At 42.3% G+C, this 54,670-nt stretch overlaps 2 protein-coding genes and 1 long non-coding RNA gene across 7 annotated transcripts; all 3 read left to right on the forward strand.

Moving 5' to 3' along the window:
* The first annotated feature begins 5,205 nt into the window (after positions 1 to 5,205).
* On the forward strand, positions 5,206 to 7,743 carry LOC306941380. 2 transcript variants are annotated; one of them, XR_013792129.1, is made up of 5 exons: positions 5,206 to 5,755; positions 5,965 to 6,031; positions 6,117 to 6,197; positions 6,379 to 6,521; positions 6,621 to 7,743. It is a non-coding gene; the product is annotated as an uncharacterized lncRNA (long non-coding RNA). The 2 variants fall into 2 exon arrangements; XR_013792130.1 differs by having other exon boundaries at positions 5,206 to 5,750.
* A 7,028-nt stretch (positions 7,744 to 14,771) lies between these two features.
* sel1l (SEL1L adaptor subunit of SYVN1 ubiquitin ligase) lies at positions 14,772 to 34,813 on the forward strand. 4 transcript variants are annotated; one of them, XM_079525385.1, is made up of 21 exons: positions 14,772 to 15,308; positions 15,431 to 15,474; positions 16,460 to 16,679; positions 19,134 to 19,301; positions 19,788 to 19,893; positions 20,160 to 20,322; positions 20,429 to 20,482; positions 20,587 to 20,646; positions 20,751 to 20,832; positions 21,792 to 21,946; positions 23,495 to 23,551; positions 23,760 to 23,828; positions 24,329 to 24,406; positions 24,756 to 24,818; positions 25,100 to 25,187; positions 26,997 to 27,145; positions 29,645 to 29,810; positions 30,291 to 30,368; positions 31,039 to 31,211; positions 31,762 to 31,890; positions 32,206 to 34,813. In XM_079525385.1, the coding sequence occupies exons 1-21, from the start codon at positions 15,212 to 15,214 to the stop codon at positions 32,530 to 32,532; spliced, it is 2,526 nt and encodes an 841-aa protein (XP_079381511.1). In that variant the 5' UTR covers positions 14,772 to 15,211; the 3' UTR covers positions 32,533 to 34,813. The 4 variants fall into 4 exon arrangements, with proteins under 4 accessions (XP_079381511.1, XP_079381512.1, XP_079381513.1 ...); XM_079525386.1 differs by having other exon boundaries at positions 32,209 to 34,813; XM_079525387.1 differs by having other exon boundaries at positions 30,294 to 30,368.
* A 1,232-nt stretch (positions 34,814 to 36,045) lies between these two features.
* On the forward strand, positions 36,046 to 49,615 carry LOC306941013 (phospholipase B1, membrane-associated-like; the record flags this gene model as incomplete). Its single annotated transcript, XM_079526316.1, has 14 exons — positions 36,046 to 36,145; positions 37,565 to 37,623; positions 39,650 to 39,717; positions 40,223 to 40,266; positions 40,386 to 40,506; positions 41,518 to 41,569; positions 42,782 to 42,862; positions 43,929 to 43,994; positions 44,149 to 44,240; positions 45,877 to 45,958; positions 46,384 to 46,485; positions 46,798 to 46,893; positions 48,629 to 48,700; positions 49,243 to 49,615. 14 exons carry the CDS (start codon positions 36,046 to 36,048, stop codon positions 49,372 to 49,374), a joined length of 1,167 nt encoding a protein of 388 aa, XP_079382442.1. The 3' UTR covers positions 49,375 to 49,615.
* Positions 49,616 to 54,670: the final 5,055 nt, after the last annotated feature.

Raw genomic sequence — 54,670 nt, forward strand, 5'->3', positions numbered from 1 at the left:
CGACATCCCCGCTATTTGTTTTATGTGTCTAAATCGCATCGCATTAACAATAATAAAAAAAGTCCGCCTCTGCCGCGGAGCAGGGGGAGAGAGCTTCATGTTATGACGAAGAAACCGGAAATCGATACTTATGCTGGGCTGCTAGGGCTTCTGGGAAATTGAGTCCAATGCAAGTGGACGGTGGTTTTGTCTCACTACAACAGCCTCCCAGCCCCCTCCATTCTGCTTGTCAAGATGGCGGGTGGTGCGATCGTTCAAAAACAAACTGAGGAACGGATCTGGACCGGATTTTCACGGATCAAACGCCCGAATACTTCAGCGTATGATCTAAAGGTAATAAAACAATCCAGGCAGCGTAGGATATTTAATTAAAAGGGTTCCGCGTGATGTGGCGTCAAAACAAATCAATGAGAGATTGGAAGGATTTTAAATAGTCTGTAACTCTTTGCTTTGTCTCTCTCTGTCCTGTCTTTCTCTCTCTCTCTCCCTCCTTGAACGTTTTGTAATGCTTAATGAAGTACTAATTCCACAACACAGAAAGTCGGTTTCACTTCATTGGAGACTTGTTTTGGCTTAAAAAATAAATGTTAATTTCATTCTTTCAATTTCAAGGTTACGCTTTAATCAGAATTTATTTGATTTGGGGCGCCCGCTGGCCTAGTGGTCCAGGCGCATGCCACATATAGGCTCTGGCCTGACAGTGTGTCACGTGTCGAGTCCCGTTCATGACAACCTTTGCTGCATGTCTCTCCCCTTCTCTATCTCCTGTCAGTCTTCACTGTAACTATCAATAAAGGCCCAAAAGCCAAAAAAATAAAATAAAAAATTGATTTGATTTTATACACAAGAAATGTAACTTCAATATAACAAAAATAAAGCTGAGGGTCAGTATAAGAGGATATGAATATAGATTTACATTTACACACATTTAGGCTGATCCAAGCCAAGGCCAAGGTGAACAAGTCACAAAATACAGAATATATCAATTGAAATAATTTCTGATGTTGACATTAAAAGGATAGCACTGGTGTTTCTTCACTTACATAGAAATAATCTGTCATAACGGCATGGTTGGAATAAAAAAAGAAAAGAAAATCAAAGAAGAAATTATACTTCATAGAAGATAAAACGACGATGTCGCTGGATATTGACATATGAGGTATGGATTTAATCTTTTTAGAAACATTTTTGGTGGTCTATTCATTCTCCCCAGAATAGGGATGCTAGGGTTCAAGTGATTATTGTACAAAAGGAAAAAAGGGAGATTAGGCGGCCCCCTGTGTAGTAACTCTAGGACCACCTATAAGATCATAACTTATTAGCAAAATAATACATTAACATAAGTAACTTTTTGTATCAAAATAAACACATGAACTGAACTTATAGTTTTTTGAGTGTGCAACCACTCCAAGGAACAGCAATGTCCGTGACGTTCAACTATGTGTGTGACTATGTGTGTGACTATGTTTGTGTGTGACGTTAATGAGCACCAGTACCAATGACTACCAAAAGTGGCGCTGTTGTGCCAGAAACAGAGAGAGAGAGAGATAGTGCTGCGCTGTTGCCTGCTAATGAGAGATAGAGAGAGAGAGAGAGTGGGGGGGGGGGGGGGATTTGCACCACTCAGTTCACACGGGTGTGATTTTTATTTAAACGTTTAAGCCCAATTCAAAAATCTTAAAAGATAGCAGATCTACAATTTCACCTTGTTTTGCGTTGCGACTCGATGTGAACTTGTAAGTTGCTATTTTGAAAGAAGAAAAAAAATGCTTGAATGTGTTTCTTTAAGGAGCTGGATGGCCATGGAGGGATTTGTAGGTGAGGAGGAGCAGTTTGTAGGTGATGCGGAACTTAACCGGAAGCTGAGGGTGGGGGTGATGTGCTGCCAGCGTTGTGTACGGGTGAGCACTCTGGCAGCCGAGTTTTGGACATAGTAATCTGTCAAGGGCCTTGTTGGGGAGGCCGAACAGGACGGGAGGAGATGAAAGCGTGAATGAGGGTCTGCAACAGAGTCTGGGAGTGATGGCCGGAGTCTGGAAATGTTTTTGAGGTGGAAGAAGGCGGATTTGGTAACCGATTTGATGTGGGATTGAAAGGAGAGAGTAGAGTCCAGGATGACACCCAGGTTGCACACTTCGGGGGATGGAGAGGTGCCTGCAGAGAGGTGGAGGGTGTCTGCAGCTGCAGGTGGATGGTATCCACCTTCCCCTGGAAAGAAATCCAGGAATCTGGAGCAGAGATCACGGGCACCAGAGGGGGGAGAGGGGGCTGAGCAGTTTATTGCTCCCTTGGTGGAGAATAACTTTCTGGGGTGGTTTTGCTGAGACCCAATAAGGGTGGAGTAATACTGGGTCATGGTCCAATATACAAATGTATATGTATACAGCCAATAACTAAAAAACATTGCATGGATGCACCTGGGACGTATCCTCAGTGATGTATCCTGAGGTCAACAGGGTTTCGGGTCTCTCAACATCATACCCCATCACTCAGGCGACCCAGCTGGGAGTGATCAAGTCCCGACTTACGTCCCAGTAGCTACCCTCAATCAGTCCCACTAGGGAAAAACCAGGGGCACACAATCCGTTGGAACTACTCCAGAACTGGGAGGTACACTTCTGGCGCATGGAGGTACTAGGCTCTGTGGGTTGTCTCCTGTCCGGGCCCCTCCTACGTCTCACCAGGTCCACTCCTGCTCTCACCAGGCTCAGGACCTGTGCGTTGCACCAGAGTCCCAGCACCAGACAGTTCATTCAGGAGTGGTGGGCAATGGTTCCACAGGGACATGGTGCTGCGGTTCAGCTTGCTGCTTGCATGGCCCTCTCAAAGGCCTCACCGAGGGTTGTTGGGCTTCCTCCTCACGGAGGACACAGGCTGGGGCGCTAACCCATACTGCTCACCCGGGTGCCGTCTACATTCCGGCTGTCACCCGTCTCTCCGGTGGTCACCAGACTATACCTGGTTGTCACATAGTCTATTCCTATGAGTCACTATAAATAGAAGAACTATAACTAAAAAACATTGCATGGATGCACCTGGGAAGTATCCTCAGTGATGTATGAGGTCAACGGGATTTCAGGTCTCTCTACATCATACCCCTCACTCAGGCGACCCAGCCGGGAGTGATCAAGTCCCGACTTACGTCCCAGTAGCTACCCTCAATCAGTCCCACTAGGGAAAAACCAGGGGCACACAATCCGTTGGAACTACTCCAGAACTACTCTGTCAGGGCTGGGAGCAAAGGCATGCTGTACAAATTGATAGGCCTATTGAACAAAAAGAAAGAAAGAAATAAAGAAGCACTTTAACAAGTAATTCAGTTCTCACATGACAGAGACTGACTGGCAGGCAGGCAGTGTAACCCAGGTTTATGATTGTATCTCTGTATTTGTATGGTCACGGTACCATCTGCATCAGTTCGCATGCATTTGTATGTTCACGGTACCATCTACATCAGTTCACAGCTCATCACACCGATCACTCACTCACTCAGTCACACCAGTTTGGAATCAGCAATCATCACCACACCCTAGTATAAAGCACAGCACTTTTGTCTCAGTCAGTGAGGTGCACATCCCTTCTTCTACAAACATTGTACTCTTCTTTACAAAGCATTATATTAACACTGATACTGACGATTGGTTTTAGACCTCCAAATACTACACTGATGAACTCAACTGTACTGATGAGCTGGATGAGCTGTAGAACTTGAACTGAATTGGTGAGTTTATTGTTTGAAATGTTTGAGCTGTTTTGTTTGATTTGTTTATTTTCATTTGATGGCAGTTTGAAACTTAAAGGATTATTTGATTTGACATTTGTAAATGATTGTTTGATTGATATGCTTGTAGATCAGCTATTTTGATAAGATATTTAATTTGGCCTTTTTGTTCAGGCCAGGTTTTTCCCTTTTATACCATGAAACCCCATGATGATGATGATGAACACAACGGTGAGCTAAGTCCAAGAACTACAACCTGTTTTCTGTCCTACCTGGACGGTAGGACCTGATTCACTTTTTTTAAATAGCTGCAGGTTGCGTTTACAGGCGTGCGTCTCTGTTCTTTCTATGTTCTGGCCTCAGTGCTTTGGCCTCGGTGTTTTAGCACCCTCTAGGAGCAAGCCAATGTATTTTGTTTCTTTTCTGCTCAGTTCTTCCTGTTAATTACTCCAGGTGCTGCCTATTGAGTGTTAGCAATCAAGGGATAATCTGCTGCAGTGCAGGGAGTTTATGCTCAGTCACTCAGTGTGAATTCAGCTCAGTATGAGAAGCCAGCTACATTCGACAGTCAGGCTTTGTTTGTGCTTAAAGAGTCAAAGATTGTAAGTACATATAGAACTTTTCTGAATACATTGTAAATGTTATGTTTAATTGTAAGTGGTGTATTTGGAGTTCTGTGTTTTTGTTTGATTTGCTGCATTTGAGTACATGCTTGATGTTTAATACTGTTTGTTTTATACTCAACTGTTGCTTACCTGTTGATCCTTTCTGGTGTATTGTTGGTTACATTTTGTTACAGTGTAAAGGATATTACAGCATACAGTGATAACAAATATTATTTTATTGATGTACATTCATTTCTGTGAATTGTGTTATTTTATGGGACATTTACACATGCTCTTTTCTGTCTTGTCACAGTTTTACAAAAATAACTTGTATATAAGATTTGTCAAGATCCACTCCTCTGACTGCTTTTTATGGAAGGATGTTTAGCTCGCTGCATAGCCGCACACAGTCACACATATGTGTGGTGAGGGCAGAAGATTCTACTCTGCTCCATAATCAACTGTCTGCACGCAAACTTTATCGTCATTTAATGTCCGCCCCCACCATGTCTCGTATGCACGGCTATCTGTATTTATGTTGACAACCACCCACCCCACTTCCACTTGCTTCGGCAGTCGCTTCTCGCCCTTAAGGCGTCTTACTGGTATATTTGTGTCTCTGAAAGATGTTTAATCTCTGTGGAATCCCTTGGTTAATTAAAATATAAATCAATATCTGTCCCTGCAGAGAACAACTGAAGAGCGTTCCAGGAGCAGGAGGTGAGTTAAAGTTCTGTCAAGATAACTGAGGTTCTGGTTTGGGGATAAATCCTGAGGGATGTGTGCAGTAGATATTATAGATAATGTTACGCATTGATCTCCAGCCGTGCGGTGATGGCCAAGAACGATGGCATACTGGAGGACCTGCTCTTTCCCGGGCTCATCAAAATGAAGAGCACCAGGGTGAGGCTGGACGGAACTAGCTACATCAAGATCAAGCTGGAACCAGACACCCATGACGACATTAGTCCAAAAGAGAGGAGATTCATTCATAAATCCTTAAATCTGTTAAATGCTGTTAGAGTATAGGGTGCTGGCAAGATCCTTGAACAGTGTTAATGTTCTGAATAGTGTTTCTTATGTCCAATTTCATGTATCAATGGGCTGATGCACACAAACCTACCAGTGCCTGGTCTGTTTACCTCCCAGATAGACCTTGTCCAGCCTGGAATGTTTTTACCCTGTTTGCAGATTTTTACCTGAACTGGAAATCAAACTGCCTATAGGGTTTCATGCACCTTTACTGTAAAATGCTATGAATACACTGAACCTTGAGTCATTGCAGTGAACGAGTGATATTAACAATTTCTCTTGTGTTTTCTGTCAGGTGGAGACAATTCAGAACCTCTACAAAAGAATCACAGGCAAAGTGGTCAACATCACAGAGAAAGGGGCATAGGTTCCCTCAGCAGCAAAGTTTGCAGGTGAGGTTTTTATACCTTTGTTGGTTTTATGTGGGGGTTCTTTTTGGTCATGCATCTAGGGATGTCACGATTACACAATTTTCTTGTGTATCCTGTATGAGCCTTTAGACTTGTTTACATCAGGGTCCTCCATTTTCAATGAATTAGATATTCATATAATCTCTGAGATTGTACAAACCAAATCCTTTTTTTCCCCCATTTGTCTCATTTACAGCCTGATTTGTGGAATCATTTAAACCATGGCCTTTAGAGTCCCGACCCCCCTTGTTATGGTCTCCCAGGTAAGAAGCGAATGAAAGCCATTTAATATAGTCTATAATGTACTGTACCCGGTAAATATTTGACTGGATTTTGTCTGTCTCACAGGCTATCGATGATTTGAAGGAGACTGTGACGTCTTCTGAGGAAAAGAAGTGTCTCACTAAACTGAAAGTCACATCTGCAAAAGTACAAGTCTTCATCTTTTTAGTTTAAAATATTGTCTATCTTAAAAAGTACATTTTTTGTAACGTCATGTGGGTCAATACATCGTCATCATAGAGCATCATTATACTGTACTTAATGGGCTAAGTGTGGCAATTTTCCCAGAATATCAGCTTTCTGGTTCTCCTTTCTTTTTTCTTTTAAGGAAATAGTGGTGTAAGGGCCAAATGAGTCCAATTGTCAAATGAATTTGTGACCATGGGGTGGCGCTGTTATCCTTTTAAGCGGCAGGTTCACTGGCATCTGTAGGGAGGATTGACCCCGAAGGGCAATGGTTTTTGACCGCAGGTACGTCACTGTTGTTCAAACACTGTGGAGCGAAATGTTTGTTTATCTGAAATGTTTATTTTTCTGTCTCTAATTATGGGTTGTTTTATGTAATCGCAGATGCTGTACTGAATATGGTGAACAGGTGAAGCCAAGCAATAAATCTTTAAAAGCATGAAGAGCCTGTGTTTATCATTGGAGCACTGACACACAGCGAACGGCACAATTCAATCAGCAAGCGCGTCAGCCAGGTCCAACCACGGGATCAATACCTCGAGACGGAGGCTCTCATAAGTGGACAAGCCACGGTTTGGCAGGGAACGCGTCTTCATCGCCTACATCCCTCCTAAACAGAAGAGTGCTTTGTACGGCGTCCAGAAGACACTGGTGAATGCTCTGGAGGCAAAATTCCCAGGTTTTGTGTTCTTCATCTTAGAGGTAAAGTCTTCATTAAATATTGTATAGGCCTATAAGGCCTGTTCATGCTGTGACGTAGGCATACAGTCCCGTTCCAGATGCATGAAGTCCTCAACCTGCTCCCTGGACCCCCTCCCCACCTACCTCCTCAAGGACTGCCTCCCCACTCTCCCCACTCATCACAAAAACAATAAACTCTTCCCTTTCCTCTGGATTTGTACCCACCCCCCCTAAAACTTGCCATTCCCATTGAAATGCATTGGCAGAGTCCAAGTCCGGTGTGGCCGTGCTCTTCTTGGGTAATGTTTAAATGTATTATATATATATTTTTCCCCTTTTTATTTTCCTTTTTTGAAAATGTAAAATATTGTAGTTGTAAGTATTATAAGCAATGCATAATACACATAATATAGTTGTGAACAATATTTGGCTGGTCTCATTTATAGTTTCAAGGCCAGATAGCATTTCAAGTTAATTTACGGAAAAGGTTTATATGCAGTTTCACACATGTTTGAGGTGTATGAACTTTCTATGAGGGCAGATTCTGCCAATGCATTTCAATGGGAATGGAGTGGTTTGCTGGGATTTGTGTATTTCTGCAAAAGAAAACGCTCCATTCCCATTGAAATGCATTGGCAGAATCCAATTGCGGTGTGACCGTGCCCTTTTTTGTTTTTCTTGAGTAATGTTTAAAATATATTAATTTTAATTCATATTTTCCTTTTATTTAATGTATGACACATTGTGCTTGTGTGCACAAGATTTCCCTGGTCTCATTTATCATTTAAAGGCCAGATAGCACTTCAGTTTATTTACGTGAAAAGTTTCACACCATGTTTGAGGTGTATTAATCTTCTGTCTTTTCATGAAGTTCAACATAAATAAGGTAACTGTTTGACGCAATCTTGTGCATTTGCTTTATTTAGCCATCCTTTTGTCATTCTGTTCCTGTCACACTCAGTCATGGATTATTTAAGATGGGTTAGGGTTAGGGATGTTGGCTGTAATAGAACATCAACAGTCATTGTTCTTGATTTCTATTGTTGTCTAAAAAAGATTCATTCTGACAGTCAGTCGAGGCCTTTCAGTTGTATGCCATTTGAATTTATGTTATATGGAGCAACAGCCAACAAGCTTGCTAGTTTCATTTCTTAGCTCAATTCTGAATATGTGTGGCTACTATAAGCCTTGAGCTGAACTTATGATACAGTGTAGAAGCCATTTTACTGTGTTTTGGATTTTCTGAGTATTTCTGTTATTTAGCCTTATTAGTTTTGAGAATATTCTGTTGATTATTGTTTTGGGCACAAACGGCCAGGCTTTAATTATGGACAGGTGTGGGGGGGAGAATTCATGCACCTACGTGGAGACATGGTTTTTACCAGTAGCACAGAAGAACGAGTAAATGTTTGTATTATGCACTTTATTTCCAGTAAAAGCAAAGCAAAATGAATGCAACTTGTGGACATTAAAATTCTTCATGCCTGCGTAAGCCTACACCCATAGACTGGGTGCATTAGTGGGTTTGTCATTGAATTGTTTGAAAGCTGACAAACAGCACTTACACACTGTTTGTTTGTATCAGGTTATCTTTGAGGGGAAAACTACTATTCAAAAGCTGTTGTCAAGGGAGTGGTGTGCTGATGTGGGTTGTCTGTTGGATAAGCAGTTATCCAAAAATATCTATAAATCCACAAACCCCCATGGCTATCTTGAGATCTCTGATGTCCTCAATATGATCAATGTCATACTACTGTACTGGCCTCCCAAGTCTGATAGTGAGTACTGCACTCTGGCAATGCATTCTGAGAACAGGTACAACTGGTATTGCATAACTGGAGAGGCATGACTTTCCAATGGGAATTAGTTGCTATGAAATGTTTGACATCTCTTAAAGATTTTCTTTTTCAAAATGTTTGCCTGCCCTACAACATGCCCAAAATAGGGACATCAGGGTGACAGTGAATCATCATGGAGAACATTTTGAAAGTGTAGGGCCGGATTTAGCCAGCCCCACTAAGGTGGGCAGACAGAATTGTAAGGGGGGCGACTCTGGCCGCTACCGTCGCACCATGTTGCACGACAGAAAAAAGAACTTGGTCATCTTGGCACATGAGAAATCTATAACAAATACATTAGACATGGATGAATTTGTTACCATTTTTGCCAGGACAAACAAGACTCATGTTATAGAGATAGAGAGAGATTAAAAAAGAAATGCAGCCTCAGCCTCAATGATGATTGATGGATAGATACATAGATAGATAACCTCACCTGATATGATATGATAGATAACCTGATATGATTGATAGATAGATTAAAAAATATATTTAAAAAAGACAGCATACTATCAACTGTCGCCCCGGCCGCCTCTCTGGACTTGTGTTCTTTTTTGATTGATTGAAATATTTATTAACAGTTTGCAGAATTACAGTACATTTCAAGCACAAACTCAATACAAAGGCTGTTAACTGTGAGTGGACGACCCAATTAAGCATTACACTTGTTTACAATAGGGTCCACCATGTTCAATTCATCAAAACATTTAGAGACGTACAAATAGACACTTCTATATAGACAAAGAACAGAACAGGAATTCATCATAATGGAGGTAAAAAGGGAAAAGAAACATATACAGTGAGGGAAAAAGGGGGGGATTCAGATTTTACGGGGGCCAGTTTCGAATTGCAGCCATCCGTAGGTGCCCTTTGAGAGCGGTTTTGAAGGAGTCAAGGGATTCGCATGTCTTAATGACTGTTGGTAGGGCGCTCCACATTTTGGTGGCATAGGAGCGAAAATAATTTAGTCCCTTGTTTGTGCCGAATCTGGGTTGTACATGGTTCGTTGCACTCCCTCTGGTGTTGTGGGTGTGGACTTTGTTAACATTAAGGAAGTATCTAGACAGGTACATGGGTATCTTGGTGGAGTATCGAATCTTGTGGACCAGACCCATTGCAAGATGCTGTACTCTGTTGTCGACCCTAAGCCATTCCAGTCTGTCAAAGTGGGCAGGGGTGAGGTGGGTTCGGGGGGTGAGGCCAAGTAGGAGCCTGACCAGTTTGTTTTGGGAAGTCTGGAGCCTAGTTTTAAGGGCCTTTGAGGTGCTGTGGTACCAGGAGGTGCATGCATAGTCAAAGAAGCCTTGTACGAGGACCAGGTCGCTGCAGCCTGTATATGATTGTGGCTGGATGCATGTTTCTGCAGTCCCCTTCCATTTTCGAGTGCCGCTTTCCAGTTAGTGTAACCACGCACGGTAAAAACAACATCCCTTTCATTACCAACACTGCTATATTTCCGACAGGGGAAACAGAAACATGCGTCATTTTTAACCGAGTACTCAAGCCATGGTCGTGTGCGGTACCACTGTACCAGGCATGACTAAATGCACGTGATGTCGCACCAAATGCACGTTTGGGGTATGTACTTAATATGGGTTGGAATGGTGCATCTCCATTCAAGTCTGTGCTCACTGGAGCCGAGACCGAGACAGCGGAGTCTGTGGCCGCAGTGGCCGGTGTTAAGACAGTTTGTGTGGGGGCCCTGGGGGCATGAACAGCAGCAGCAGCGATAGCCTCTGTGTTAGCAACAGTGCTAACAGATGTGCTAGGGACTTTTCCTCCGATGTGGTGGAAAGCCTGGTGAGGCTAGGTTACTAGGGACTGCACTTAGTGCACTCACTGCAGAGGCAGAAGCAGCACTAGGCTTGCTTTTGCTTATAGGCTTAAAGAAAGGATGCATGTCGCTCTCGTTCTTGCTACCAGCAGAGTGAGCACTGCAGACGGGAGCACCGAGAGAGTGATTGTGTGAGATAAACTTATTTTCTTTTAGAAAAAAATCACTGAAACGTATTTTCTCATTTTCTGTGTTTGAGCATGTAGAACTCCTGATTCGTGGATCTGTTGCTGGAGGCGTGGTTATGTGTAGGGGGTTTTCCACGCAGCTCATTCTCCTCAGTGTGTGCTCTGTGTTGTGTTCTGAACACTTCTCTGTCTGTTGTGCTAATTTTGCTAGACGTCGGGTCCCTCCGCCTCGCTACCGAGACACAACTTTTGCGGTATGCGTTCATTGTTGGGTCTAAAAATGCTGCGCAGTGCCCACCCAATCAGAAACGGTACAGATATTTCGTGATATTTTTTATAGGCAAAAAAATAAAGGATCCCCATAACTTTAGATTGGGTGGGCAGGACGCACGTTTGGGTGGGCTGTGCCCACCCCTGCCCCCCCTAGAACCGGTCTTATACTGTACATATACTGTGATCTAGTCTTTGACACACATGCAAATTGATGTTTGAAATATACTTGCAAGGACTGAAAACACTAAACAGCTGTCAGCACAAAATGATAAGCAGAGATTAGATTTATGTATTACTGTATCAGTATACAGCAGTATCTTTTATATATATATATATATATATATATATATATATATATGCGCGCACACACATAAATGTTAAAAGAAATGGTGCTGCACAAAGTGGTGAAGAATGTACTATAGATTACTGCAACTGTAGTGCTTAAATTAGGCTACTGTCTCGTACAACATCACGACTCATGGCACATTGTAGATCCACTATCTTTGTCAGTATCTGGCATGAATCAGAAACCTGTCATTTTCAGGAGTGCTACCAGACAGTGGCCTTGTGGTTAGAGTGTCTGCCCTGAAACTGGGAGGTCAGGGTTTCGATCCCCGGCCGGGCCATACCAAAGACCCAATGCCTCCCTGCTTGGCACTCAGCTGCTCATCTGTAGGAGTCTTAACAGTAACACACACACAGTGTGTACAGTAGGCCTACCTCAATAAGTTGTATGCAGACCTATACAGAATAAAAAAGAAGACCTACAGAAAATACACACTACAAAATGATAATATATAACATTCTTTGTTAAAGCATTGATGTATATGGAAAACCATAATTCACATTAATATAGTCTGATTTAGCTAAAATGTAAACCCGGATCTTTGTCTCCCCTGAGAGAGAGACCCACAGCTGCAGGCCCTGTAGGGGTCCTTGTATGCTAATAGATCAGCCTGCTGATAGCAAGCCAGGACACCTACTGTGCCTCCTAGCACTGGGCTTCCTGGTGACCATATATGGGGACAATTTGGTACAGGGGGGTTGGGACCACCTTTGCATTCTTCCTTTGATGTCTCTGTCTTTGAGTTGTATAAGGTCTACTGAAAATGTTTGTAACAGTTAGTCAGTGGCTCACACGCCGTGAGGCGGGTGGCCTAGGCCCATGCAGGAGAGATGATCTGTACTTTGTGTCTGCAAATAAATGGAACTCCGGAACCTTCATCTGCTTGCCTGTGCTCCTTCATCCATCTATCTGTCTGCAGAACTTCTCCGTATCTTTGCCTGAGTATTTTCTAGTCTAAGTATTTAACGTCTGTTTATGCTCTATGGGGAGAGGAAAAGCACTCTCTCCTTTGTAGAACAGATTCTTCAGCATTCTCTTTATTTTGGCAGTAGTAAAGCTGATATAGGGAGACAGCGTAGGACAGTGCAGGCCTGCAGGGGAGACAGACAAAGCTGTGAGGGAGATATAACATATATAACAATTATATATAACATCTTGTATTGTAGTTGTGTGTCAACGTATGGTGTGTGTTATCATTGTGTGATGTTGTGTGATAACTAAGCGGCCGGTCCTCCTGCATGTCGGAACATGAGACTGGATGGAGCATGCCTAGAGATCTCAACCCTCACCTAGAATCAGAATCAGAATCAGAAGACTTTATTGCCATGACATGTAAACATGTTAGGAATTTGGTTTGGTGGGACAGCAGAGTGCAGTTACAACATTAGGACAAGTGCAAAACAGGACAAGACAGTGCAAAGAATAGTAAATAAAATAAAGTGCAGAGAGTTCAAGTGATCAGTTCAGAGCACAAGTCAGTCCATTCCACTCTGAGTGGGGGTGGAGGGAGGATAAAGGGGGGTCAGGGGGGGGACACCAGCAGTGTTGAGGAGCCGGATAGCCGTGGGGAAAAAGCTGTTTGAATGTCGGGCCTTCATAGTCTTTAGGGACCGCAACCTCCTGCCTGAGGGAAGCGGGGCAAAAAGACTGGCCTGGGTGTGCAGGGCCCTCCTTGAAGCTCTACTCCTAAACAGAGCCTCAAGGGGGGGCAAAGGGCAGCCGATCACCCTCTCTGCTGATCGTATGACCCGCTGCAGCTTGGCCTTGTCCTTGGCCGCTGCAGCGGGGAACCAAACAGTGGTGTCGAGGGTGATGATGGATTCTATGATGGCAGTATAGAAGTTAACCAGCAAGGTCCTTGGGAGGTGGAGACTGAGGTGGAGACTGTCTCAGAAAAAACAGTCTCTTCTGGGCCTTTTTTGTGAGGGTGTCGATGTTGGGCCCCCACTTCAGGTCCCGAGAGACTGTCACCCCGAGGAAGCGGCATGACTCCACTGTGGCGACTGGAGTGCCTCCCAATATGATGGGGGGGAGGGGCCGGGGTCCTCCTGAAGTCCACGATCAGCTCCACCGTCTTAAGAGCATTTAGCTCTAGGTTGTTTCGGGTGCACCAGGTCAGCAGCAAGTCGATCTCGCTCCTGTAGGCAGACTCATCCTCCCTGGAGATGAGCCCGACCTAGTAGTACAACATACAAATACCGTACACGCACAGACGATGATAACATCCCTTTTGGTACCACAATATACACAGACAACGATATCAACTGGTACAGAAATATACACGTAAACAATAATGATTTTGATTAGATCAGAATAGACAACTAAGTATTTAACCCATTCAGGACGGGAACCCCTTTTGGTGTTTTAAAGGATTATGTTATACTTTAGCTATTGAAAAATTGCAGATCTACAAGACACAGAGTGTCGCGCTATATGAGCTTGAAGATCTGCTATTTTTGAAAAATCATGAAAATGTGGCACAAATCATTGAATGCTGTGGGACAGTGGGGGTGTCCCTGGAAAAACATATTTTCAGATGGGGGTCCGCAGCCAAATACAGATATTTATTGGGATCCTTGACATGAAAAAGGTTGAGCACCAGTGACATAGAAACATAGGTTTTTCAGAAAACGTTTAGGATTTAGAATCGGCCTCAGTCCTGAATGGGTGACCCTATAGTTTTTCCCCATGCCGGTATAGTCTGCATCGTATGCTCATACCAGGAGCAAATAAAGACTTGTGCTGCTCGGTATGCCGGCCTACAGTGGAGTGTTGCACCAGCAAAATGTCATCTTTCTTGAGGGGAAGATATGAGTGACCTACACTACAAGCTCAACATGTCCATTGTGACACGTTGTGATGTGTTGTGAGCTCAGCTTGTAGATCAGCTAATCTTCACTCCACTGACACTATTACATGGTTAACAATATTAAACCTGGAACCATTTTGAAAGTATAGGGTGTGTTGGCTGTTAGATCTGATTGTGCTACTATAACACTTTTTCCTGCTTATATTTGTGTTACTCATTGAGTCATTGGTTGCTAAACATACAATTATTTCAGCATCTTCATCATAGATATTGACATGTCAGCCTCCGAGTCCAAACAGAAACATACAGTAAAGGCATGGGCCCTAGAGAGTATGTTTTGTTTTGTTTTATTTTTTGTATTTTTTTTGTATATGGATAATATTAGCCGCTTGGGTGTCCCTAGCAAAAAAAGGTGATCTACAAGCTATTGTTGCATCGCGACGTGACGTGACGATAGCTTGTAGATCTGTGATCTGTCGACACCGTCCTACCAGACTTGCGTGTTTTCGGTGTCGTGGACAAAAAACCTGCAACTGTGTACGCACGCGATTGGACGACACTGTTCTCGCTTCACGCTGATTGGTCAAGGTCTCGCAGAGCGTACTGATGATTGGCGGAACTGAGAAGGCAAAACAGGAAGTGTTGTCGTCTATCTTTTATCTGAAGCTGTTTTGCTTGCAGTCGGTTTTTCCACGTCGTCGCAAAAAACCCGATAATAATAGGGTGTTTTTATTTATTTAGCAGCGTTCAGATATTTATAAGCAAAGTATTTCAAATACTGCGTTACAACGTGTGTTGTTTCGCTGTCTTACCGTCAGCTAGCTTGTCTGCTAACGCAGTTTAGCTAACCATAAACCAAGTATAGCCCACTATCAGTGTGCTAACAGCTGTGAATTATTGGGATTAATAGCCTATATTAACAGAGTTGTCATCCGTTTCCATGGAGACTAGATTATAGGTTGTGATTGTTATTTATGGGAGACTCAAGGATGAGAAGCAGGACGAGACTGTAACTGGATGTTATGTTGTGGAACAGTCAGTAGCTACAGGAGATTGTTGGCTTGTCATGAACACAATGGGCGTTAAAGGGTCTATAAAGACGGCGAGGTTGCTTACTTTTTTGGCAGTTATACTAATATTCTTCGCAACTGGAATAACTGCTGGTGAGTGAGAAACAAGACGAGTGTCATTTGATCTAATGTCAGCGGCTGACCTTCCTAAACCCGTGTGTGCCACCTGTTATTGACAGGATAGTAAGCATACTGACATCTTTGATTCTTTGCAGATGAAGAGCAACTTGCGAATGATGATACAAGTCCAGAGTTAAAGGTAAGTGTTACGGATACTAGTTGTTTACTTAAAGCAGGGGTCCTCAACGTTTTTCAAACCACTTGCAAGGACCAATTGAGTGGGAGATGAAGCAGGAACCCCCTACTACAATATTGTTTAAGATTAGCTTGCAGATTAGAAATGTCCAAAGATTTCATATCTTCTTTGACACCACTATTGTGTAAATACATGTTTTTGTTTGTATATACATCATATTTTCCATTAATATGTTGGATTCTTGTATTTTCATTCATACATTTAACCACTTAAACCCACAATATCTAATACACTTGACCTTGACCTACTGGCTCTAGTCTATTTGGTTCGCTCTTTTTTTTCTCCCTGCACCCCAAACCACCAAAAAATAGCCGATCTACAAGCTCACACCGCACAGCGTTTCCAGCTTGCATGATATGCTACTTGTGATGCTTTTGTGTGACGCTGGAATGTGATCAAGTAGACTGTAGTGTGTCAATTTACCTCCCCGAAAAGTTAAAATGTGGACATGAGACATTTCTGCCCGACAGCAACAATATCATCCCATATGTCACATCACATCAAACAGTCACTTGAAAGTTCCAAGTGAATAGATTATTATTACTATTACTTCTTTGAATAATCAAAAATAATGTTTTTTTTATTTGCTTTATTTTTATTTTTTCAACCCACAAACAAAATAATCAACTGAACTGAATTGATCACCCTATTTATTCATAATAGAACATTTAAAAGAAATCCCCTAGGGGTGCCCGCTGTCCTAGTGGTCCAGGCGCATGCCACATATAGGCTCTGGCCTGACAGTGTGTTAGAGTCTCGTACATGACAACGTTTGCTGCATGTCTCCCCCTGTCTCTCTCCTTCTTTCCTGTCAATCTTCACTTGTATCTATCAATAAAGGCAGAATAGCTAAAAACCAATCTTAGAGAAATGCCCCCCCAAATCGATTATTTATTTTGATTAAAGTGAATCATTCTCCTCCCTCTAGTCATACCACGAGCCAGACTCTGAAGAGGATGAGGTTCCAGTGGGCTCCAGGATCGTAGCAGGTGTCACCCTGATCCCTGGCAGGGACGACTCCCAAACCGCCGGGGAGCAGAAAAAGTTAAGGGAAGACGATGGACACCCAGATGGGGGACTGCTGGACGGAGAGGAGAAGGAGGACTTACCCACCCAGCCTCCTCCCATTATAGAGAAGCCTAAAGAGGGTGAGAGAGCCAAGGAGATACGGCATGAAAATATGTAAAACATATACAGTATATATATGTGCGGTTATGTCTGTCTGTATACAAATCGGCTTTATTATCACCTCACTCGCAGGTTGGTTTACAGATGTAAAGAAGTGGGCGAACTTATTCTTTGTACTTATTTGCATATTTACTTTCATCCAGCCTCTTGGCTACTTATGTTTTGGGTATGCATACAGCTGTTAGCAGTGAGGCTGAGTGAGCTACCCACATAGAGAGGGTGCTTCAGGATTGCTGCGACTCAAGTCACATCAAAAAGCTTGTAGGTTTTTGTCTAATGGCTGCTATCTGGAAGAGCAAGGCAGATGGAATTAAAATCTGCCAGTCTTGTGCTTGCGTTGAGTTGAAGTCTTGATGGGAATTATTACCTTGAAATGATATCTTGTAGGCCTTTTTGCATCCAATTTCAGTTCTCTGCCCCCTCGGCCCCTCCACATTTTCCTGCTTGTCTATGTGTAAACTGTATGGCAGGGACCTTGAGTTGTCTGTCTGTTGGGTTTATGTGTCTTTCTACATGCATGTCTGTCTGTGTAAGCAGGAATCATAGGGTGTCTGTCTGTACTTTGTCTGTGTAAAGCAGGGAGCATTATTATGAGTTGGTGTGCTGCTTCCTGCAACGTAGCAAAATTGTCTGTTTATTTAACTCTGAGGCCTAGTCTGCGTGTACACATGGATTTGTAAAATGGAGTTTTTCCTCTTCTGTTAAAGAAAAAGAAACCTGTCTGCACAAGCATGGTTATTATCAGTCTTTCGTTTATTACAGAAATTGCATGATGCACAACGTTTCGGCCACAGTTGGCCTTCATCTAGTAAAAACTACTTCTAAATCCTGACCGGCCTTCATCTAGTAAAAACTACTTCTAAATCCTGACATAAGTTTTCTGAAACAGATTTGAACAAACAAACATTTCTCTCTACATATACTGCACAGCAACAGCTAATGTTACAAAAATGGGTTCCCGGATTGAAAGGTATAACAACAAATAGGTGTTCCAGGTCCAAATGGTTTAAGGTGTGTGGATGTGGATGAAAGGCCCAAATTCTACATTTATTTTTTTAAATACCAGTGTACGTGTGGAGTGGACTTTTTTAGATTTTAGAAACATTCAAGCTCACAACACCTCGTATCGTGAGGTGTTGTGATCTTGAAGATATGCTATTTTCACTACTTTTGTGCAACACTACTATGATGGGCGCCCGCTGGCCAAGTGGTCCAGGCACACGCCACATATAGCCTCTGGCCTGACAGCGCGTTGAGTGTTCGAGTCCCGTTCATGACGACCTTTGCTGCATGTCTCTCCCCTTCTCTCCTTCCCACTTTGCTGTCTGTCTTCACTAACTACTATCAATAAAGGCAAAAAGCCAAAAACAAATCTTAAAAAGTCCCACTACTCTGAGAGATATATATATATATATATATATATATATATATATATATATATATATATATATATATATATATATATATATATACACTACTATGATATATATATATATATATATATATATACACACACACACACACACACACACACAGAAACCGTTTTATTGTTGTTTATTGTCGCTTAAGGTGCAGTGGAGCACTCTTCATTGATTTAAAAGGGAACATTCCCTGCGTTGACGTTGACGCCTGATGGTTGCAGTGTAGCCCCGACATTAAACACCCCAAGATCATGGCATCTACTGTGAACTTACGGTTGCCCATCAATGTGGTCTGCAAGGCTAGATTCTGTTCTGCTGTGTAGTGGTTTCAGTTCAGGGCAAATATCTTCACCCCCATGAGAAATTAAACGCACCTTTGCACCTGTGACAACCCTTGCAGCGAGTCTATTGCATCACTTTTCTACTACATGTTCAGTCTGTGCACCACCGAAGAGGATTCATGTTCCATTTTGACTATTTATTTCATTCATGTTCTAATTGTAGTCGTTATTCATAAGGTGTTTCTGTTAGTTATATTGTTTATTGTATTTGTTCACTCTGCACAGCTTTCTGTACAGCCTAATTTGCATAACATTATCACATGCTTTCTGCTACCTATCCACATTTTGCCTGCGCCTTATCGAGCTAGATCCATGTAGTGGTCTGGACGACATATCAGCCATTATTTGACTTTTTTTATGACTTCGGTATTGGCAATTATGTAGCCGTTTTGTCCCGATTTTTAACCATTTTCAACCAGGTGTCTATTTTTGTCTTGTCATTATAGGAAAAAGATATCAAAAGTGTTCAAAAACAGCCATAGCCAATCTATTCTGAAACATTTTGGAGAACTTTTTCACAATATGGATCAAAACATTGGTAACCCGTAATCTATTCTAGGAACGAAAAGCGCAAAATCGGGAACGGCATCGGACGCATAAATCTGGCGTCGGCCTGGCTCTAATTTCTTCCATCTTTTACTGGTTGATACAGTTCCTGTGGTGAATGGAGGTACAGCCAATGGAGAGCCCTGCCTCTTCCCCTTCCTGTTCCAGGGGAAGGAGTACTCTGACTGTACCACCGACGGCAGGGGGGATGGACGGCTGTGGTGCGCCACCACCTATGACTATGACCACGAGAAGAAATGGGGCTTCTGTGAAAGTACGTTTTGACCATCATGAAACTAAGACTTGAATGCCACTCTGTGTCACCCAAGGAGCAACCCAGTTGTTTGTTTCAAATACGTTAACCTTTCACCTGTGTTCATTCAGCAGCCATAGACGTTTATTGATGGAGAATGATACTAATTTAAAATCGGTTGTTCAACTATTCAAATAAGAACTGAAAACGCCATAAGAATTGAAACCGAGAATAGCAGCTGTAGAGGGCAGAGGCATGAAGAGTGCTTTTTCAGAGCATGTTCATTTAATGATCAATGAATGGATTGTGTTTCGGCCTGGATCAATGGAACCAATGTAGTATACTTAAGTTTTATGATTTTATTATTATAGCTATGCTAACACATTTTCAAGCTTTTAAAATAAAAAAAATACTTATATATTTTTTTTATTTGCTCAACAGTGTTGAGCTTTTCTTTTCTTTGAGCTTGTATTGACATTGTTCTTGCGTTGTGTTGTCTCCTGTTAGCCGAGGAGCAGGCAGAGCTGAGGCGTCAGGCTGAAGAAGCAGAGGATCAGTATCAGAGCGTGATCCGTATGCTCAATGCCACTACCAGAACGACCCAGAAAAAAGAGTGAGTGCTACTTCTTGCTACTCCTTTTGCGTGGAGGTTTGTGTGCGACTGTTCTCACCAAACCTGGCCACAGCGGGACGTCTGGTCAATGCGTTTCAATGAGAATGCGTGCAGAAAAAAAAAAAGAATCTGCCCAGTGCGTGAAGAAAATTGATCCGGACATCTGTGTTCAATAACATGGGAGTGTAGAGAGCTTGTGCTGGGGAGCTTGTGCTGGTTTCTAGTGTAATTGCTGTGTGTAATTCCCCTACTCTGCTTCTCTGCAGGATGTATGAGAAGCTACTGAAGGTGGCAGAGAAAGGCCACCACAAAGCCATGGAGAAGGTCGCCTATGCGCTGCTGTTTGGAGACTACATGAGCCAAAACGTCCACAAGGCCAAAGACCTGTTTGAGAGGCTCGCCATGGAGGGTTCACCCAAGGCTCAGACGGTACAGCCTATAAACCTATAAGCCTCAAAACAACTTCTCACACAGGAATAGCGTTGGACGCTAATGCATTACATTAGAATGCTAATTGGGTTTATTTTCACCATAGGCTTTGGGCTTTTTGTATGCTGCGGGGCTGGGAGTGAACTCCAGTCAAGCCAAGGTACTCTTACATTTTTTTAAAATAAAAATGTGTTTTGACTGATATCTTGTTTGCTTCTTTCCCAAATAATAATTATTAAAACACTTATTTTGTATATTTTCCAGGCTTTGGTGTACTACACCTTCGGGGCGCTGGGTGGAAACCATGTGGCTCATATGATTCTGGTAAGTTGTGTGGGTAATGAAGGACGTTTAGGTCCACAATGGCTCCTTTGTCCTTACTTTACAAGTATAAAAGGTTTGACATGTTTGTGTACTTGTTCTATTAGGGTTACAGGTACTGGGGAGGAGTCGGGGTTCCCCAGAGCTGTGAATCGGCACTGACACATTATAGATTGGTGGCAAACCAAGGTGAGAATCTCCCTTTTATCATCCAACCTACAGTAATTAAACCCCTTGTATCACACACATATGGCAGAAGAAATCAGGAAGAATGTAATGATCGATATCATTGATATCAGTGGACTCACTACATGATGATTAAGCATCATTGTTTAATCGGAAAAAAATTGAAACATGATGGATCGTGTCAATGTGGTGTGATCTCCCTGTCCATGCTTTAGTAATCGTTAGTAACGTTATACAGCCTGGCTGCTTATAGGAATGCAGGGTGAGGAGGGGCTTACGCCTTGTTTGGCCAAATGAAAATGGTGATCTTTACGAATACTTCACCTATAAGTACAAACATTTTTCAAAGGGGGAATGTTGGTGTACATTAACTAAGAGATTCACTGAAAAATACAATTTCTTTCGAGCATAGATGATCAACTACGATGAGTACGATCCAACTGTTACACTCTTCATGAGTTTCACTTTCATGCTGCTGCGTTTTGTTTTATTATTGGAGGTGGTTCCGTTTCATGACATGCATGCACGTAGCGTCATGAGCTGTGATTGGTCTACTTTTGAGAACGGACAGATTGACATTCATACAGATATAAGTAGAAACACAAAAATGAGTGTATAAATGCAATTTGTCCAGTGCTTGTTCTCTGAAGTACGTCTAGTACCTATAATTCATTAAGGCACTGTCACGCAGCATACACAGATGTGTTTCCTCGGTGTGTTCTGTATCATACACAGATTACACGCTGATGAATGCTTGACGCCGAAACACGTCCGCGTACAGTATGCTGCCTGTGCTGTAATGAATTAAAAGTACCAGAAGGACTTTGGAGTGCTGGCTATTCTTTTCTTCTTATCTTATTCATACAAATGAACCCTTCTCCAGATGGCTCGGGCTGTAACAATGCTTGCAAACCATTTTGTTTCATTTCCCCATCTTTTTCCCTCCCACTCCCCGTGTCCAGTGGCCAGTGATGTGTCACTGACAGGGGGCAGTGCGGTGCAGAGGATCAGGCTCCTAGATGAAGTGGAGAACCCCGGCTCCACCAGCGGCATGCTGGAGGAGGATCTCATCCAGTACTACCAGTTCCTGGCCGAGAAGGGAGACGTTCAGGCTCAGGTAGGGCCAAAACTCTTACTTTTCAGCATTCAAATTGCTGCTTTTGATGCTGCTTTTGATGCTTGTGTGACCCTGTAGTATGATCACGTAGGCCCTAGGGCCGTAGTTCTCAACCTTTTTCACCAAGTACCACCTCAGAAAATATTTGGCTCTTCACGTACCACCCTTAGCGTTCTAATTAATTAAATTCAAATTAATATATATAAAATAAGAATAATATATTTTTCCACAGTTGTCAGCCAGCAAACAAAACGATAACAATAAAACTGACTCACAGACACACACACACACACTCTGACACTAGTGAGAAGTTTTACTTTAACGAATTAGAAAATTTGTCGAGGGAGTGTTATGAGAAGTTTCATTTGTACCGCGGCTTTTGCGATGCGCAATGCAGTTGGTTTTAATTGGTTATGGCTGTTATTTAATCAAGTAATCAAGCACGGTTGAAATCATAAACTTGGGTCTATGATATGGGTTTCATTCAAGTACTGTACCAGTACCCACTGTCTGTGTAGGCTACTCCTCCTCGGCTCAGAGACGCCTCGTTTTCACTCCTCTACTCACCCACTCCAGTTATGTTGGATCCCAGTTTCCGCGTCATATTAACTGGTGTTTTCTTTTTCTTTTTTTATTTGAACGGCACCAATTTGTGCTGGGACCATAACATCGGCCTGGGTGTCATATCATTTCACTGGCGCTCCTGCAGCAACAGTGCTGTAGGTCTGACTCCGAGACATCTATCACTGCATGCAGTTTCTACGTGCAGGCTGCTGCTGGTCAAAGTATTCTCCTTGTCGTCCACACTTTTATAGTTCGATTGCCACGATTGCACCATTTTAACTACGGTAGGCCTGTATTAGATATCTTGCGTTGCCACCCTTTTTTTTCTCTTTTTTCTTTTCCCCGGCAGTGCTCGGCACAAAGCCAACGTAAACACGGCACTCGGTGACAACGAAAAGCAAAACTTGTACTCCCCACCGCCCCCACACCCCCCACCTTTTTGATTTCCCAGAAGATTTCAAGTACCACCAGAGGGGTCGTTGCATATTGCACATTGGTATTGCCTCATATTTTGCTGATAATGGTGATTCTACTCACATAATGTCCTTTTGGCACAACCACTTAATAATGAGTTTTTAATAGATTCACACTAGGTGATATCATACAGCATGCTGCATTAATACATAGTGATAGTAGTTCAGTGATAGTAGTAGTAAAATTCATACACAATTAATTTAATTTCATGCTTCAAAGGCCTTTATCAAATCACATCCAGGGTATTAATATAGACACAGTGTGGGATTGAGTCTATTGTAGCATAGGTTTGGAGAGGACAACTGTGTTAGACTTGATGACCCTAGCCCAGGAACTAGGAAGCATAGCTGCTGTAACAGTACATTATCTAGTGGGGATCTAATAAAGAATCCAAATCCGTTTTGTGGAAGTAGAATGCTCACTGTCCATGGTTATTATTTTACAACGATGAGGAGCATGGATTGGACATTTTGACATTGACCACCTCATCAACATTGGTTGCCTCAACAGGTGGGACTAGGCCAGCTACACCTGCATGGAGGACGTGGGGTGGAACAGAATCACCAGGTAACCTCTTGCAAGCACACATCCATTTCTGTCCAAACCTGTTATCTCCAGATGAAATAAACTACCCTTCTTTTATGTGGAGTCAACCTCCACACACGTAAAATTGTGATGTCATTCATTCATGCTGTTTGGACGGAGATTCTCGGCACAGCTTGCAATCCATTGTAATGCTCCTGGTATTTTCTGTTTCACTGTTCTTTCAAAACAGAGAGCATATGATTACTTTAACCAGGCGGCAAATGCAGGGAATACACACGCCATGGCTTTCCTAGGCAAGGTGGGTGAGATGTGTTTGAAAAGTGTTTTTGTGATTTTCTGTTTTTTTGTACCTCAAACTACAGATCATAGGTAAATAAATGTCAAGCCACTGTGCTTTACTGTAGCTACATCATACTTGCTGGTGTTTCTCAACATTCCAATTGATCAAAAATCTGTTCCAATGGTGTAGAAATCGGGGCGGCTTTGGCTCAGGGGTAGAGTGACTGGATGGTAACCGCAAGGTTGCCAGTTCGAACCCGGGCTCCCCCAGAGTTGGTGTCGAAGTGTCCTTGAGCAAGACTCTGAACCCCTAATTGCTCCTGATGTGCTGGTTGGTGCCTTGCATGGTTTCCGCCGCCATCGGTGTATGAATGTGTGTGTGTGTGTGTGTGTGTGAATGTAATGCACAATCTATGTAAAGCGCCTTGGATAAAGGCGCTATATAAATGCACCATTTAAATACACTCCATCAGGGATTTTCATTCCTCTTGGCTTCCTTGCCTCTTTTCTTTCCCTCAGATGTATTCCGAAGGCAGTGAGTTTGTCCCTCAGAACAACGAGACTGCCTTACAGTACTTCAAGAAGGCCTCCGACCTGGTGAGAGCTCAGCCCTCTTTGATCACCATTATGATGCACACTAGAAGCAAAGTGAATGCCAGCACTCACAGAAATGTCCTAAACCACGTTAACCCTGGCGTCATACTGTACCACAACAATGTGCAAGAAGCCATCCCTAAGATGGGCACATAGGGGCAAGAATATTGAATATCAAGAGTAGAATATTTAGAATAAATGGATCTAGAAAATAGTAAAAACAAAAATTACATTTGTATTTGTATCATTGAGATGGTGTGTTATCGACAGTTGTTCGGTTTTGTTCAAATGTCAAGGTGTACTTACTACTAGCATTGAGCTATGAGTCATGCCGTGTTTTGTCTGCCCTCAGGGGAACCCAGTGGGACAGAGCGGGCTGGGCATGGCCTACCTATACGGGAGGGGTGTCCCTGTGGTAAGAGCCACTAAACACACTGACGTGACCTGTCCTCCTCACCCAGGCCATGGCTATTTTTAACCGCAGACATTACCTATGTAGTGTCTGCACTGCAGATTGTCAAAAATTATAATAATAATTTGATTAATTCAGAGCAAGTGGAATTGGAACCCGGATTCGTAAAAGTGTAAATGCCAAGGTCATGGCAAGACAAATGGCAAGAAAAAAGATGAACAATTAGATTTCTTGATTGAAGTCAGTATATGTATTATGTTAATACTGTGTCTGTCTGTCCTCAGAATTATGAGCTTGCCCTCAAGTACTTCCAGAAGGCAGCAGAACAGGGTTGGGTCGATGGGCAGCTTCAACTGGGCACCATGTATTACAGTGAGTGTTTTGTGTGTAATCTTTGTAACTGACAGTGTAGGTTTAGCCTACTACAAATGGAACCAAAGGACCCTTTTATAACAATAAACTCTGATGGAAATACAAATGGACTGTTATGGGTCCATTTGGTTGTATTTGTGCACTCTGGTAGCACATTCTCCAAACCATTATATGTCGCACCTCACGCACAGCTGTCGGTTGTAGTGTTGACATTGGCTTGGCAGGTACAAAGAACATCTCTCAGTCATATGTGTCAACATTGCAGGGGTCAGCGCCGGATCGGCGGGTCCAACGGGGGTCCCCGCGGAGGCAGGGAGGTCGGCACGGGGGTCCGCCGCAGTCTCCGCGGGGGTCCAAATGTGTTACTGTTAAATCAGCGGGTGTATGCCGGTGGCGTCCCCGTTTTTACTACCCCGCTTCGCACCAGTAAGGGGAGGGAGTGGTGGGGGGCAAGGCGACGGCCCTAGTAACAGTTAGTTGAATCGTCAAAACTCCTGCATTTGATCATCAATTTATTCCATTAGATTAGGCCATAGACCATTTTATGGTTGTATCCAGAATGAAAACATTCTCTGAGGTAAATGAGTTGGTGTACATTCCCCATAATAGCCTATAGCCACTATAATGTTTTAGTTATTACATATTACATATTACATTATATATTACATATATAGTGCGAAACTGGGTAGTAAAAACGGGGAGTGACCGTTTCGACTATGGCATTAAAAGTCTGGTTGCGTCCCCCCCTCTATGGGTTGCGTAGAAAGGCAGCCAATCATTACTCAGTCAGCAGGTGTCAGTATGACTAGCATGTCAAAGCTTTTCAAGCCACTGGTAAAAAGTTGAAAACCACTGAACTAGAGGATGACTATTAGATTCAAGCTGCGCTATAAAGGAAACAAACAGTAGAGGGCGCTGACTGACTGCCAGACTTTTGGGCCTGCTTCTGATTTACCAGATACTGATGTTTAGACTGATATTTTGTGGATATTCTATACATATCCCATCTACAACCTCACAACAAATGCTCACAATGTGACATGTTGAGAGCTTGTAGGCTATCTTTGAAAATGTTTTGATGATGACGTCATTGACATGCCCAAAATAGGGACACCAGGTAGTTAAAAAAACAAAAATAGGGCATCCCACTGACCAGTCATGGGGAATGCGACGCGCACACATGAGAATGATAAAGGACCTTTACGAGATGAAAATCTGCAGCGTGGCTCCTTGATGTTTTGGCAGTGAAATGATGTGGTTAAATGTCCTTTTTACTTCCTGGAAAATATTGCTGCGCCAGCACCTTCATTCTCCTGGTGAATGTCCTTCCAGTCTTCTTTGATGGCCATTAGATGGCACTCTAAGATTTATATTATATTGCTTCAGAAGCATTGCAAACCTCTGCGATCTGTTTTTTTTCCTCAACCCCCTGGTTTTTGCTGAACTCTGAAATATTTCACACTACTTCTCTCTCTCTGTATAAATTATATTCTTTGTCCCCTGATTGCACCCCCCGCTTGTCCTCTCCCTCTCCATAATGCCTGCAACTAGGGCATATAGCAATTATTCTATCAATTGCATTTTGTATTTGTAAAATATTTTTTTGAAGAATTTAGATCAGTTTTTTTAATTTATCAACGAATTGAAAACCATTTAAGTGAAACTGGTGAAAATAGCAATGTAACACATTGAGCTTTACATCTGCTATTTTCACTATAAAACAAACCCAAAAACAATTGCCCCTGTAATGACATGCCCAAAATAGGGGACGATAATTAATCTATTGATTGTTGTACCCCTGCTCTCCAGATGGCATCGGGGTGAAGCGAGACTACAAGCAGGCGCTCAAGTTCTTCAACCTGGCGTCTCAGGCCGGCCACATCCTGGCCTTCTACAACCTGGCCCAGATGCACGCCACCGGCACGGGCGTCATGCGCTCCTGTCACACCGCTGTGGAGGTACGGTTGTCACCAGTGGTGAATCTGGTGATTTCGTCGACTAAAACTAAGACGAAAAATGTCCGTCGACTACCTGTTTTCACTGACGAAAACTAAATGGAAACAAAATAAAAACTATGAGGCTATGAGGACTAAATCTAAGACTAAATATACTGACAATTTCAAATAAAAAAACTAGACTTTAAAAAAACTATACTTCCTAAATGTTAGGAAGGGACTAGTGGACAAGAGATCCAGTATAAGTCATTTTACACTTGGTTGTATGCTGAAAATAGCAAATCTACAAGCTCACAACGTGTCGCAGCGTGACACGTGGTCGGTTATTTTCAGCAAGCGTAAAAACAGTCATTACGACGGCATCAAGGCCAGCCAAAATGCATTTTAGTCGTCTAAAATCTTATGATATTTAGTCGACTGAAACTAGACTTAACATTAAAACATTCCAGGTGACTAAAGTGTGACTAAAACTAAATTAAAGCTATTCAAGAGACTAAGACTAAAACTAAAATCAAAAATTTCTGCCAAAAACAACACTGGCTGTCACCAGTACAAATTTAAGTTCAAGATTAATTGTCACACAGATAATTATGATAAACGATTGAATTAATACGGGCTCAAAGGAAAAACAAGGACATGCCTCCTTCACAACATCCTTTAGGATGCCCTTAAATACATCAAGTATAAAACATGAGCTCATGGGGGAAGTAGTTCTCGGTGAAAGCAGGGAGAGAGCCTAGTTAAACAGTATACAAAGATAAGAGAGGAACTGCCGGTGTCACAGGACCCTAAATCCTAAACAATAGATCGGCCTGTGCCATGGCATGCTGACTCTATGATATCATGGATTAACCTTCTCAGTCGCCATGACTGATTTCAGTCATTTGGATTCCATAGAAGCCTGAATGAATGAATAAAACGTGTTTGGGGAGTGTTTAAGTTGGTCAAAGTAGCAGAATGGAATACGTTCAGAAATATCTACCATAAAACCCTAATGGTCTCGGATATTTCATAAAAGCAATGGTTAAAGCCTCAATCTGTGATTTCTTCAACGGGTTGGCTGCATGAAGAACAGCAAAAAAGCTTACAACAATAATACCTAAACATCATAATTCTAATAAATATGTTTGCTTAATTCCATGTGGTCAGAACATATAAGGCAAAAACTGAACAAGATAATAACATAATACCAATATAAGGTATAATTCTACCACCAATGAATCCTCAATTGACACATATTGACGTGTTATCTGCTCTTATGTGTTTACCTTTTGTTTCACATTCAGCACCAGGGTGTGATCTTGGAACATTGACTTCAAGCCAGAGCCTTCTGTGATTTATTTTTCTTTTAAAAATAGTGTTCTTTTGAAATCCACTGTCTTGCAGCCTCTCCTCCTCTCATCTTCTTCCCTCCGTTCCCTCTGGTGCCAATTAGAGCCAGTGTATTTGAACATGAGGGCCTTTTGCCAGTGCGTGCAGTTCTGTGACGTGTGCGTCTCACAGTATAAAAGTAGTAGTACCACAAGATAAAAGTACTCTGTTAACTTGCAAGTAAAAGTCCTGTATTCGACATTGTATTTGAGTAAAAAAAGAAGTGCTAAGGTATTAGCATCAAAATATACTTACAGTACCAAAGTAAAAGTACTAACGTTTTTTTTTCTTTTCATTAATGGTAGAGCTGTGATGTGAGCTTGTGGATTGATTAGTAATAATCTGAATCTGCAAAGTACAGTACTGTAGCGGTCCTAGCGGAGCAGAAGTTTAAAGATGAATGGAAATACTGTACTTCAAAATTGTACTTAGTCGCCATGACTGATTTCATACGTTTGGATCGCCTGTATCTCCTATTCCTTGTCCCAGTTGGAATTTTTGGTCAACACAAGGTTTTTCCAGGGCCCAGAGCCGACGATTTGATCCTTCTGCATCATGTTAAAGCAAACATGGAACGATACAGCATCGTCACACAACCCAACATAAGTTCACAACATCCGGTCTAGATTTTTGGCTCTTCAAAATGAGAGCTGAACAGGGACAAATGCTGGCGTGAATTATATCATAATAATTTGTCAAATGCTAGAGCTGTAAGTGTTTGTGTGTTTGCCAGTGTGGAATCAACCCCTCCGAGGGCCCTGGACCTACACCAAATCAAAAGGCCCCATGCACACGCTCGTGTAACACAATTGAGAACGACATTTTGCGTTTGTGCGCTCAGTGAATGAATGCACAGGCGTTCAGTGCTGCTCCCATAAGAGTTATAAGGCTGCTCACCGACACTGGATCTGCTATTTTTGAGTCTCCTCCCACCGAGTGGTTAAGAAACTGTTGGACGACCAAAAACACTAGCCTGTGTTGCATACATTACATTGAAATCGGTGACTATGAATACGGTTTTGACGTAAGCAACAGCTGTACCTATTAGTCTCTCACAGGGCACTGCAGGCTGCGGGCACTGGAGCTTAAGCTCCACAAATTTCATTGTTAATCCGGGCCTTGGGTTTGCAGCTCTTCAAGAACGTGTGCGAGCGCGGCCGCTGGTCGGAGCGCCTGGCGGCGGCCTACGGCAGCTTCAAGGAGGGCGACATGGACGCGGCGCTCATCCAGTACCTGCTGCTGGCCGAGCAGGGCTACGAGGTCGCCCAGAGCAACGTGGCCTTCATCCTGGACCAGAGTAAGAGAGGCACTGTTCATTTCCACGATGAAATATGTTCTTCGACTACCTACCACTGACGGAAACTAAATAAAAACTAAGCTATGATGACTAAAACTATGACTAAATATACTGACAATTCAACAACATCCCAGGAGACTTTATGGACCCATAATAGATCTTGGACCCGTAATAATGAGTCCATTTGGTTCTGTTTTTACACTCTTAGTTAAAATGAATACATTGACATGAACTGAATTTTTTTCCCCAGTTGATTCTCAAGAGGACAACTTTTGTCTAAATTACATTTTAAGTTTAGTTTTCTTCGATTGCAAAAGAGACTGTGGCAAGGAATATTCATTATACAAAATAGTGTAAATATATTAAAAGTAAGACATGAGTGAAAACTTTCTTCAGTTTCTTGTATCGTTAGTCGATGTGACATGATGTTAACCATCGGGTGCTGTTTGTGTGTCTTTTTTCTGTCTATGTGGTTTGAAGCAGAAGGAGGTCGGATCTTCACTGAGAATGAGACCTACCCGCGGGCTCTGCTCCACTGGACCAGAGCCGCAGCACAGGGTCAGTTCATACTACACCCCCAACACAACCAGCAGGATTTTACTGTGACTTTGTGTGACTTTGTGCTCCATTTTGTTTTTAAAGGGACTGCACAGTGGTAGGCTGTAGTTCATTCCTCTGCAAATTGTCAGCTAATGCACCAGTCCTGTTTGTTCTACCTCAGAGAGCCAATGACAAAGGGTGGTACCAGAAACGGAGGTGCCAGCTGCTTTGGCAGCTGCAGTCCCTGTTTATTTTCTCCCGAGTTACCCGCCATTCCATTTAGGAATGTTATAGAGAAGAAAGCCAGTGATGGACCTCAATATTGCAACTATACGGTTTTTTTTAGCTCTACGTTAGCTAAACATTAAAATGGCAATGAATCAATGGAAAAAACACATTTCATCACACTTTTAGGGCCTATCCATAGTCATAATGAGCAATGGGGACATACATATAGATACAATAGATACAGAAAAAGAGAAAGTTATTGACTTCCCCTCAAAAGCAAACGCACCAACCACTAACTTGTACATCAGGCTGCCGCACGCTACAGAAAAAAAACAGACCTTTAAAAGTCCTTAAATTGTCACTTCACAGTTATCTGCCCGACCCACAGGTTGAGAACCTCTAGTACAATGTGTATACTTTATTTGTTATTACATATATATACGTTTCTTTCCCCATACAGGTTATACTGTAGCAAGGATAAAGCTGGGCGACTACCACTTCTATGGCTACGGGACAGACGTGGACTACGAGACGGCGGTCATCCACTACCGGCTGGCCTCTGAGCAGCAGCACAGTGCTCAGGCCATGTTCAACCTGGGATACATGCATGAGAAAGGCCTGGGCATCAAACAGGTAGGCCATGTTCAACCTGGGATACATGCATGAGAAAGGCCTGGGCATCAAACAGGTAGGCCATGTTCAACCTGGGATACATGCATGAAAAAGGCCTGGGCATCAAACAGGTAGGCCATGTTCAACCTGGGATACATAGTACATGAGAAAGGCCTGGGCATCAAACAGGTAGGCCATGTTCAACCTGGGATACATGCATGAAAAAGGCCTGGGCATCAAACAGGTAGGCCATGTTCAACCTGGGATACATGTATGAGAAAGGCCTGGGCATCAAACAGGTAGGTCATGTTCAACCTGGGATACATGCATGAGAAAGGCCTGGGCATCAAACAGGTAGGCCATGTTCAACCTGGGATACATGCATGAGAAAGGCCTGGGCATCAAACAGGTATAGGTCATGTTCAACCTGGGATACATGCATGAGAAAGGCCTGGGCATCATTTAATGTTGCAAGTGTCAAGATGCACACACAAATCCAGGCGTTGTAAGGGCTTGTGTGGGAACCCTGGATGAAATTGATTAGTTTGAATAATTGTTCCGCCTCCCGCAGGACATCCACCTGGCCAAGCGCTTCTATGACATGGCTGCCGAGGCCAGTCCCGACGCCCAGGTCCCCGTGTTCCTGGCACTGTGTAAACTGGGCTTGGTCTACGCCCTACAGTACCTGCACGATCTCAATGTGAGTACTAATTCATAGATTTGATTTGAAGCTAGGGTAAGTGATCTTCTTTAGTCCATAGTCTCTTGAATAGTTTTCATTTAGTTTTAGTCACATTTTAGTCACCTGGTCAAAAGCACAATTGGCGATAAATGAGTTAATAAAGAGCTGGAGAGACATGGAGAGTGGAGAGTCAGACCACAGTGACTGAACAAACACTATAGCAATGAGTAGTATCAGAATATAGACCTATTTACCACTTACTTCAACCAAAGAAAGTCACTTAACCCTACCTTTTTAAATTGACTAGTTCAATGAACTCTTGCACGTCTCCAGCAGGTGAAGGAGGCGCTCACCCAGGTGGACCTGGACCAGCTTCTGGGTCCCGAGTGGGACCTCTACCTCATGACGGTCATCGCCCTACTGCTGGGCACCGTCATCGCCTACCGCCAGCGGCAGCACCAGATGGCGCCGCCCCGCCCGCCGGCCCCTGCTCCCGGACCGCCGCCTCCTCCTCCGCCACCACCACCGCCCGCCTCCACCGACGCCGGGCCGGCCCAAGCACAGCCCCAGGCCCAGGAGGACCAGCCCCAAGCTGACGCAGACACACCGCAGCAAGCCCCGGGCCGGGCTGAACCGGAGGAAGAGCAGCAGCAGCAGTGAGAGAATATTGTCGCTATCGGGTGGAAACTTTGTCCAAAACCGTTACTTTTCAGGACATCCAATGTAGTTATTATAAGTCGGAAGCTCTTGTTAATACTTTTCCCTGTTTCAATATTTATAAAACTCGTAGACACACGTAACCACTTTCAAATGAAAAAGTAATCTACAAGCTCACAGATGCATTGTGCGAGCTTGTAGGTCTGCGATTTTCTTTTGCAACTTTTGGGGCGACATTCTGGTACAACAAACAAGGCTTTTGTTCATGTACCCCAAAAAAACAAACGTAAAAGGTACAAGGTTTCTACACGACAGCGACGATATAACAGATGGATTGAGGAAGGGACGATGACGGAACGGGACAGAACGGAGTGTGGTGAAGTGGCCTCCGCCAGCCGAGTAGTCAGTGCTACGCCGCTAGCGCTGTGAACACTATCCTCTGTCCCTCCCCCAAGTACCCATGCCCTCCTGCTCCTTTCTGCATTCTAAAAACAAAAAGACTTCAAAGTCTACTGAACGGTAACGGTTGAGACTCACTCATCTCTTTCTCGTAAAAGAAATTGCGTTGATTCGAGGAACTTGGTGTTGGGGAGGAGGGGAGTGTTATTGGTGATGCTAAGGAACGGAGACTGCCTGAAGGGAAACGCGGACTTGAGACTTTAGTTTATGACTCAGGGTATAGACGGAGGCCACCTTCTCCTCGACATGGAATCAGCCACGGGGCTCGCGAGATGCGCCAGTCTAATTATCAGATCAAACACATTTGTTGTTTGCGATCATAAATGGCGATTTGTTCTTTGGTTTTTGTTTCCCCAAGCCCCCTCCTGTCAAGGACAGCTCAAGTTGCCTCTTTGTTGCCCAGCATTTTGGAAGAGAAAAAGAAAAGATGGACAGGAAAAGAGTTTGTTTGCCAACTCTTCTTCTGTTGATTAATGAATCCTGTTTTTTCTCTTTTGCATGTTTTCTCCACAGTCGTTTTGCAGCCTTTTATTTGGAGCCCTTCCCCTAAAAAATGCTTGATAAGCAAAGAAGGTTTTGCCAACATTTTATTTCCATTAGTAGCCAGTTTTGTCTGCAGCATCTGTGTCATGAAGTTAAACCCCCTCTCTGTCTACCTATCAACATGTCACAAAACAATAATGTTCAATTTCAAAGGCGTGCTCAGAATAGCACACATCTCCGCCAGGAGGCATGCCCTACACCTCTGTCCATCTGTCTCTTAGACTTAAGACAGTTGGAACCAAATTGAATGTGTGCGGACAAATGGCGCAACAAATCTGACACTGATGGTTGTATGTGAGATTAGCTGCAGACAGACACACACGACTGAAATCATGATCTCCTGGCGGAGATAATTAGGACGAACAATGATACGACGGCAACCTTCAGCTTATTGCCACTCTGTGATCTCTAAACATAGCAATGCTCCATGTTTGTAGGATTGAGTTGTTTTTTCAGCCCGTAGGTTGATGTCAATGTTTTGATATAGGAGATAGTCAGGAACATAGTTGATAACCTAGGACTGGGCGATTTTGACTTAAAATCATGATTATAAAAAACGTTTGCCTCATGATTAATGAACGATTATTTAAATTTAGATAATAGCAGATCTACAAGGTCCAACACGTATCGGAGGCATTGAGCTTGTACTGTATATCGGCTATGTTGTACCGCAAAGCATAATGCAGCGTTAAGCAATTAATCGATTTAGTCGATTTATTGAAAAAGAAAATCTATTCTGTTGATTCGTTGATATATATATAATTAATGAAAACAATATTTTCGGTGAACTGCCCTGCCCTTGTGTTAACCCATCCACGTTTGAAAGGAGAGTTAGTTAAATTGCACTCTTTATTTCAGTGAAGGTTATGAGCATCTTCAGACTAGGGAAAGGACCAATGCTTCCACTGTTATATAGCAACTGATTAAACAGTATATTCATATTACCAGATTTTCTTGTAGGTCTACTGATGCACATATGAGTTCAGACCACTTAAATTAACATTTTCCCAACTTGTCTGCCCTTTTGAAAGCTTATCTAGAAAACACTGAATCCACAGCCTTCAAATATGATCAAATAAGAATTGGGCTAAAACTGATATATTATTTTGATATTGTTGCGTTTTTAAGGCAGATATTGCTGATACTGATGTGATGACTGATTAATCATGCATCCCTACTTCAAACATACATTTTTGTAATCTTTTAAGTGAAGAACACAGTCTTCATAATTCATCTGTGAGAGTAAATATTTGTGTACTGTAAAGCAATGACTCAAACCTGAGGGCTTTTCTTGGTGTGAGTAATTCTTGGTGTGACATTTTTCCAGCCAACACATTGACACTTGGGTGTCATTTAAGCCAGCACTGGTTTCCCTGGCCCTACAAACAGCATCAACGTGTCCCTCATTCACGATAAAATCCTCAGTGGTGGTAGCATTTGTATTAGTTAGCCCATTTAGACCCACTAGGCCGCTGTACACCTACAGTATACTTTGTTGTTTAGTATACTTTTCAGTCTGAGATGGCATCCATTTCACAGTAGTTGTATAGCAACATATTTGTATGTTATATTTAATTCGCTTTTTGAACCTTTTCAGAAAACGTAGGTGTTTTTAGAATCTGCTTCTGGCCTAAATGGGTTAATTTAACCACTTTAAACCAGAAGTTTAGAGGTCTGCTGTTAGCAAACTTCCGTTTGCTATCAGTGTTTTTACACCAGTGTTTCTCAATCTTTCATTTCAAGGAACGCCCTGCACACATAGAGACGCACACATTAAAACCTGGGAGCTGACCAGTACAACCACAGTCTTATACTGTTGGCCACTAAGCAGCTCCACTGGAGCAGTTGGGGGTTCAGTGCCTTGCTCAAGGGCACTTCAGCGGTGTTGGTTGAGTGATGACAATCACTTCCCGACCCAGATTATTCCTTTCCGTCCGGGGAATCAAACCGGCAACCTCTCTGTAACAACCCTAACCCTTAGGCCACCGCTGCCTAAGGGTTAGATTAGAATGATAGAATGATGGTACATTAGGGTATTCTTGGCAGTATTGATCATACACTACCGAGGGTAAATATGATCGTATCTGCATGGCAACACTGTCCCACATCTTTTTTTTCTTCATTATGTACCGTTTGCTTGAATTCTGAAAATGTATGCTCTGTTCATTTAGCAATAAAACTGATTGGACTAGTGCATTATATTGTACAATAGATGTACGACAAAGGATAAATCGGGCCACGGCATGTTTTCTATCCAAAGTTAAACAATGGTTGTGACTGTCCAAGACATATTTTTTTATTTGGGGGCACACTTGCAATACCCTTGTGGCCCCTGACCATCTGGCTGAGAATCACGCTGTTAGGCTACTGGAGCTGCCTGTACCTTGTTACTCATCTATCTTGTTTTTGCTTTGGGCCATCAAAGTGCTCAGGGCGAGGGTCACATTGTGATTGTGTGGCTCATAAAGTGGTCGTGCTGCCCGGCCCGGGGGTCACATACATTCCGTGTGGCTCATGGCAGGTCTAACAGCCATTGACTGGGCCACACGCACCACTATGGGCTGGCTTTGGATCGCCGTGGCAACGTGTGCGCTAGCATCCCGCTCTGTCAAAGGTAAGTGCTGGAGCAAGCATGGGGGCCCAGAAACAACAACACAACACATACAGTACATTATTGCACAGGTCAGTGCGGTCGGTGCTGGTATATTGTCTCTGACACAGCCATGACCTGCCCTGGTTGAAACGGGCTGTTTCTGGATCACATAATGGTGGATGAGCTCAGCACTGAAATGCAAGCTTTTTTAGACATACAACATAGTGATTTAATTAATGGATTTCAACCTGGTGACCCTATTTTGGTCAATCTTTTTCTCTTGTGTATAATGAGGGTGTTTAAGGGGGGAAAATATGGCATGTGGGAAACTGTTTTTGTATAATCTGAAGAAAATGCAGCCATGGAAGGTAATGCACCATGACTGATGTTTGAAGAGCTCATCCTTCTCTAAGGCAATAATGAGTGGTGGTGGCAGTATGAGGAAGGAATACGACACTACACTGAGGAGGCTCTCAACAAGGTAGATTCACCTTGTTCGAAATTTGGGTGAATTGTACGAACTTGATGTAAACAGGTAGGTTTTCGTTACTTATAATATTTAACTTGGTATGGATATGACCGAGGAAGTCCAGGAACAAAGGTCCTATTTAGAATGACCTAAAGACCTTGAGTGTGCTGAACGCACTTCCTAATAAAAAGTAAGCTAATATTAGAATTGTCTTGTTTACACAAAACAGAAGTCTAAAGGGAATGTCTGCCTGCCTACTTGTGCCTTGTATAATAATATAATAGTAATCAAAGTAATTGATTCAATTATGACCATACAGTAGTACACATTCCCAGAACTGTAGGTCTGCTGCAACTCTTAGTTCTTTAGAACCTCCGTTTGCTGCTGCCTTTCATTGAGATTTTTTGCACTGTAATTTTACTGCCTTATTTAATTTAAATGTTTAATTGTATTCCAATGTGTTTGCTTAATGTTTTATGGAAAGCACATTGAATTGCCTTGCTGTTGAACTGTGCTATACACAATTCCTTGCCTAGTAGTAGTGGACAAAAGCATCAATTTAGCATAGCAGTCAGAGGGGACAGCCAGGACCGTTGTCTTAGCCAGCCCCTGGTGGTCACATTGGGGTCAGTCACACATGGTGGGTGGCACTGGCAGGTTGAGGAGGGCTGTGAGGTGAGGATACAGTAGGATGCCTAACATGGTAGATGTACTGTATAGAATCATGCTAATCACCAAAGACGTCTCTGCTCTGCTCTGTCTAAATGGCTTCAGGAGTTTCCAGAGAAAACGAGACCAGTGGACTTCAAGCATCCTGTGTTCCAGTGTCCAGACATGAGTCCTTCTCCCTCGGTCCCGTCCTCAGGTTACTGACATGCACGCACACACACACACGCACACACACACAAAAAGCCGACCAATGCAGAATTAAATTGGTTGCTCCACTCCTTTTCTTTGACCCTGCTTTACAGTTGAGTCGGTGAAGGCGGCAGATATCAAGGTCATCGCTGCCTTGGGCGACTCTCTGACAGTAAGTGTCTTCTCTTGTCCCAGCTTGACCCACGTGGGATTTCATTAATTTGAGGTCTTGATCTCTTGGGGAATAAGCCCAGTTACAGTATGTTGTTATTGTCACTATTCTTTATTCCAGTGTTGATTTTGACAGGAAGTTTTAGTCATAATCTTTTTAATAGTTTTCATTTAGTTTTAGTCACATTTTAGTTACCTGGAATGTTTTAGTGTTAGTCTAGTTTTAGTCGACTAAATCTACAGTTGATTTAGTTGACGAAAATGTATTTTGGCGGGCCTGGTCGTAATGGCTGATTTTACACTTGCTGAAAATAGCCGATCTACAGAGATCTGCTATTTTCAGAATTACTTTTTACTTCTACTGGATCTTTTGTCCACTAGTCCGTTGCATACATTTTAGTCTAGTTTTTATTTGTTGACGAAATTGTCAATATAGTTAGTCTTAGTTTTAGTCATCATACCTTAGTTGTCATGTAGTTTCCATTCAGTTTTTTGTCAGTGAAAAAAGGTAGTCGACGGACCATTTTTTGTCATCGTATTAGTCGACAAAATCAACACTGCTTTATTCTAACTTACTGTAAAAGTTCACAACGTGGCTCTGCAGGAGTTTAGCTGTGTCTATAAGAGTGTCTGTCTGGATTGATTGAATACTTTATTAGTCAGATGCAGAAATGTAAACAGCACGTAGTACTGTATAATAAATGAAGGCTAAGACTATAACAGAATTGTAAAATACATTTTGAAAGAAACCAGTGTTACACATCCTTTAATGCAGTTGTTCCCAAACCTTTTAGTCCATTTACCAAAAAGAGAAATTTGATGTCTCCGCGCGACCCAAACTATAGTGAAAATAGCAGATCGTATTAGTCGACAAAATCAACACTGCTTTATTCTAACTTACTGTAAAAGTTCACAACGTGGCTCTGCAGGAGTTTAGCTGTGTCTATAAGAGTGTCTGTCTGGATTGATTGAATACTTTATTAGTCAGATGCAGAAATGTAAACAGCACGTAGTACTGTATAATAAATGAAGGCTAAGACTATAACAGAATTGTAAAATACATTTTGAAAGAAACCAGTGTTACACATCCTTTAATGCAGTTGTTCCCAAACCTTTTAGTCCATTTACCAAAAAGAGAAATTTGATGTCTCCGCGCGACCCAAACTATAGTGAAAATAGCAGATCTACAAGCCCACGAGTCGCATTTGTGCCGTTTGTAGATCAGCTATTTTCACTACTACTTTCTTTTCCAACCTGGAATTTCTTAGATATTTCTTCATGAAAGTACTGAAAAATAAATTAATAATTTAATTTGTTTAAAAAAAGTTGTACATAAAATTGACCACCAACTACTGATGTCTATACAGCTCCATATTGTCCTGCAGTTTTAAAAGGTTGAACATTTCAACAAACATTTGTGCTATCCCGGTTTATTATAACATTCTGCTATGGAAAGTTTCAGCCCAATCCGACCTGGGGTGTGTGGGTGTGCATGAAAGACAACTTTAACTTTATAAGATTCAAGATTCATTCTCTAATTCATTCTATAAGGGTTCCCCAATAGGCGGCCCGCGGGCCATTTGCGGCCCGCGGATCGCCCCCTTGTGGCCCCTGGAAGAATTTAAAAAAATTGCGGGGGTGTCTCAGATATAAATGGCATTAAATGGGGGTCAGTAGCCTATGCATGTCAAACTGGGCACCCCCTCAAGGACCACTTCTGGTCCCCGGACCACTGGTTGAGAACAATTTTTAATTAATTAACGAAAAAGTAAAAAACCCAATTTTTCGCGCGTGTGGACTCGGCCCCCAGCCTGGTTCCCTAGTCAAAATATGGCCCTTGAGGAAAATTAATTGGGGAACCCCTATCGTACAACGGTTGTTGCTTGCCAAAAGCAGCAGACCTATAAGCTTGTAGATGGGCTATTTTCAGCAAGGGGCACTGTTGTTTGATCAAGTATAGATCAGGCTTACCGGTAATTGTCCTGGGAGAAAAAAACGTTGACGTTGGATTTGCCCTCCCATTTCAGACAGCCATTGGTGCCAATGCTACCACCGTCCTGGGAATTCCCATTGAGTTCCGTCATGTGTCATGGAGGTAGCAGGTCTTGTATTATAAAAGCATGTGGAATAGGTCTGTTTATTGCACAACGCATGCCCTGGTTCTAGATAGCACAGCAGCTTGATACACACAGCTAGTCATGTTTTTGCTCAGGAGCACACCCTGATACACTAATACATTTTATTTGTAATACACCTTTCAAATTATTTAGATTTAGTGCTAAAGGGTTTAAAAACAATACCGTGAAGACCCTACTGGGGGGGGGGGGCTTAGTAAGTAACATAAACCTACATACTGTAGTAACTGTACATTGAATTACCATTTTCACAATTCCGATGACCTTTGCTGCGTGTCACTCCCCATCTCTCTCTCTCTCCCCATTTCCTGTCAGACTACTGTATAGTATACTATACCACTATCTAATAAAGGCAGAGAAAGAAAGGCCATTAAGGCCTGAGGCACAATTTACAAACAAAACAAGTACAATCTGTGTTCACAACCATCTGTACTGAAAATAATCATTTTCTTTGGGCATTCCTAGCATTGGAGGTTATGGGTCTTTCCAAGATGTCATTACACTGGCAAGTAAGCCTGTTTCGGACTTGGATGTTCTGTGTTGTTTCATACTGAATGTTCTTACCAGCAAACTGTGGAGAATAACGCTGTTTCTTTGTGTTGGTGTATTTTCCCATTGTATGCTGTAGATATAATTAAGCTGTTTAGCCCCAGTGTGATTGGCCCAGCCTGCAGCAAGACAGTGCATGGAACCCCTGGTTCTCTCAGTGAGACAGGCTTCAACCTGGCTGTTACTGGACACAACACCTTGTAAGAGCCTTCCACCTTCCAACACACACTCACATCAGGTTGATGTAGCTAGCAATCGATTCAGGAGGGTTGTCCTAGACCAGGGACATTCTTTGTCCATTAAGCACATGAACCATAGCGTCCCTATTCTGGGGAGAATACTGGCAAAAGATAGCTCACACCATCAACATGAGGTGTTGTGACCTTGTAGATCGTCTATTTTCGGTGAAGATTACATTTGTTTCCACACTGTTGTGGCGAAAAGAGAGCTGAGCCAGAAGGCAAAGCTTTTATACCGACTGGTCAAGGTTCCTACCCTCACTTATGGTCTCAAAGTGTGGGTCATGACCGAAAGCGGATACCCTATCCCTTAGGGATAGGGTGAGAAGTTCAGACATCTGGGAGAGACTGCTAGTAGAGCCACTGCTCCATCATGTGGAAAGGAGCCAGCTAAGCAGTGTTGATTTTGACAGTCAATTTTGATTTTAGTTTTAGTCAGTCTTTTGAATAGTTTTTTAGTTTTAGTCACATTTTAGTCACCTTTATGTTTTAGTGTGGCGTTGTGAAATCCATGATCTTGACCGCATTGATGATGATGATATTAATGTTATGTTCACCCCAGAATAGGGGCTGTTGGGAGTTTTGATTTGATTTATTTGATACATTCATGATGTAATTAACCAAGGTTCAAGTGGTTAAGTTGGTGAGATTGATAACTGAACATTTTAAAGTTGACTTCACAATGGCTACTGGCTAATGGCTGTTAGATTCAATTAACGTTTTTACAAGAGCTGTGCTCATCATTTTTCAAGAAATATTTAATTCAGTATGGGGGGGGGGGGGGGGACTAATCAACTAACCAATTCTTGGTCAACAGAGACCGAACAGAACGTCTGTCTGTCTGTCTGTCTGTCTGTCGATATTTGTTGTTAGATATTAACTTTTCCAAATACATTACCTTCATACACAGACCTCCATGACCTGTGAAGTAAACCTGTTATAATAATGGTCTATGCAATGTTCTATTCCCAGCAATCTGCCCGGCCAGACCAGACATTTGATTGACACGCTGAGGGACTACGAGGTAACTGTGATCACATTATACCGTTGCTGTCAGGCGAAAAAACTCTTATCTCTTTCTTAGGTTTCATAAATAAACACCCCTACTTGATCATGCTACAGTAACTAAACACCCCTACTTGATCATGCTACAGTAAATAAACACCCCTACTTGATCATGCTACAGTAAATAAACACCCCTACTTGATCATGCTACAGTAAATAAACACCCCTACTTGATCATGCTACAGTGTCACACAAAACTAGCGGATGTACAAGCTCAAAATGTGGTGTGATGTGACGCGTTTTGAGTTTTATATTGATTCTTATGCTATTTTTTGCATTTGAATCCTGAAAAGTACCATCGGTTTCCACCCGATAGAGACGATAGCAGCCTTATGAAGACATGATGGGCCCACAGCGTGCATGCCTGGCTGTTAACCACGTTGCTTAGCAACAGGCAGTGGTGGAATAAGTAGGCCTACTCAGACTTTTTATTTGGGCAAAAGTAGCAACACCACAGTGTGGAAATGTTGAGAAAGTGAAAGCCCTGTATGCAAAGTTTTACTCCGAATTTCATTTGTTTCCTAAATGGTAACGGCCAAGATAACAAGCTTACAATGTGCTTGTGTTAGAGCAGTTTTCAAATAGCGGAAGTATCTAAAAGGGGTTAATTGGTTATAAAGGGAATCTTCAAACCTGTAACGGCTGGTCCGGTGCATCACAGGAACAAGGACGACAGATGCCGAAAGGGGAGAGGACACTGGAGCAGCACAAACATTTCAAGCCTTTTATTAGGTGCTAGTATACAAGGAAACGACTAAGGTTTTGGTCTTCATCAGAGTCATGACTGATGAAGACCACAAGGTCGAAACGTTAGTCGTTTTCTTGTATACTAGCACCTAATAAAAGGGTTAATTGGTTACTTATGTTTTGTAATAATAATTGAAATCTACAAAGTAACTAGAAAGTAACATTTTGACATAAAACATTTTGAGTAAAAATGCATTTTTTTATACGTAAATCAGCTGTCACCGATCCATCCCACATAATTTGTGATTGGGTATTGTTTTTATTACATTTTTGGGGGTATTTTAAAATAAAACATAATAGGGACTGAATAGGGATCCTCCGAAATGTATGGATAATTCCCCATGATTTACACTGACTGTTTTTTTTAAATGAAATTGCTCCTTGAAGGTTCATTTCTCTCATGTTGTCTCTTCCTCAACTGAAGGGTCTGAACTTTGACGAGGACTGGAAGCTGCTGACAATTTTCATTGGCATGAATGACATCTGTGATTACTGCAAAGACAAGGTGCTGTCCTTTTAGAATTTAGATGTTCTCTTGTGACACAGTTGTTCTCAAATGTTTTCATGTGTCAAGGACCCCCAAATTAATATGTATTTGGCTGCGAACCCCCATTTGAAAATATGTTGTGCCAGGGACCCCCATACAAGATTTGTTCTGTTAAAATGTTTTAAAAACGGTTTAGTCGATTTGTCAAGATCTTTTGAAAATAGCCGATGTACATATAGTGTTAATGTGGTTAAACTGATTTTAATGATATATTAACTAATTTTGCTGGGGATGCCCTGGATCCCCTTTTCAAGGACCCCTGGGGGTCCCCACATTGAGATCCACTGCTTTAAACATTTCATTTTCAATGAAGTACTATTCTTTGTTTCCTAGGGCCACCTACATGTGTACTCTGTCTCGGCCCCCCGATCCCCTTTTCCCTCTACGCAAAATCTCCCCAAAATACCAGATCTACAAGCTCACAATGTGCAAGCTTGTTATGACGTGCCCAGAACAGGGACACTAGAATCCACGTGGTTAAAGATGTGTGCAATGTTTTCCAACCTGTCGTAAAGTCCTGTAGTCCTGCCTGTAAAGTCTCCCCTCTGTTGTTTTGTCTAGACTCTGTTCTCAGTGGATAAAGTCCTGTAGTCCTGCCTGTAAAGTCTCCCCTCTGTTGTTTTGTCTAGACTCTGTTCTCAGTGGATAACTGACTGTAAAGTCTCCCCTCTGTTGTTTTGTCTAGACTCTGTTCTCAGTGGATAACTGACTGTAAAGTCTCCCCTCTGTTGTTTTGTCTAGACTCTGTTCTCAGTGGATAACTGCCTGTAAAGTCTCCCCTCTGTTGTTTTGTCTAGACTCTGTTCTCAGTGGATAACTGCCTGTAAAGTCTCCCCTCTGTTGTTTTGTCTAGACTCTGTTCTCAGTGGATAACTGACTGTAAAGTCTCCCCTCTGTTGTTTTGTCTAGACTCTGTTCTCAGTGGATAACTGACTGTAAAGTCTCCCCTCTGTTGTTTTGTCTAGACTCTGTTCTCAGTGGATAACTTCATTCTGTAAAGTCTCCCCTCTGTTGTTTTGTCTAGACTCTGTTCTCAGTGGATAACTTCATTCACTACATGACCGTCTCTTTGGAAATGCTCATGAATGAGGTAAAGGGGAAGAAAACAACTCTTTCCGAAGCTACTTTTTCTATTATAATTAGAGAAACGGGATAGTTCTTCTTCCTCACAAACCACACTGTTGTTTCTGTTATTGTGAATATCTTTGATTCCGTTCTGAAGTAGCCTTGGACTTGTGTTGCAGGTTCCTCGCATGATTGTCAACGTGGTTCAGATCCTACCCATGGAGACCCTCCGAGACGTGCATAGGCCCACCCCAGGCTGTCTGCTTCAACGGTCAGACACTCTTACCACAAAAAAAGACCCCCGGAGCAAATGACAGAAGCTGCACAAAGCCTTCTGGGGTGCAATTGCAACCAGGGATAATTACACATTACACACACACACACACACACACACATGCTAGTTTTAGTCATCATAGTTTAGTCGTTATTTTGTTTTTGTCAGTGAAAAAACGTAGTCGAAGAGCATTGTTTTTTCGTCATTGTTTTTATCGACAACACTGACACACACACACACACACACACACACACACACTGAGTGATTAATGTTGTTGTTCAGTTACATTCCATTCTCAATATCAAAGGAGAACTTCATCCATGTTCAACCTTATCTTCATTATAATTGGTTCTCACTAATGCTCATAAGATGGCACAATTCATGTCTTCACAGGACGGTTCAGAAACCTGCCTACAAGTACCAATGGCATCATTGCTGGGGATTCCAAGCTAATACAAACTACAGTCTTTCCCTTCCTGGAAAGTTAGCATGTTGAAATGTTGAAAAGTGTTAAAAAAAGATGCCAGGTTTAAAGTAGGCCTACCATAGTTTAGGCTAAGAAATATCTGATTTCCAACAGAATTGAAATGTATTTATTTATATGCATTTAAACACGGCTTTAGTATGTGCATAAGTAAGCTGAGCTGAATGTGATGCAACACAAGCAGACCACTTGCAGAAGAGCCCTCTATAACGTCCACAGGCCCGTGGATTTGTCTCTCGACAGTTTTTATTTATTTATTTGGGTTTTTTGCTCCATTCCTGCTGTGCCAATAACTCAGGTTGCAGTCTCACCAGTGAAATATTACCGAGAGCTAATCTCTTCTCATGTATGGCTGAGGGAAGTAGGGGTTTCTGGGGGGGCTGGAGCACCCCCTCCCCCCAGGCACAGCCCCCCTCGGACTAGGCCTAATAAATATGCTGTATCACAGTATCGGCGCCTTATCCTGGTTAATTGCCTGTGTCAGTTTGCTCATGCGTGTGGAGAGGGAAAGTAAAAGCCACTTTTTCATGAGAAAATGCGCAAAACTGCGCGTGCACAAGGTATGTGCACGCACATTTTGCAGCACCTCCTACTGTAAATATCTTCCCACGGCCAACTATGAGATATAGTTCACAGATTCTACCTGGCTATATGTACAGTTAGTGGTTAATCTCAATGATACCCTACTACGTACCCTAAACTATTGATTAATTTAAATATATATATATATATTATATATATATATATATATTATAATATCAATGAATGAACATGAATAAATTTGAATTTATTTTTATCGTCTATTAGTCTGATTAATCAGTTAATTTTATACTTTGTACAGTACATTGGTACACAGTGCTGTACAAAAATAGACATTCTACAAACTCCCAATGTGCTGCAAGCTTGTAGATATGCTATTTTAGATATTTTTGACATTTTGTGAGGAAATCAAAATGTTAAGTTGTACTATGATTTTGTTTTTCTTTTATCATGTTATTACCAATATGTATTTTTAAAATAATAGATTAAATACATTAGTTCAATTCGCTTTTGCACCCAGACCTCTCTGAATCTTTCCATAGCCTTTGCAATCCTTATCGTTTATCGCTGTGCAGTGTTTAACCTCATTTTGTTCCCTGTCTGTCTTAGGTCTTTCTGTTCTTGCCTGATAAAGCCGGTGACCAGCTCTCCTGAACTACGGGAGCTGATAGAGGTCAACCTAGAGTTCCAGGTGGATGTTATTGCTCTTACTCCATGGGGCGACTTTATTCAATGGCTAAGGACTTAAACTGTAATCTGGTAGAATTCAGTAGTTCTCAAACATTTTCATGCCGAGGACCCCCAAATTCATATGATTTTGGCCGCGGACCCCCAACTGAAAAGAGTTAAGTGCATAAGGAGATTTGTGTTTCACAATTTTTCAAGATGTTTCAGAATGTTCTGAAAATAGAGCTGGCTATTTTCTAATGGCTGAAGTATAAATTAGGGTTTAAGTGTTTCAACTGTTCCTCATTTTGCTGGGGACCCACTGGGACACTCTCAAGGACCCCGGGCTCCTGATTTGGGTAATTTACTGTATTATCCTGTTTGTAACGAATGCATCTCTAACAGCTGTAACATTAATGTTTTCAATCTCATCTGTCGTCCTCCCTGCAGAAGCGACTGGAGCAGCTGTTGTACAGTGACCGTTTCTTCAGAGATGACTTTGCTGTCATGCTTCAGCCCTTCCTGAAACACGCCGATCCCCCTCGCCTCCCGGTAAAGCCCTTAGCATACACTTGAAACATTAAGCCCTATTTTATATAAGAAACTGGCTTAATGGAGGACGGGTGGGCCGGCGGTGTGAACTCTGCCATCCACTTGAGGTAGAAGAATGTTTATTAAAACAGTAAACTTTATAGTTAATAATAGAGCTCGTTGTGATTGGCCCTTAATCCTGATAGCTGCAGGGTTATGGGGCTTAATCCAGCCATGCTGTGAATATACACCTGACTGACTGCTTTATGTTTGTAATGTCTACCTCCGTCTGTCAATAAATGAGTGACAGACGATGCTTGTCTCCTTGAGCAGAACGGGAAGATCGACATGACTTTCTTCACTCACGACTGCTTCCACTTCACCATCAAGGGACACGAGGAGCTGGCCAAGGGACTCTGGAACAACATGGTCAGCATTGTGTGACGCTACCTTATTTAATAGACCATTGGTTCTCAAAGTGGGGGGTCTGCGGACCCCCAGAGGTCCTTAAGGGGGTTCCAGATAAATTATGGATAGCTAGGAAACAAATGGACCCTTATGTGGCTGTAACTCTGAGAGTGTATAAATGGAAACAAATGGACCCATACGGGTCCATTAGATTCCATTTGTACACTCTGAGTTATGGCCCATTGGGTGGGGTTCAGGGACCCATATACATCAGCTATTTAAAAAAGAAAATCTTGTCATTCTTTGACACTTTAAAAAAATGTTTAACTCTTAAATCTTGTATGGGGGGTCCCTGGTACGAAGTATTTTCAGATGGGGGTCCGAGGCCTAATACACATTTAGGGGTCCTTGACAAGAAAACGTTTGAGAACCACTGTAATAGACTAACTACATCAGTGGGTCCCAAGCCCTTTTAGCTCAAGAGCCAAAAACGAAATTATTAGTCAAACTTTGTGAAAATGGCAGATCTACAAGCTCACTTTGCGCCATGTTGTGAGCTTGTAGACCGGCTATTTTCACTCATTCTTTAAACATTTGTTTTCTAATTTATGGAATTTCTTTGATTTTTCTTTGATTCCTTCATGAAATTAAAGAAAAAACATTTAATGTTATTTTGGATTCATGAGAAAAGTGGGAACCAGTGTTTTGTCTGTGTTTTTAGATATTTTTAGATTTATGTAAGCGGTATTTTGTCATCAGTATCTGAAAGCTTACATCTGTCTAGGTGCAAGGCTTGGTGAATGAAGAAAATGCCAGAACTCAATATATGCCCTTTTCACATGATTTATTTACCTCTGACGAGCAGACAACGTACGCGTTTCGGCCTGGTCGGCCTTCCTCAGTGTTGTAGTTGGTGGTCTTGCTGTTCTATTGAGAAATGTCTATCCTCTGGTCGGGCACGAAACAAGCTGTCTGTATTAGAAACTTCTGCCCGGGAGTGTAAATGGCACGATAGTGGCTCGGGAGGTAGAACTGCCGTCTGGGAATCGGAAAGTTCCCCGCTTGATCCCTGGCTCCTGCAATCATCATGTGGATGTGACCCTGAGGAAGACACTGAACCCCTAATTGCTCCCCGATGATGCGTCCTCTGGGGCTGCACACTGTTCCTAGTAGAACGTACGGCCTTGGGTCAAACGCAGAGAACTAATGTGTCCTCAGGGATCACTACAATCAAATGTTCTTCCACACCAGGGGCATTTTTATGGCGTGGCTCTGCAAATGCCTAGTCATCTAATAGCAGTGATTCTCAACCTTTCAAGGACCCCATAATCATACATTTTGATTATTTTTTTTAATCTCTGGGACCCCAATCTACACTGTAAAATCTTCAGTTATTTTACCCTTACGGTAGTGCTGCATGATTCTTGCTCAAATGTGAATTTGAGAAGATCTTTTTCCTCAAGAATTGAGATCACGACTCTCAAACGATAAAAAGTTGGTGCTGTCATTACTCATTGTTCCGACGGCGCGTTGGTCCCACTCGCGCATTACTAACCCCGTCCCTAACTGACCGAACGCGAAGCCATGTAGTCAGAGTAATGGGATGTCAGAGGTGTGTGTGTGTGTGTGTGTGTGTGTGTGTGTGTGTTCTTATATAATAGTGACATGCCCAAAATAGGGACTACCATATTGAAAGTGGTTGCCATAGAGACAGTGATGCCACAATCGCCTCATTCTCTCGTCTCATCTCTCCCAGTTTCAGCCCGAGGGAGGGAAGTTCATGGTGGGGAGTTTCTCCGACCCCATCGATCTCATCTGTCCATCCCTGGTAAGACTGCTCGTGTACACAATATACTGCCGTTGCATCAGTGTTCATTTAATCCACTATACCTTTTCTCACTGACGAAAACTAAATAAAAACCAAGCTATGATGGCTAAAACGACGAGGGGGGCAACAAAATGTGCCAAAAAAGGCCAACTGACCCTCATAATAAAAAAAGTCTCTGTGGCTCCACCGCATAATAACGCACACCCATGTGCGCGTTCTCACAAACGACGAAAGTAGCCGATCTGCATGAGATTACGCAGCGCTGTCGTCTGTGTTAACCCTAACACTAACCGTAACCTCACAAACCCTAGCACTAACTCTAACGTCTATGAGTATGTAGTGTGTAGCGCCCAGGTCTATCACTGGCTCTGACAGCAGACATTACTCTGGTCTCATGCACACATACAAAACACATGCCGTAACCTCACAGATTACACCCCTAAGGGGCGAGGCTTCCCTCCCATCCCCTCCCCATATTCCTGTCAGAAGCCGTTGAGGGCTGATTTTACCCTTTTGCCTGAATCTCTGTCTCCTATGTGTAGGACCATCCATACATCTTCACCAGACCCAGTGCAGCCCTAGAAGACCCCTCGTCTGATGCTCCGTCCAAGGCTCCGTCCCCCCTTCTGTCTCTCCTGCTCCTAATATGGCTCATACGGCTCCATTCTGTGTAATCATCATTTAGCTGCAAGCTGCAATCAATCCATGCAGGGTTTTTTTTTCTTACAAATAAAACATTATTTCAACCAATCTGTATGGTAGAGTATGAACTAAAATATCTGCAGTGGTTGGAGGTGGTCCTCCTACTCTTCCATCGAAAAATTCAGACCCTGTGTTTAGGTATTGCAATGAAGCTCAAAGCGTAATATCTCTCCTGCACAGTCAGGTGCATATTAGAGCCCTTGGGAGACCCCCGTCAACTCGGCATGTTAGGATGGGCAGCACGGTGGCGCACTGGTTAGCACTGTTGCTGCCTCACAGTAAGAAGGGTTCGATCCCCAACCGGGCTGGCCTTTCTGTTTGGAGTTTGCATGTTTCTCCTTGTGTTAGCTTTCGCGTTCCCACACCAGGAGACATGCATGCTACAGTACCCACTGAGCAATGTTCGGCTTTTAGACGTCTAAACGACCGTCTAAAAAATGGGGTGAAAATAGTCTAAAAATGAAAGTTCTTTTAGCAGTCAAGGCTTAGATTAGACGTTGAAACGTCGTTTCAACGTCTATATATAGACGGTCTACATTTAGACCTTGATTAGATCTACAAGCACACAGCTCGTAGATTGGCTATTTCCACTATTAATGTGTGACAATTAATTGTATTTGTTTGGAATTGTGACAGCGCAGAGGACCAATTTCACCAATTGGATAAATAAAGTTCACCTTTACCTCTCTGCCTTAGCTCAGTAGCAGAACTTTTTCTTTTTTTTTCTTTTTTCACGCTTACTTACTCGGCATCCTACAGCGTCACACAAATTTAAAGTAGCAGATCCGCAAACTCGAAACGCTTCAGCTGGTAGATTTACCTTTCCTATTTCTTTATTTGAATCCTGATTGCACCATTAACTTGGTCTTGGTTATTGTTGAGAGTTGAGACATCGGAAATTCTGAATACAACATAATGCTGTTAAGCCACCTGCTATTAAAGATACAATCTGTAATGTTGTATGTTCGTTGACTCCCTCCCTGACAAAGAGAGGTAATTGCAACAATGTTCAAACTACAATAAAGTTAAGTGCATCTATAGTGTCAACTCTGGTGCACCGTCTGATTCAAATAACTATTGATATTGTCAAGCAGTAGCTGCCTGCCAGTAGGTGTCCATTTAGAGTTTAGAGTTCCATACATGGGCAACTGGCGGCCCGGGGGCCAGATGCAGCCCCCACCATCACTTAATGCGGCCTGCAGGTTAATATCAGAACACTGACAAATTATTGATTTTGCCTGTTACAATTCCAAAAATGCAAACATGACCTGCTTTAATTACTTGTAGCTTAATGACTAGTATTAAAATGTTATTGTCTTTTTATGTCCAATGTATTTGTATTTAGTTCATAAAGTTAACATAACTATAACTAAATGCATTTGAAATTGTATAAAAAGGTTACTTTTCAGGATTCCAATTCAAAAATACCAAAGAATTATTCAGTGTTTCAATTCAAATATAGCAAAAATAGCTGATCTACAAGCTCAAAAGGCAATTTTTGCTAGCACATGAATATGCAATGTGGCACAATTTTCGTCTTCACTTTTAAGATAAAAGTGAAGACGCAAATATGTTTGGCCAGAATGAGAGGACGTATGATAAGAGCACCCCTCACTTCACACAGGTGTGATTTATATATATATATATATATATATATTTTCCGAATGACGTTTGATTATTCTGTGAGATTAGTAACCATACATAAAATATAATGTGACAGCAGATCGAGAAGCTCACAACATGCCTAAAGTGCATTATAGTCTATACTTCTTTCCGACACAGTATAACACCAAATGTACATTCCAAGCTTCAGAAGGTCCCAGAACCTTCCCTCTGAACCCGTGCACCTCCAGATGTCCTGACTCGCTGAACTATTGTTCGATTTTCTGACGTCAGAAAGGAGTTTGTAGGCTATTGCGCTTTAGCTTGTAGATCGCCTATTGACGGCAAAGACATTTGGTGTTGAAGGAAAAAAGGACCTAGTACAGAGCCGTGGGGGACCTCGGTGGGTCAACGTACAGTTGTAGCCTATAGCACTAATAGCAGTGGTTCTTGAACTTTTTCATGTCAAGGACACTCAAAATGATATGTATCTGGCTGCGGACGCCCATCTCAAACACACTGTGTGCCAGGGTCCTACAGAAGCAAAGATTTCAGTTAAAAATGTTTGCTTTAGGCCCGGGTGGCTGGCGTAGTCGTCTGGGCACCTTGGCTGGTAATCCAGTCTGGCAGTTTCTACTCCCGATCCGGCATTTACTGAATGTCATCCCTTTCAGCCTACTGTCACCCTATCCCCAAAATAAATAAAAAATAAAGGCGAAAGCCACAAAGAAATATCTAAAAACAAATGTTTGCTTTAAAAAATATATAGTCCATATATTCAGATTTGCACAAATGTTCATTAAAGATGCTAATGTACAAGCTCATGGCGCGTCACTTTGTATATATTTTTTAATAGACAAAATATAAAATCTCGTTTAAAGTGGTTAAAATGATTACGACACCGACTTACTTATAAGTTAGGCATTTAGCAGACGCTCTTAATCCAGAGTGATTTGCAGTAAGCAAGAACACATGGAAATACATCAAATACATACTAGATAGTTATCAAGAATCATAAGGGTAGCTATGTCATGCACTCTAGACTCTAGAGAAACAATATTAACACATTTTTCCGGGGACCCCCCTAGCACCCAGCCAAGGACCCACTTTGATGGGAACCACTCCTATATGCTTTAGGGTTTAAGAAGTGGTTAACTTAAGACAAACGTTACAACCTGGCTGGGGGGGGTCGTAAGGTCCCTCTGTGCTGTGGTTCACTTTGTCCTGACTTTCACCTTCCCCATGGAGCTCTGAATACAGCAGCAGGTGTTGTCGTCGCAGACACAGAAGACCTTTACACACAGTGTTCTAATGTTATGAAAAGCAAACACACTCAACCAGTGCAGCACACTCTGTCACCCATTCAAAATCACAAGCAGTGAGACGCGCTCGTCTCGCACGGCTACAAAGCCTATTCAACTGCTCCCGTATCGTGATGCTAATCGTCACAAAATACGAGGGCACAGGCCGCAGGTGAACGCTATATTTAGGCCCCTCTCATGTTACTTGGGTTTGTTCAGAAATGGTAATTTGGCGCTGATGTAATAATGCCTGAATGAGAGGATGAAAAGAAAATAGGTGTGCATTCAGTATAGTTGAATTGAATGGAGTGGTTCCTCTGACAGCTGTTTCAAAGTAAACATGGTCTTCACCACTTCTATTTACTTTTTCTTTTATTAAGTTATTTTAGATTTTTAGTACATTAGGGCTGTAGTGGTTAAATCTAACCTTTTTAATTAACAATTTGGTATGTTAATACAATATAACTGGTACAATCAGGATGGTTGTATTTAGTCTCCCTGCTCTTCTATGGAGACATTTAGATCATGTCAAAGGTCATGCCTCACCTAGACACAGGATCTGACACAAATTCTGACCTGATGATCAAGATATAATTTATCCCCTGAGCAAGCAGGCATGCTCTATTAGCTCAATATGTAGAAGTGGAAAGTTACATATAGCGTAGTTTTAATTGCACGTGTTAGCAGAAACAATACTTTATGGAGTTTATGCTATAATTGGGGTGTTGATCGCCATTTAGTGATTTTCAGGTAAAGAATCTGTTCTTTAAGGAAAGCACACTGCCATGCGAGAAGGTAGCTGTGAGCAGTAACCACTGCTTTTGGATAGCTTACATTAGAGGGTGGGTGTTTAACTGAGAAATGTTTTCATTAAATGAGAACCTTTTCTTTCATTTATTATAGACGTGTGGCATGAACAATGCACAAACTATCATCATGTTTTTCTGAATTTAACTCATAATAAAGAAGTAGGGCCACCCTATTGTAGTGGTTAGAGCATAGTGCCTTTCATGCGGAAGGTTGTGGGTTCAAACCCTGGGGTCAACGTCAGCAAGGGCATGCGCTCGCAACGGGTTCCTAACAATCAAATGGGTTCAGATCTGAGCCAAGTCTCCAGAGGAGGCATGTCTGAAGCCTGTCCTGGATGGGGTATCCGAACTTAAAAAAAACAAATCATCAACTGATAATAAAGAGGTGATTCATATTTGGACAGTTACATTTTAAAGCTATACCTTTCTATTATTTCTACTGTTCCATATACCACCAGACCTATATCTATCAGGCTATAAGTACCATATTTCTGATCCACCTTTTCCACCTGTTCTGCGAGCTGAATTTCCCACAAGCACAAGTTTGAGTCTGACATTTAAATTCATAATGGTTATTGCTTTCATAGAAAACCCCATCCATGTGCAAACAGAGCCGCCAGCGGTCGATGGCCTGCAAGACAAATACTTGTCCACCTGTGACGCAACAAAGCAACCATTCTTTATTGTTTTCTCTGAAAGGCATTATAGGTGGGTCTTTGGTGGGGTCTCGGAGCACATGGCGTGATAGGGCATTTGGAACAGCAAATAATGTGAAGCCTGCATAAGAATCCTTTCATTGTTCATTTTTGTAATGAACACCGAGAACAAAAGAGCATATCGTCACCGCTGTCGGGTGGAAACCTCATAATGTCCAAAACTGTCACACACACAATGTTAGAATATGGAGATAAGAGGTTTCTGCCCGACAGTAACGATGTTCAGTCAATGCACGAGTCGGAGGTGGAAGACAGGCTCCACAGACACCAAACAGTTCAGGTTCATATAAACCCCAGTGTTTCCCATAAGGTTTAGCTCTGTCTCCCCAGGACCCAAACTTACAAAAATACATTAGAATCACACAAGTCCTATTTTAGAAATAGCAAAAACTCGTAAGGGTCCAGACTTGGTTCCTAAACTATCAAGAATTTACAGTACCTTGGGACCCCCTGGAACACACTCGCACACGCGCGCGCTGGCGCGCACACGCACGCACGCACGCACGCACACACACGTGCGCACACACATGCACACGCACACACACAAATTCATTAATGGACTTTTGTTTCCATCAGGCCCTGCATGTTGAGATAATAATTTGTCTTCATTCCATGCAGCAGTCCAGTACCGTATACTTGCCAACAACAGTAACATCACACATTAATCAGTGCTACAGTACAAGATGATTAATTTACTATTTTTTCCCATCCTGTTTTCAGCGTCCTGAGGCTGATTTAATGACCCCAGAGTCTTGTTTACTTTTCACAAATACTGTATTTTTTCCCAGTGTTTGCTCATTTTAATCCCTTCATACCACCTACAACGTGCATGATTAAACT

Source organism: Electrona antarctica, assembly GCF_951216825.1.
Source record: "Electrona antarctica genome assembly, chromosome: 17".
In the NCBI taxonomy this organism is placed as follows: domain Eukaryota; kingdom Metazoa; phylum Chordata; class Actinopteri; order Myctophiformes; family Myctophidae; genus Electrona; species Electrona antarctica.

Coding starts and splice junctions, on each gene's coding strand:
- sel1l (XM_079525385.1), top strand. CDS start 15,212: ATGAACACAATGGGCGTTAAAGGGTCTATAAAGACGGCGAGGTTGCTT. Junction 24,407..24,755: donor TCAAGAAGGCCTCCGACCTG/GTGAGAGCTCAG, acceptor GTCTGCCCTCAG/GGGAACCCAGTGGGACAGAG. Junction 30,369..31,038: donor GACCAGAGCCGCAGCACAGG/GTCAGTTCATAC, acceptor TTCCCCATACAG/GTTATACTGTAGCAAGGATA.